We start from the raw sequence: 64,901 nt of genomic DNA on the forward strand, positions 1-64,901 counted from the left end.
GTATGTCCTCTGTCCTGGGAGAGGAGGTACAGAGTGAGTGGGAGAGGGATCAGCAGGCACATCATGAGTTGTGACAGGTAAGGGTACCAGGTCTGTCTCGGCCAAGTAAGAGTGATCAGAATGACGTGTGCTCCGTCTCTTTTTATTTTCAGCTGGACCTTCAATAGTAGGGGAAAAGGAGGAAAGGCGTAAAGAAGGTCCGCGCCCCAGGGGAGGAGGAGAGCATCGTCCAGGGAGTGTTGTCCTATCCCTGTCTGGAGCAGTAGCGTGGACATTTCTTGTTCAGGTAATTGGCAAACAAGTCTGTGGTTGGTGTCCCCCACCGCCTGAATAGATCATGAAGTACAGTACTGCTGGGTCTAGCTCCCACTTGTGGTCGTGTGGGAATTTGCAACAGACTGCTCACTATGGAGTTTTGTGTGCTGAGAGGTAGGCTGCTGACAGCATGATGTCATGGGAGATACACCAGTTCCATAGTCTCATCACCTCCACGCAGAGGGAGGGTGACCTGGCTCCCCCTTATCGATTTATATAGTACATGCAGGCTACGTTGTCTGTTAGGACTCTTGTGTGTGATCCTTTGAGCAGCGGGAGGAAGCAGGTGCAAGCATTCCTGACCGCCCTTAGCTCTAGGAGGTTGAAGTGAAAGAATATCTCCATGGGTGACCATTTGTCTTGTGTTGTAAGGCCGTTTAGATGTGCACCCCACCTTATTGTTACCCGCATACTCTAGGCCTAGGGCACCCCCTTTACCTCATTCTTCGGGCTCAGGGCGTAAACTACTGTGGGTTTGTGGGGTCTTTTACCAGTGAAAGACACTACACAGTAATATCCTTAGTCTGTATTTATTAACAATCACCAAAACAGAATGCATACGCTAAGCATACAATGCTCGCCACTCCCAATAAAGCAGATGAACTTTTCCTGGTGGCTAGTCAGGATTGGGTCATCCGGGGACTCCAGCTTCTGCACGATATAGTTGGCAGAGTGTTGAGGTCTGGCAGCTCTGATCTTGTCCTGGAGTTGGTTCCAAAGAACTTCCATTTGGACTCCAGTTTATATAGTGAAACTTGAGTCCTGCTTAGCTATACCTTAAACAAGCATTTTACTAAAATATTACAAAATAATTCTTTGACCAATCCTAACATATTGTGAAACAATTCTTTACCCAATAAGACCCCACCACCTTAGTTGATTTAAATCAGGGTTTCTCAAACTGGGAGTCGGGACCCCTCAGGGGGTCGCGAGGTTATTACATGGGGGGGGGGGGGTTGCGAGCTGTCAGCCTCCACCCCAAACCCTGCTTTGCCTCCACCATTATACTGGTGTTAAATATATTTAAAAGTGTTTTTAATTTATAAGGGGGGGGGGTCACACTTAGAAGCTTGCTATGTGAAAGGGGTCACCAGTACAAAAATTTGAGAACCACTGATTTAAATCCTGCAAAATTAGTTATGCAACAGACAGAAACCTTACACTATGAGCGATGCGTTGGTGGTGAGAAGCAACGCGGGGTTTTGCAAGAAGGGGATCTCTTTGCAAATGTTGGCTAGGTCTTTCCACCCATCTAAGGAGATTTTGATCTGGTGGGTAGTGACAGGGGTTTGTCTAGTCTGTCCCTCTTTGGTCTGTAAACCGAGCTGAACCACATCTGTAGACACTGCATAGGAAGCCTGGCATGTGGCATTATTGCTGTGCCCGCTGCCATATGCCCCAAGAGTAGGAGGCAGTGTCTGGCTGATATTTGTGGGCTGTTTTGAACTGTCTATGAGTGTGATCAAAGAGAGGGATCTGTGTTGAGGTAGGAGGGTTCTGGCCTGTAAAAAGTCACGGTCGGTGCATATGAATTCCAGGCACTGCACTGAAGAGAGGGTTGATTTCTGGGCGTTGATCTGTAAACCCAGTTCTGTAAACAAGTACATTGCAGCTTTGGTAACTCAGTGAGCCTCTTTCAGAAACAATCATGATTCCTTGGGAACATAAGTGGGCAGCTACTACTGAGAGAACCTTGGAAAATACGCTTGGGCCGATGATAGTCTGAAGGGGAGCACCCTGTATTGGTAGTGGTCTTGTCCTAGAGTGAATCTGAGAAATAGTCTGAGAGTCAAAAGGATTGAAATATGAAAATAGGTGTCCTGAAGGTCGAGGCCAAAAACCAGTCTCCCTGTTCCAACACTGGAATAAGCGTTGCTAGAGTGACCATCTTGAATTTTTGAGCCTTGACAAACTTGTTGAGAGCTCTGAGGTCTAGTATGGGTCTCCCTGCCTCTTGGGTACTAGGAAATAACGAGAGTAGAACCCTTTGCCTCATAGATGTTGAGGTAATGTTTTTATGCCTTCTAACTGGAGGAGATGATCTACCTCTTGTTGTAGTAAACTCTCGTGAGAAGGATCCCTGAAGAGGGACAGGGAAGGGTGTTGTGGACAGGGTAGGGAGGTAAAATGGATAGACTATCCATTGTTAACGAGCTCTAGGACCCATCGGTCTGATGTTATGCATTCCCAGGTACTGCGGAACAGCTGCCAACCAGTGGCCAAATGGGTAGGTAGCAGTGGTCAGTTGTAGCAATTGGGGGGAGTGGTCTATTGGCACTTCTACCAACAGATCAAAATTGGTGCTTGGATGTGGATGGCTGGGACGAGGAAGATTGTCCACAATCCTCTCCAGGGGCCAACATTGCTGATCCTCATAGGGCCCTTGGTTGGAACCCAGTGGAGTGGGTGGGCCTGAGCTCCCCTACTACTACCCCCCTTGCTGGGGAGGATGCTAACCCCTAAGCCACCTAGCCCCACTGAGAAACCTACTAAAGGGGGTTTGGTTATTTGACAAAAAATTGAAAGTTTCCATGGACAGCAGACACTTTTGCTAAATTTCCTTTAGTCAAAAATCCAATTTTCCAACATAAAACAGATTTGACAGAAAATATTTGATCATCCCTAGGAGGGTTAGTGATTCTTACTCTAAACTGAGCCTGTCCTGTAAGGGGATTGATTAGTTCCTGCTCTCTATAGAAAGACCCTTATTGACTCTAATGAGATTTGGATCACATCGTAAGTTCACTAAATTTGCAATGTTCCTCTTCAACACAGTACATTGTCTTGGGGCATTGGTATTCATTGGGGCATTCACCAACAGTTTTCTAGTCCATATCTAGCTTGGGTTTGGTATATGAAAAGTTATCATCTGTTGGCTGTTCAGTGGCCTGCATGAAATGACCTCTGTGAAAATGTTCATTGGCTGTTCTGAGGTTAAGTGAAATGGGGATCTCAGTCCAGTTCCTACTGGACTAGGGCCTCCATCACAAAAATCACCACCACAACTGACATTCCTATTGACAGTCTCAATGGACAGCATAAGGACTGGAAAAATACAGAAACTCAACTATGTCATCCTTAAAGGATTTGAATGAAGAGAGAGAGTAGCGTCTTGGAGAACAAGGACTGGGAAGGAGTTCCATGCTTTGGGGTGGCATGAGAGAAAGCAATAGGAGTCGTAGGAGAACAAAGGAGTCTAGCTCAGAGGAGTACTCATTTAATAGATGATCCTGGCCAAGGCTGGTGTTTTCTATCTGCATCTGGCCAGGAGGGCCTTTCTCTTGGATGACGCCTTTGCAATCATTATCTACGTGTTTGTCACTTAGAGATTAGCCTGTTGATATTTACTCTACATGAGACAACATCTTATATTAATTCCAAACCGATGCTCATGTAGAAAGTGGTGATTTGTGTGAGCACAGGATACCAGTTCCCAGAATCTGCACTGGCTACATGTTAGTTTCTGGGTGGAGCTTAAAGTGCTGGTTCTGATCTATAAAGGAGAGAGAGAGAGCGTGAGTGTGTGAGATGCTGTCATGGTTGGGACATGCAGAGGGGTTTGAGGTGGAATTCCCTTGGCTTAGATATAAGTTTTGTAGATTTTAAGGCAAGTAGGGACGATTATGATCACATAATTTGACCTGCATAACACTTGCCATAGGACTTCCAGGAATTAATTCCTGCTTCGGGTCCAACAGCTGTGGTTGAATTAGAGCATATCTTTTACAAAAACATCCCATCTTGATTTAAAGATTTCCAGTGATGGAAAATCCACCATGACCCTTGGTAAATTGATCCAATGGTCAATTATCCTCACTGTTAAACATCTGCACTTTATTTGAATTTGTCTAGCTTCAGCTCCCAGCCATTGGATTTGTTACACCCTTGTCTGCTAGTTTGAAGAGCCCTCTGTTATCAGATTTTTGTTCCCCATGTAGACAGATTCATAGATTTTAAGGTCAGACGGGACCATCATGATCATCTAATCTGACCTCCTGCACATCACAGAACCTCACCCACTCCTGAAATAGACCCCTAGCCTCTGGCTGAGTTACTGAACTTCTCAAATCATGGTTTAAAGACTTAAAGTTACAGAGAATTCACCATTTATTACACTAGTTGAAATCTGCAAGTGACCTGTGTCCCATGCTGCAGAGGAAGGTGAACCCCCCTCAGCAATTTTTACTTATAGACGGTTAAGACACCTCTTAACCTTATCTTTGATAAGCTAAATAGATCGAGTGCCTTGAATCTTTCACAATAAGTCGTATGTGCCAGTCCTTTAAGAGAATACAAGAGGGGGCTGGTTGCAAGACTTTCCCCATGATGGTCCCTTGACTTTGCAATTCACTTCCTAACTCAGTCTAAATGACCAAATTTGTTGACCTTTACAACCTGTTGCAAAGCCCATCTGTTTGGGGAGGGCTGAGATTTGAATGGGACAGGGGGAATAGAGTTTTGCGGAGGCTGAGGTTGGGAAATTCTACTTTTGTGGACCAATTCCTCTTGTGTGGAGAAAAACTGTTGTCGTTGTAGATTGGATTTTGAATGATCTGCCAAAGGTGCTGTCGCATTGGTCACTGGCCCCTTTAAGAGGTAATGGGTCCAGCTCCCCGGGTGGGGAAAGTTATTCCAGTCACATGATAGATCATATAGCTAAATCAGTCCAAGCCTAGGAATAAACAAGAACCATCCAGAGAGCCAAAGGAAGAAAACAGGCAGACAACTCAAAGAGAATGCCTACCTGGCCTTAGAAGGAGGGCTATGGACCCTGAACCAAGGGTGGGAAGAGGTGCTCTGTGAAGCAGGGCTGGAAACTGGCTGCTGGGGAAGATGGCTCGAATCACAACACAGGCCCTGAGCAGGAGAGCTGTGGGAGCACTGGGAGTCCTGAACCAACAGGATGAAGGATTGGAGATTGAGAGGCCAAAGAGTCTGAATTTTGAAAACATTTAATAAATAAGATCCCACAAATATTCTGGTATGGAGAAAATTATTGAAAGACCCCTGAGGGAACTGAGGGCTGGGTGCTGGTAGGGCCACACTGTGCCACACGGGATTTGCTCTGGCCCCTCTTACAGTTGCCTAGTGCCTGTGTTCCTCTTATATGCTGAAATAAAAATAAATAAGGTGAAGCTAAATTGCGCATTGTGCCTTTGAAAATCTCCCCCTCAATAAAGAGTGTTAGCGCAATGAGCTTTTACTGGAGTGTTGTTTATTAAATGTATGGCCATTTCCCAGCTGCCCCTCTAACTTTTTAATTAGTTAGCAACTTCTTGTGAGTATCATGGCCCAAAGAGGTCTTGAGGATAGAGTTGAATGAGGAGAGCTGGCCCACCTCAGGACTGGTATTCCAGGCACAGGGGCAGCACAAAAGAAATGAAGTAGAAAGGCTGGTATCATTAATAGGGTTGCCAGGCATCCCGGTAGAAAAGGGACCTGGGAGCTCCAGTCAGCACTGCTGACAGGGCCGGCTTTAGCAAGTGCGGGGCCCGATTCCTGGGGCTGCACTTTTGATTGCCGGCTGGGGGAGGGGGGGCCGCGGTCTGGCCGGCGGTCCAGCCGGGGTCGCGTGGCTGCGGGGCTGCCGCGGTTCGGCCGGAGGTCCGGCCGGGGTCACGGGGCTGCAGGGCTGCAGCGGTCCAGCTGGGGTCACAGGGCTGCGGGGCTGCCGCACTCCGGCCAGCGGTCTGACCGGGGTCGCGGGGCTGCCGCACTCCGGCCAGCGGTCTGGCCGGGGTCGCGGGGCTGCCGCGGTTCGGCCGGAGGTCCGGCCGGGGTCACGGGGCTGCAGGGCTGCAGCGGTCCAGCTGGGGTCACAGGGCTGCGGGGCTGCCGCACTCCGGCCAGCGGTCTGGCCGGGGTCGCGGGGCTGCCGCGGTCCGGCCGGGGTCGCGGGGCTGCGGGGCTTGCAGTGTTCCGGCTGGAGCTCCAGCTAGGAGAGCGGGGCCGCAGGGCTTGCCATGCTCCGACCGGGGTTGTGGGGCCTTGGGGCAGCCGCGCTCCGGCTGGGGCCGTGGGGCAGCTGCGCTCCGGCCGGCGCTCTGGCCAGGGGAGCGGGCCCCCCGAAGACAACCGCCGCTGGGGTGAGTGCGCGGGGCCCTCTTAGGCGCGGGGCCCGATTCCTGGGAATCGGGTGAATCGGCCTAAAGCCGGCCCTGACTGCTGACCAGGCCGTTATAAGTCCAGTTGGCGGTGCAGCGGAGCTGAGGCAAGCTCCCTGCCTGCCCTAGCTCTGTGCGGCTCCCAGAAGCAGCCGGTATGTCCTTGTGGCCCCTAGGCGCAGGGGTGTCGAGGGGCTCCATGCGCTGCCCCGAGCGCTGTCTCTGCAGCTCCCATTCGCTGGGAACTGCGGCCAATGGGAGCTATGGGGGCTGTTGCCTGCGGGCAAGGGCAGCGCACAGAGTCCCCTGGCCGTCCCTGCACCTAGGGGCTGCAGGGACATACCAGCCGCTTTCAGGAGCCTCCTGAGGTAAGCACTGCCCAGCCAGAGCTCGCATCTCAACCCCCTGCCTCAGCCCTGAACCCCCTCCCGGACCCCAATCCCCTACCCCAGGTCAAAATCCCCTCCTGCACCCCAAACCCCTCATCCCTGACCCCACCCCAGAACCCACACCCCCAGGCAGAGCCCTCACCTCCCTTGCACCCCAACACTGCCCCAGCCTAGAGCCCCATCCCGCACCCTGAACACCTCATTTCTGGCCCACCCCAGAGCCAGCATCCCCTGCCCCAGCCTGGAGCCCCTTCCCACACTCTGAACCCCTCTGCACCACCCCCAGCCTGGAGCCCCCTCCTGCACCCCAAGTCCCTCATCCCCAGAGCCTGCACTCCCAGCCAGAGTCCTCACCCTCCCTTCACCCCAACCCCCTGCCCCAGCCCAGAGCTCCCTCCCACACTCCGAACCCCTCTGCCCCACCTCCCATCCCAGAGCTCCCTCCTGGACCCCAAACCCCTCATCCCCAGAGCCCACACCCCCAGCCAGAGCCATCACCCCCTCACCCCAACCCCCTGCCCCAGACTGGTCAAAATGAGCGAGTGAGCAGGAAAGCAAGCAACAGTAGGAGGGGGGATGGAGTGAGCAGGGGCAGGGCCTCGGGGAAGGGGCACAGCAGGGGTGTTCCATTTTCTGCAATTAGGAATTTGGCAACCCTAGTCATTAACATAGTGGATTATGGGTGCATAATTATTTAGTAAAGGAGGGAGGGGTATGGTCTAGTTATCTGTGTTGCAGCAGCCTGAATGCTGGGATCTCCTGACTTCTAGTCCTAGTTCTGCTGCAATGTTATTTGGAGGGGCATAATTACTCTGTTTCCCCAGCCACAAGATGGGGCTAAATACACTATGTACCCTAGCTAACCCTTAGTTACTTAGTACTTCACACCAGGGTTGAGTGGGTTAGTCGTTGCAATGGGCCTTCCCCTCATTTTTCATGTCCTCGCTGAAACCGAACAGAGTTCTGTAACTGGTGGACTGAGGCCTCAGATGTCCTACAGATTCTGGATTTCAGCTGTTAATGCGAATGGGACTGTGAGTACCCCAAGTGAGGAGACTCTGATCTCCCCATGAAGGTAAACTCTTAGATATATTTGTATATTCTCTCCTTCTCCCCCCCACCCCCAACACATGTTGTAGCTGTTCCATTTTGTATGAATACTTAATCATTAGGTCAGAGAGAGAGAGAATGTGAGAATGACTCTGGGTTTGTCTACACAGCAACTAGATACCCGTGGCTGGCCCATAGCAGCTGACTTGGGCTGAGGCTGTGGGGCTGTTTCATTGCTGTGTTACTCCTAGGGGAATTCTGTGCCAAAAAAATAAAAATTCTACACACATTTTAAAATGTTGTGTATTTTATTTGTCAAAATAACATATAATCACACCAGTTTCAATTATTTTGGTAATTTATTTCAAAATACCTGCAAGCAAGTAAGTCTATAACAACAGACACAAAATAATTCCACCAGAAGTAGTGAAAGAAACCGCTATGACAACCCAGTTCCTATTTCTCTGCCCCCTCTTCCCCAGAGTCCAGCCATGGGGCACCCCCCAGCCCAGACACCCCTCCCCGCCAGAGCCCAGCTGCAGGGTGCCCTCTCCCCAGCCCAGACACCCCTCCCCCTGAGAGCCCAGGGATCCAGAGGGAGAAACAGCCTGATGCTGGGTCCAGTGCTTGTGTGGAGATTCCTGCATGCCACCTCCTTCCTTCAGGGCATGCTGAGAACTGCAGCTGCCAGGGTACCTCCAGCTCACACACCCCCAGCAGTGTCTTCTATTTGTGAGCTGGGCTCTGCTGGGTCCAACTGCCTCCAGTGGTGGCCAGCAGCTCTACAGCCCATTTCAAGGGGGTTGGGGGGCAAAGAAATTCTGTGCACACAACATTAATTTCTGTGCAAATTCTGTGTGCACAATGGGGCAGAATTCCCCCAGGGGAGTACTGTGTAGACTTGACCAGTGGGACCCTCTCACCTTGTAGAGTCCTAGAGCTGGGCTCCAGCACAAACCAGGAAGTCTACACAGCAATGAAACAGCCCTGCAGCCCGAGTCGGTGAGTGTCCAGGCTACAGCACCTATGTCTACACAGTACCTAGTGGCAGGGGTGCTGAGAGCCATTGAACCAGACTGTAAACCCTGTATAAGAATAATAGGAGTACTTGTGGCACCTTAGAGACTAACAAATTTATTAGAGCATAAGCTTTCGTGGGCTACAACCCACTTCTTCGGATGCATATAGAGTGAAACATATGCATCCGAAGAAGTGGGTTGTAGCCCACGAAAGCTTATGCTCTAATAAATTTGTTAGTCTCTAAGGTGCCACAAGTACTCCTGTTATTTTTGCGGATACAGACTAACACGGCTGCTACTCTGAAACCTGTATAAGAAGAAAACCATTTCAAGCCAGGAGGTGTGGGAGCACCCCCAGCCCCCTAGTTCCAGCCCCTACAACTGGTGGTTAAGAAACCCACCTGAGAGATGAGAGACCCAGGGTCCCCTCCCTCTGATCCAACGATTAATTATTTATCCCCAGGGGAAGAGCTTCAAGAGGGGAGCTAGAGCCTGACCCACAGCAAGAGACTGGGGGTGGGAAGGAGGTAAAAGGGGTCTCCAATGGGAGCAGCCATTTCAAGGAGAATCCTAGATTGAAACCAACCTAGCTAGTTTGGTCCCCTATGCAGACCCCCCACGGGAGGGCTGTGTGGGGCCCCAGGCTTCCACTGGTGGGAGTGTGTGTGTGTGGGGGGGGGGGGCTGGCCCCAGGCCTCCGCAGCGGGGCTGTGTGGGGCCTCGCCCCAGGCCTCCACAGGAGGGGGGGGGGGGGCTGGTCCCAGGCCTCCGTGGGGGACGGGGGAAGGGGGGCTGGTCACTTCCTGCGGGAAGTGGAGTGACACAGACCCAGCCTGCTCCTCTCCCCTGGCTCCCAGCCGCGCCGCCGGTGAGTACTGGGGGGTAGTCCCCCCCTCTCCCAAAGGCTGGGAGCCAGGGGAGCGGAGCAGGGTCACTCCACTTCCCGTAGGAATTGGCCAGCCCCGTCAGCCTGGGGCCCCAGCCTGCTCTGCTCCCCGGCTTGGGGGAAGGGGGGAACCGCCCCCCAGCACTCCCCGGCGGCACGGTTGGGACCTGGTTACTCCACTTACCGTGCGGTGAATACACGGTCGGGCTTGGCTGCAAACTTCAGGGGAGTGAGGGCGGGGCGGGGCGGGGCCGGGAAGAGGCGGGGCGGGGCCGGAGCAGGGGCTGGGCGGGGGCGGGAAGAGGCGGGGCGGGGCCGGAGCAGGGGCTGAGCGGGGCCGGAGCAGGGGCGGGGCGGGAAGAGGCGGAGCAGGGGCTGGGCGGGGGCGGGAAGAGGCGGAGCAGGGGCGGGAAGAGCCGGAGCTGCACGCCTAAGGAGGGCCCTGACCCCGGTCCTTCAGCTGTCCCAGGGCAGGCCGCGGGCGGGGATTTCTCCCCCGGGGGGTTGTGAGGGGCAGGGGAGGAGCTGGCTGGGGAAAGGCGGGATCACGCCGCAGTTTGGCAGCCCGCAGCCGCCCTCCCACGGGCCGTGAGCTCCACCCCGGGCTGGGGGCTCGGCGCCAGGGCAGGGCCCGCCCTCCGCGGGCGGGGCCCGGGAAAGTCCCGGGGAGGCGTTGGCGGCGTCACGGGAGTCAGCTGAGCGCGGCAGGGCGGGGAGCGAGGCCTTCACAACAAACCCGTCCCCGCAGCCAGGGGCGCCGCGCAGGACGGGCAGTGGGAGCCTGCGGCGGAGCAGGGAGGCGGCAGCCGGCCGGGCGTGGCGACCAGCGCGGCGAAGGACGGAGCCGTTGGGGGAGGCAGGACGCGGTCCTGAGCTCAGGTGAGCTTCGCCCTCCAGCGGCCCCGCGACGGAGATTGGGAGCAGCCGCCTCCTGCGGGGAGGGAAAGTGAAACTAAACCCTGCAGCGCAACGGAGGGGAAAGGGCTGGCGCAGGTGCCGCTGTCAAACACCGACCCCGCCGGTGGCACTGTGCCAATGCGGGACCCGGCCCTGATCCACAGGGAGATCCTCACCTGCTCCCTGGGAGAGCCGGGCTCTGCCCTCCTTGCCCCTGGGTCCCCCCTGGAGGGCAGAGTACTCGGAGCCCGGGAACGTTTAGAGACCTGGCGAGTTGGGGGCATTCTCAGCCTCCTCCTCGCTCATGGGTTCCCCCCGGGCCAGAAGGGACCGTTGTTATCATCTCCTGCGACCCCTTGTATACCACAGGCCAGAGAACTCCCCCTAAATAATTCCTATTTGAACTGGAAGATAGTGTGGTGCCTGTTTTTTGTTTTTGTTTTTGTTTTTTTTAAACCACAGTCACTGTACAGTTGCCAGCTTTCACACAGTAAATAAGCACCCCAACGTTCACAATATGCCAAAAATCAAGTTAATCCCATTTCAGAACAAGCCAATCCCTAAGAACCCCAACACTCTATGTGACTAGATCCCCCCCCGGCGTGCAGTCTGGGACTGTGGTGGGCCCGCTGTTACCCCTGACTCTTCCCTGCTTGCCCCCCATTACCCCTGGTTGCCAGGAGCCGATCAAAAAAACAAGCTACAAGCCAAAAACTAGCTACAAGCAACTCGCAAGCCAGTTAAGCCAAAAACAAGCCCAATTTCTGTGTTTATTTTTTTGTGGGTTTGACATGTCTGAATCACTGTTGTATGTCACCCGTCCCCATCATGCTTCAAAATAGCCATTACTTAAAAAAATGATAGTACTGCAGAGTCATGGCTCAGAGCCCTGCAGGCTTAGAGATAAAAAAGGTACTGGGTGTTGTGGCCTTTCGATGGAGGCACCAGGAGAATCAGGGGTGTGTTTTGTGGGTTGCTCTGTACCTCTGTAAAGAGAACCTGGTAGCAGGTGGCTAGAGCTGGGAGGGGAGACACGAAAAACTGCATAGTTTAAAAGTGAGGCTGAAAGGCTAAATCAAGAAACAAGATCTCTCCTTGCTGTCATAAAGCTGTGACACTCAGGAATGCTGCTAAGAGATTGTTCTCTCCTAGCCTTGACCCATGTCAGGTAACTGGAGCTGTGGAATAAAAGTTAAAGGTCCCATGACAAGTCAGTGTCCGGAGATGACTTACATCCACCTCCATGTATTTAAAGAATAAATGATTTTTTACCAAACTAAAGGGGCGTGAACTACTGCATTCCTAATGATTAAGGCTTACGTTTTAGTCACAAGTATTTTTAGTAAAAGTCATGGACAGGTCACTGGCAGTAAACAAAAATTCACAGCCCGTGATCTGTCCATGACTTATAATTATATACCCCTAACTAAAACTTGGACCAAGGGGGCTGGGGGGGAAGGGGCAGTGGTGTGCAGCCTGGGACCCCCGCTGGTGTTGGAGGGGGCAGACAGCGGTGCATGGCCCAGGACCCCTGCTGGTGCTGGGCAGGGGGGAGGGTTGGGGCTGGCAGGCGCCCTACCCAGCTCTGCGCATCTCCCCGGAAGAAGCTGGCACATCCCTGCTGCTCCTGGGTGGTGGGAAGGCCAGGGGGGCCCCTGCGCACTACCTCCGCCATGAGCTCTGGCTCCGCAGCTCCCATTGGCCGGGAACTGCAGCCAGTGAGAGCTGTGGGGGCAGTGTGCAGAGCCCCCTGGCCCCTCTGCCTAGGAGCTGAAGGGACGTGCCAGACGCTTCCGGGGAGCCCCCCCACACCGAGGTAAGCGCCCTCTGCTCGGGCAGCCTTGGAGCCAGCCACACCAGCCGCTGCAGAGGTCACCGTGACCTCTGTAACAGACTGGCAGCCTTACTAATGACATACCTCTTCATGATTAATCAAGCCCTCCCCTCCTCAAGGTTTTGGTTTCATGGCCACCCTTCCCCTGGATGAGAAGAAATAATTGAGATTCTCACCGGAACCTATTGGTAGAACTGTTCATGTTACCTGTTGAATCCAGCACTTACAGCTCCTTACAGATCAGGGACAAGAAACTGGAGGCCTGATTTTTCTCCCCCTTTTTGCTTTTGACACCCATGTCTCTCCATTGGAGTGACACCGTGTAGGGTTACCATACTTCAACAATCAAAAAAGAGGACACGGGGTGCCGCCCTAGCCCCGCCCCAGCCCCGCCGCCTCCCACTTCCCCCCCCTCAGAATTCCCCTACCTGTCCCCCCCCACCCTAACTGCCCCCAGGACCCCACCCCCTATCTAAGTCTCCCTGCTCCCTGTCCCCTGACTGCCCCAACCGCTCTCTACACCCCCTTCTCCCGACAGCCCCCCCAGAACCCCCGACCACTCTAACCCCCCCGTTCCCTGTCCCTTGCCTGCCCCAACCGCTCTCTACACCCCCTTCTCCTGACAGCCCCCCCGACCAATCTAACCCCCCCCCGTTCCCTGTCCCTTGCCTGCCCCAACCGCTCTCTACACCCCCTTCTCCTGACAGCCCCCCCCCAGAACCCCCGACCAATCTAACCCCCCCATTCCCTATCCCTTGCCTGCCCTCCCCCCTCCCCCCACCAGGCCGAGGGAGAGCTGCGGGCTCCACGTGCAGCCAAACAAATAAGGCGCTGCTCTGCGGGGGAGTGGGAGGGACTCTGGCTGCTAGAGGCCCCAGTGGCTGCGAGCGGCTTTCAATCAGGCACAGCCGTCCAATCAGCCACTCTGCATGAGGGGAAGGGGGAAATCCCGGACATTTCTACCTTATTATTAATCCCCCCCCGGACAGCCATTTAAAGCTAAAAAAGCCGGACATGTCCGGGGAAAGCCGGACGGATGGTAACCCTAGTGACACCAGTGTGGTGAATTGGAGATTCCGGCCATGTGACTCAAACCTGTACCATGACTGTGGAGAGCAGAAACAAATAGGCGTTTTTTGAGCAGCTTGCAGCTATTTCTGTTCTGGGTGTTTCCATGTGAACAATTTCTTATAAATGTGTTGCTATTTGCTTATCCCATTTATTTATTTATTTATTTTATTTATAATAATTAATAATACATGTTAAATATGGATAGTGCCAAAGCTTTGTATGGGGCTTTACAGAGTTGAAGGCCAGGTCCCTGCACTGAAGAACTTAAAATCTGTATTGGACAAAGCAAATAAAGGTAATCAACAAAGAAAAGAATTAGAAAAAGGAAGGATAAAAGAGCAGGTACTATTTACTGTAAACAAATCCTAAACTGTCACTTTTTAAAATTGAGAATGTTTTGGGGCATCATAAGTTTCATTAATTTTGTTATGATTATGGAGTTAGCTCTAAAATCCCTCCCTCCCTTACAATTAACTTGCGTAGTGAGAGTGAGTCGTGCACCGGGCTAGGACTTAGACTGAGTTTGGCAGCGCTGGATTCAATTCCCTACTCTGATGCTGGTTTGCTGAGTGACCCTGAGCAAGTCCCTTCCCTTCCCTGTGTCTACCCTCATCTAAAATGGGGATGATGATACTGGCCTCCTTTGTAAAGAGCTTTGAGTTCTACAGGTGAAAAGTGCTATATAAGAAAAGGGCAGTATCTGTCCCTGGCAATAGAATTACAGCTACAGGGCCACATTCCTGAGTATTTGGTTTTCTGATTTCAATGATTACATATTGCATGCCAGCACCACTTTGACAGGGCTGTCTGTCTCTTGAGCTTGACCTCTGTGGCAACCATCACATGCTTGGTGGTGCTCCTAATGGAATACAAATAAATACACTATAAATTATAACATACCAGCTTCTTAACATCCAAATGCACAGAAACTTATGAGAAGGCCTGATTTAAAAAGGGGTAGGAAGGGACAGGTAGATTAGATACTATAAGGCCATCTGTGGTTGTTCTATAAATACCTTTTTGGTGTAGGGAGGGAAAGAAAACTTTAAAGTGCTTTTTTAAAATGTACTATAAGGTGAAAGGGGACAAAATATGGAGTTCAGGCGAGTGGGGATAGGGATGTGTTCCATGCTATAGGGCCAACCATAGTTGTTAATGAACGAACTTTTAATGTGAAGTGCCTACACTATTCTATTCTAAATAGTTTTTTGTACCACACTTATCACCATAATGTCTGAGCACCTTCCAGCAATGCATTGAGCAATGTAACTAACAGCGGTCATGTTTGTGTTCTCTCATCCTCTCCTCAGAGGAAGAAGTGTGGACAGTGGAGTGTGGTGTTTTGTTTTGTTTTTTTTATATATATATATATATATATATATGTGTGTGTGTGTGTTTATGTTGGAGAAGTCAAGGAAATGCGCCTTGCTTTTGGAGTGGAAGTTGGTGAGGTTTATGATGGTCCTTAGTTCCTGAGGTAGTTCATTCCAAAGTCTTTGTCTGGCCTCCAAGAAAGCTGTTTCCTGCACAGATTAGCTTTATTCTTATTGTAGAAAGTTCCATTGCACTGGAGGAGCGAAGCTATCGACTATGGTCTTCATCCCAGAGCTTTAGCTGCTCTTTTAGATATTCTGGGCCTAGGCTATGGAGCACCTTCTGGGGAAGGACCAAGACCATGAACTTGATTCAGTATTATATGGGGATTTGGTGTAGGGAGCCGAGAACAGGTTTGATGTGTTCCAGGATGGACTTGATTTAAATCAGTGGTCAGGAAGACTCGATTTAATCATGGATTTCTACATAAAAGTGCATTCTTGTTGGTTGTTATAACCTTAATACATATTCTTCACAACTCAGAGATAGATGTAGGCTTCATTTTTAGAAGGTACACACTATACATTTTTAAAGTGGTTTATTTTGAAAACTTTTCAGATTAGTTTTACAGCTATATCAGAAAATGAACTATTGTTTGGTTATTTCATTTACCAAAGGTAATTGAAGTAGATAGTTCACCTCCCAATGACTTCATAAATATCTCCAATTCAACAGGTTAGTCATTAATATTTGGAGGATTTTCTTGCCATGCTGTATTAGGAGAACATCACCAGACAGACATTTAAATTGTTTTATTTAACTAAAACAACAACGTTATGTATTCTGGATTTTTTTTCTTCAACAGCAAACATATAATATTTTAACAAAAGAAGCATATGAATTTTTGAATTTAATTAAACATTCAAGTTTTTTAAAATCAGGTTTGTTTTTGTTAAAATTGTTTTTAACTAAAATAGTTAAATGAAATTTTTAAAAAACAAAACAAAAATTAAATAGACTATGTCAGGCAGGTCAACATGAGAAACTTAAAATATTGGCTTCTGCAGCTAACTCAGTCGTCTTCACCTTCATTTTCCTGTTTGTTCATAATCTGTAAAAGAAGAACAAGCTTTCCTGCTTTTTCAGGTCCCAAACAATTTCTCAATTTGGAATGAATTAGTCCAAAGGAAGAAAATATTCTTTCTATACCATCAGAAGAAGCTACTGCTGTTAAAAGTGAGATTATCACTTCAACAGTCTCTGAATCTAAGTGCTTAAGTGACTTCCACCAGTTCACTGGTGTGACTTTCTTTAAAACATCATCAAACATATATTTCTTGAATGGGTCTTATTCCCAAAATGGGTCTCTTTTACGGCCTGCTGCCATTATAGGTTTTCCCTCCTAGTGAGAGAATGGTATGGTAGATCTCAAATCAATGAAGGCAACACTCAGAAAGACCTCAAGTGTTCTGGAATATGCTGCTCAAACAGTTTCACTTTTGTTTCTACTGCCTGTCCCTCCCTTCTCACATTTATCTCCAGACTTCTTCTCCTTGTCCAGATCTATTCCGCACCCAACAATCTTCTATTCATTAGGATGGAAGAATCCCATTCACTGTTACAGACTAGGGACCGAATGGCTAGGAAGCAGTTCTGCAGAAAAGGACCTAGGGGTTACAGTGGACGAGAAGCTGGATATGAGTCAACAGTGTGCCCTTGTTGCCAAGAAGGCTAATGGCATTTTGGGCTGTATAAGTAGGGGCATTGCCAGCAGATCGAGGGACGTGATCATTCCCCTCTATTCGACATTGGTGAGGCCTCATCTGGAGTACTGTGGCCCGTTTTGGGCTCCACACTAGAAGAAGGATGTGGAAAAATTGGAAAGAGTCCAGCGGAGGGCAACAAAAATGATTAGGGGTCTGGAGCACATGACTTATGAGGAGAGGCTGAGGGAACTGGGATTGTTTAGTCTGCAGAAGAGAAGAATGAGGGGGGGATTTGATAGCTGCTTTCAACTACCTGAAAGGGGGTTCCAAAGAGCTTGGATCTGGACTGTTCTCAGTGGTACATGATGACAGAACAAGGAGTAATGGTCTCAAGTTGCAGTGGGGGAGGTTTAGGTTGGATATTAGGAAAAACTTTTTCACTAGGAGGGTGGTGAAGCACTGGAATGGGTTACCTAGGGAGGTGGTGGAATCTCCTTCCTTAGAGGTTTTTAAGGTCAGGCTTGACAAAGCCCTGGCTGGGATGATTTAGTTGGGAATTGGTCCTGCTTTGAGCAGGGGGTTGGACTAGATGACCTCCTGAGGTCCCTTCCAACCCTGATATTCTATGACTGAACTTTTTGAAACTTTTAACTTTTAGAGAGAGGTAAGGGATTGATTCTGTGTACACAAATTTGCAGAGGGACAGTAGGGTTGAGGTCTGTTATTTCTCACCTCTATAGATAGAAAGATTAACCTAAATAATCTATACAGAAGCCCCTGGAACCCCATAAGATTGGGTCCCTAATCCATGAACTATTGGAACTCATTTACAAAACTTTTCTTAAACGTTACATGACTATATTGTCTCATACTATAGAATTAGAATTTATAAACACTATTCCATGATGAGATATCTTTGAGATACATTATATCTTAATTAAAATGATCTTTAGATAGGTTTTTTCCTCAAAAAGCATTTTATCAAAAAATCAGTTTTTTTTGTTTTGTTTTAAAAAAACAGATTTTAATTTTTTTTAAAAAAATCATTGATTTTTATCCACCCTGATGTGTTCACAATAGATTGTGTATTGCTGAGGAGATGTGCTGCAGAGTTCTGTTTGAAAGCCCGGCGTTGTAGATTAATCTTTTGAACAAAATGTGGATGAAACAGTCAAGTGCTCCCTGGTTTCAAGTCAAAGCCATGTGCAACTTGTAGGGGTTTGCCCCAAAGTGATGATACAAGCCCACGTTTGCTGAATGGTTAATGAGTTTGGGCTGACTGTTATGTGTATAAACTAAATAGCGAAAGGCTCACACAGATCTTTTGGGGATTTATGGGGTATAGTCTGTTGTGGTAAGCTCAGTAGCAACACTCCTTTGTCATGGCAGGGCAGAACGATCCAGTGGTGTATCCATGGTATGTCTCGGTGGGTGGCTAGCTACTGGATTTTCTTGGTATGCAACTTTGCAGCAGGAAATTAAATTTCTCTTTGTTAATCTTATTATAGTCACTGCAGTGATGTCCAGCAAGCCGCTAAGGCGTCCTGCTGAAAATGGTGAATGTCACAAGAGTGAAACAGGAAATGGACCCCACAATCTGGCTTCTCCTACGCTTGGCACGTATACCCCAGAAGAGATGGTGCAGCAGATGAAAGAGCTGATTACAGAGAACAATGAATTAAAAGGTGAATGAGAACCTGCCTTGAAATGTAGAGGCTAGATTCTCCATGGTCTTGTACCTTGTGTTGTCATTTATACCTGTGCCAAGTGGGTTTAAAAACACTATCAAATACAAATTCCCCACCCAATCACAGTGGTGTGGTAACATTTTACCACACTTGCTTGCACTGTGCATAGGTGTAAATGACTACGCAAGGTGTAAGGCAATACAGAATCTGCCCCATGCTATATGGTAATATTTAAGGTGATCTTATGAAATTGAATCTGTATGGAAGAATAAGGGGAAACAACCAGATTGAAGTATAACTTGGTTTCTTGAGAATTATAGAAATAGTTAGTACAGGTTTGCAAAATTAGTATGAAAACTTATCAGACCGGGCACAAAATCTGTTTGGCTATGATGATTGATACAAAAACAAATGACATTTCCTCATCAAGGAAACAAATGTATTTGCCCCGGTCAAATAAAGTGTTTTTTCCCTTCTCAAGGCTGGGTTAGTGTGACCCATGGCCAGAGAGTTCCATGAGCCATTAGGCTTTTAAAGTTTATTTTTCAAAACAACATTCTGTATTTAAAATTTAGATTATTAATAATTCTTATAGCACTAATCATGCATTACTAATTACATGGGTTACATGAAGGGATACGTTTCAGAGCCTTAAATCAATACAATACACAGGAATTATGCTGAGATAAAATAAGAAAGCTCTCTTTGACAGCTCTTAGGGCAAGTGGCAAGCTAGAGCAACATATATAATTCATCAGAGGTTAAAAAATGAAGACCAGATATCTGTACACACATACCATTTGTCTAGCATCTTGTAAGATGCCGTCTCTGTAGACGCAGTATCACTAATACTGCTCATTAATTGTTAAAACGTATATTGATCTTTTCCCAATTTGAGTACCACCTTTTTAAGCTGTAAGAGCTCTTATTTTTACAGCTGTCAGAGATTTCCAGTGTCATTAAGTCCTCTAGAATGTAAAGCTAAGGGTATCTTTCATGGTCTGGGAAGCAATGTGTAAAATAACTTTATTAATATCTTTTCAATACCATGCTTGGCAGTCCAATACCATATGAAGTAAAGTTTTCAGGACCAAACTTTCAGCTCGTGTAAACTGGCGTAGCTCCATTGTCTTCAGTGGATTTATACCAGAAGAAGAAATAGTCCTCTGTGTATATTACAGCTCCGGCACACTTTACTATTGGAAGCTAAAGAAAAGTACATTGTATTTGAAATCCAGTAACCCTGAAAGAAATGAGTCTTTAAAGTGGCTCTGACATGAAATATTTTAATTGATCTGTCAGAGCCCTTCATAATTGTGTATCCTCACAAATTCATGATGTTTATAAAAGTCTTCTCACCAAGGGAAAAAATGATTATATACAGGGCAGCAATGAGGCTGTTTACTTTGTGTGTTTAACAGCACTTTGTGTCTAGTCAAACAGGGAAATAATATAGCTAACCACTTTCAGCCATAGTAAGCATGAGTATAACTTGTAACACTTTCAGACAGAGATGTGACTTTCAAATTGACAGCATGTCTTTTAAATTCAGTGTCTTTTTTTTGTGTGGATGTTAGAATGTATGATCCCTGACTAAGTCTGACATTTTGTGTAATGGCCCCAAAGCTCTTTAATTTCCTTTGGCTAGATCGCTCTTTATTTAAATAAGGATCAGCATTGGCCTCTACATGTTATTCTCACTGAAGTCAATGGAAATTGCATGGGTATCTGAGCGCATAATTGGATCCTAAAGTATCTTGGGTTTTGAATATTCAGACTGCATTTATGTAAACGTGTAGCCAGGATTTTCCAGTGAGGCTCAAGAGTATGGCCTGATTCTCCCCTGCCTTGTACCTTGTATAGTCATTTATACCTGCACAAGATGCAAGGCAGTGGAGAAGCAAGTCACGCCTCACTTGTAAATGGTGATCTAGTGGTAACCCAAGAGATTCAGAGACCACGGACAGGTAATTTAGTGTTATGGCCCCAAACAAGATCAGCACCCCATTGTACTAGATACAACAAACCTATAGTAAGAGAGTCCTTATCACAGATAGCTGACCATCTAAATAAAAATACCCTGCTCTTCTGTGCATAAGATTGTCACTTAGGCTTTGTCTTCACTACCCGCCGATCCGGCGGGTAGCAATCGGTTTTTCGGGGATCGACTTACCGCGTCTAGTGAAGACGCGGTAAAATCGATCCCTGATCGCTCTGCCGTCGACTCCGGAAATCCACCTCGGCAGGAGGCGGCAGCGGAGGCGGCGGCAGCGCGGCAGCGGTCGACTTTCCCGCGTCCTCACCGCTAGGTAAGCCGACCTAAAATACGCAACTTCAGCTACGGTATTCACGTAGCTGAAGTTGCGTATCTTAGGTCGGACCCCCGCTGCAGTGTAGACCTAGCCTGGGCTGGCTCACTTTCCTATTTCTCTGGCAAGGGATTAGTATCTGTTCATATGTTGTTTCTGAACACTCTCTAGAAGCCATGAAGATACATAACCAAGCTATGAAGGATCGGTATGAGGAGCTTTCTGTATGGCGAGAGAAACAGAAGGAGGAGCGAGAGTTTTACGAGTCCAAGTTCAAAGAAGCTAAACATTACTTGCAAGTCAAGTGCCTTGAAAATGAAGAGCTGCAGAAACAACTTCAAAGCTTAAAAGAGAAAGAGGTAGGGTCTAAAATGGTAAATAAAATGTGGCCAATCAACTTTTTATTTTTTAATGGGGGAAGCATTCATATCACTTTGTTACACTGTATTTTTTAATGTTTTTCCATTTTTTGTTTTGTTTTTACTTTAGAGGGATTGTATCATAATGGAAATCATTGGCCTGATTTTTTTCTGAAGGTAATTGACTTCTAGGAGATTTGAGAAATCAGGCTACAGCTGAGAGAATTAAAACTGAACTTCGGCCATCTCATTCACTTTTCATTCTCTGTTCTGTTTAGTCATGTTTCTCTTTTGGTTTTGGTTTTTTTCCTAGTTAGTTTTTTCCTTCTCATGCACTAGTTTAGTGCTCTTGCATTTGGGCTTCCAGTGTTACAGGGGGAAGTGTAAATGGAAAAAAAAAAAATACCACCAGAAACCCTTCCCACTATTTCCATCTAACTTTTTTTAAGTCCTAAAAATACTTTTGTTCATATTGAGCCAAATGCATCTCTGGTCTGCAGTACTTATATTTTGAGTCAATCTAAACTGCCTGTCTGCATCCCTCTAAGTAATGGCGAAAGTTGCTTTGTAACTGAGTGGTTTGAAACAGGGTAGGAGGTGCCTTAAGCAGGAATATTTCTGCCCCTTCCCCACATACAAGAAATACTAAAAAGCAAATGGGGGCCCTCTTGAGCTGCTCAGGGCCCTAAGCAATTGCTTGGTTTGCTTATGCCTAGCGCCAGCTCTGCCCCATGAGGTAGCCATCTAATAGCATGGCAACATTGATCTGCATGTATTGTCATGCAGGAGGCCTATATTGAAGAAACCTGTTTAAGGTTTGTACCTGGGTTATGTATGTGGAGATATATTTGCACCTTCAGGCGTAGAATGTTTATTTAAAATTCATACTTCAGGGTTTAAACCAACTATTAGGGATTAGGATGAGATCTTCATGGGGGCAGATCGCACATCTGCCTACTAAGGGACTTCTTGCACCTTCCTTTGAAGCATCTAGTTCTAGCCAATGTTGCAGGATACTGGTTGTTTATTATTATTAGTTTGTATTAGATGAACTACAAATCTTATCCAATCTGGCAGTTCTTATGTTCATTCAAATTCAAGGCTGTCATCTCACTGGCATTCAAAGTTTGATGTCCACAAATTCACTCTGTCACCTGTTTGCCCTCTGAAATATGCTTTTCTGCATTTGGCTGGTGGGCAGGACTCTATCTTCCAACCCCAAAGGAGTGGGGTATGTGGGGAACGGAGGGAAGAGAGAAATCACTATAGGCAGAATAGAGGAGAATGATCAAATCAGAAAAGAACAAACATCTTGTAAAAAGAATGAGAGCACCTTTTAGACAGAAAACATGGAGCAGGAGTTAGGACTCTGGTCTAACATGGGGTCTACCATGGAGTCTAAGATTCTGATCCTGCAATGAATTCTGCATAGGCAGAAGTTATTGGGGGCCCATGGCAGGCCCAGGAGTTTGTCGGTCTAGACCTTGATGAACTCTAAGAGAGAAAAAACTGTTCATTTTTAATTCATAGTATGTTAAACTAGTTTCTCAAAACCTCTCTTTAAAGTGATGCTGTCAGATCAAACTTTGCGCCAAATACATTTTTTTTTTGCAAAGCCTACCACGGAGAGAGATGCTTTTCTTTTTAATATTTTTGAATATTTTATTTTGTTTCCTGTGAAAGCTCTGTTCAAAAAAGCTAACCAACAACAGACTGCAAGATTTGCAAAGTAAGACCTGCAGCTTTTGCCAGGGCATGAAAACATCAAAGTGACTAGAGACAAGTTTCAAAGGGGTAGCCGTGTTAGTCTGGATCTGTAAAAAGCAACATAGGGTCCTGTGGCACCTTTAAGACTAACAGATGTATTGGAGCATAAGCTTTCGTGGGTGAATGCCCACTTCGTCAGACGCATGTAATGGAAATTTCCAGAGGCAGGTATAAATATGCAGGCAAGAATCAGTCTGGAGATAACGAGGTTAGTTCAATCAGGGAGGGTGAGGTCCTCTGCTAGCAGTTGAGGTGTGAACACCAAGGGAGGAGAAACTGCTTCTGTAGTTGGATAGCCATTCACAGTCTTTGTTTAATCCTGATCTGATGGTGTCAAATTTGCAAATGAACCGAAGCTCAGCAGTTTCTCTTTGGAGTCTGGTCCTGAAGTTTTTTTGCTGTAAGATGGCTACCTTTACATCTGCTATTGTGTGGCCAGGGAGGTTGAAGTGTTCTCCTACAGGTTTTTGTATATTGCCATTCCTGATATCTGACTTGTGTCCATTTATCCTCTTACGTAGTGACTGTCCAGTTTGGCCAATGTACATAGCAGAGGGGCATTGCTGGCACATGATGGCATATATAACATTGGTGGACGTGCAGGTGAATGAACCGGTGATGATGTAACTGATCTGGTTACTGATTCTTGCCTGCATATTTATACCTGCCTCTGGAAATTTCCATTACATGCGTCTGACGAAGTGGGCATTCACCCACGAAAGCTTATGCTCCAATACATCTGTTAGTCTTAAAGGTGCCACAGAACACTCTAGAGACAAGTTTGTTTTTATTGTCTGAACTAAAAGAAATTCAAGAAGTAAAACTTGATTTTTTTTTTCAGGGTTAAGAATCTCTTGTGGTGGTGACCTAGGCAAGGACACTTATTACTGTGTGTGATTTCTAGCCTGACAATGTCACTTAAGCCAAGACTATTTTCCCTTTTAAGGAATTGTCCTGATTGTAACCTAAATTCTCTTCAGAGAGAGAATGTGAAACAGTCCCTTATTTAAGATGAACTTTATTTAAGTGCCACTTTGAATCCTATCTTTTCACTTTAGCCTTTTCTTAATTAAAATACATCATAGCCACTTGCTGCTCGTTAGGTGACCTCATGTGCTCTCACAGTTTCAACTACTGATGAAGCACAGATCCATCCTTTGGCCTTCACAGACTATAAACACTAGCACTCAGAATGGTTTTGAGAGGAAAAACCCCTACACTTCTGCCTTCCTGCCAGCAAGGGCTGTGATAAGGCTACTTCCCCTCCTGGTCTAAACACAAAATCAGAGGCAACAGGAGGTGGAGGAGATGCTATTGAGGAGAGGCAGCACCAGAGCAGATGCCAGCATGACAAAACTTTAGGAGCTGGGGAACGTATAGTGGGAGGGGGTGGGGAAGGAACTAGGGCAGAGGATGCAGCATAGAAGGGAATGGAGGAGACTGAGGGGGGTTGCCCAGAACTCATAGTGGCAGTGCTGTAGGCTGTGAGCTGAGTGGTGAAGCCCTGCTAGGGCAGAGGGAGACAAACTCAAGGGGAAGGATTGGGAGTGGAGCAAGACGCCATAGGGAGGGGTGGAAACTGGAGCTTAATGGTTTAGTAGAGGCCAAAAAAGGGGTCCTCAAATCCTCCCCCCACCCCCGAGGAGGGGGAGGAGAGACTCTGGGCAAGATGTGGGGAGACTGTGGGGATTTGGAGAGACCTTCCAAGGAAGAGGTAGGAGGGAGAGATTGGGAAGAAGGGATGGGGGAAATCACAGATGTGAAGAGATGGGGAATAGGGGGAGAGATTGTACGGAAAGGAGCAGACGGGGGCATTTGGAGAGATTCCAGGCAGAGAGGAGGGAGGATCCCAGATGAATTGGAGAAAGAGAAGTGAGGAAGAAGGCTGTACACAGGAGAGGGAATCGTTATACGTCCAAGGAGAGACTGTTGGGGAATGGGGCCCAGAGTGTTGGAGTCAATGATGGGGAATGAGGAATGAAGAGATAAAGGATTTAGAGTCTACCTATTTACAGGGCCCCAACACTGTATTGTCCAAGTATTTAAAATAATCCTGTTGGCACTATGGAATTTACCGTATTGAAGGACCTGGTGAAAACACATTTGTCTCCCTGACATGGTTAACTTAAAACACAGTTTGTTCTTGCAGTGTAGATAGGGGAGAACTGGGCTTAATGAGCTTGAGTCTCCTCTTGCTTAAACCAGTGTAGCTCCGCTGACTTGAGTGGAGTTACTCCTGGTTTACAGCAGTGTTGACGAGGAGAATCAGGTGCATTTTTCTAAACTGGGCTCCAGCCTTTCAGGAGGTGGTTGCATCATTTGATAACTTAGTTTAATGCAGTTTGATCAAAGCAAATTTAAATAGTTTATTCACTGACTTTTTCTAGGCATACCTAACAGTGGTCAGAGTGTTTGGGATGCTGTTGTGTTGTCTTTGCCTCAGCACTTCTGCTTGAGTAGTTTTGGATTTCTGTTTGATTGGCTAATATGGTGTGTATTTTACATCTTTCCCAGGAGAACTGCACAGTTCCTAGGGAGGAAATGACCCAGGAAACTAAGCAGCTGAAGACACAGTTGCTGCGGCTCCAGGCTGAGAAGGCAGATCTGCTTGCCATCGTTTCAGAACTACAGCTCAAACTCAATGTCCCTTCGACAGAGGATTCTTTTGTTGAGATCAGAATGAGTGTAAGTTATTGGGAACAAATCATTAACAGCACCATATTTTTGCGTCAAGAATTATCAGTTGGCCTATTGCAGGAAGAGTACAGAAAGCACAATCTGAAAAGTCTTTGTGGTTAAGACAGGATATTTTCGAGGGCAAATTTCTGTGTGATCTGTGAGGGATTTAGCAGTGCAGTTTCCTGTAATAGTAATGGCAAATGCACAGCTCAGTCCCTGTGCAATGTGTTGAAAAGACAGTATGCCACTTTGAGAGGGGGACTAGCAACTCCAACCTTAATAGCAGCAACACAGGTTGCACAGAAGATATACCCTAGCGTGAGTGAATAACATACTGGTTTTTTGAGTAGTTTTGAGTAGTTAACTTTATGCTGGGGATTATTCTTTAAAGGGATTTTTGTCTACCTTCTCCTATAGTATTGAGGGCCCTTATGTGTGTGTGAGTGAGGGCTGGAGAACTAGATGGTGTTTCTGTTCTCCATTCTCTCCTGTTCAGTCTGTTTCCTGCACACTGCGCTGACTCCATTCCAGGGAGATGCCTGGAGCAGGCATTGCATGCCATAGGTTCACTTTTGTGCTGTATTTAGTTCAGGGGAAACTTGTATTTGTGGGGTTTGTTTTTTTCTCTCCTGGTGGCAAGGAAAGGGTTCCATTTTCTGTCGACAGAAATTAGAGATGCTGTCAAGCTCAGTTTAAATCGAATTTTAGATATTCAAAACTTCTGTGTCGTAACTGTGCTAAAGACAGAGAGAGCTACTTTTACTATCACCATTGAATCTGTGGAGGCTTCTTCATGGACAAAATCAATCATTTCTTGATCATTTTTATGGTAGTGGATCCATGCCTGGAAGGGCAATTGCTGCGTGAGGCTGAGGGGGTTTAATTCACCCTCACTCACCGAGGTTCTAGAGTTGCTGGGGAAGCTTCAAGCTGCAAGCTCAACTTATGCCCCATTATGGCTACAAAATTCAATCAGGAAGGCATTGGGCTCTATATTGGCAGAGAGAAATTATTCCCTATGGGAGGGCAGATTGTTGGCTTCCCACAAATGAGTGGTTGTTAGACCTATACTGGAAGTCATCTCTGATATTGATGAGCATGTCAATTGCCTGATCTGATTTTTTTGTTAAGGAAAAAATTAATAGCAAAAGATTGCAGGGGGAAGGTATGGCTTCTCTACTGTCCTTCTCACTTGATCTGTATAACGGGGTGGCCAGAGTACATGTTAATATTTAACTTTTAAAATTTCCAAATGTGAGATTTATTCCCCAGAATCTTGTGTAGTTGTATTGTCATGGTGTCATTCTTCCTCACCTTTCTGTTATTTAAAAAGTAAATGAAATAAAAGCAGATTCCAAGTTGTCGCTAGCTAGTGTAATACCAAAGCTAATATTCTTTTTATCCCCAATAGGAGGGAGAATCAAATGCAGCTTTAAAAGAAAATCAGGATGTTGTTAATAACCAAAGGACCAACAACGCAGCTGCCTACATGTATGTGGAGTCTGGGGCTGTTTCAAGCTTGATTTTTTTTTTTAAATCACAGAATGTATTGCTTAAGACTCCTCTCACAATTCTATCTTCACATGAACTCTTATACCTGAGGCTTTTTTCCTTGCTGAACTTATACTTCTTCATAGGCTTAGGCAGCTGACACTATTAAAGTTTCCATTTTGGATGCTGCCCAATTTAGTAGCAAGGACTGGCTTAGATAATCCCATGTGACATGCTTGCTACATTTCAGTAGCACGTAATATGATTCCTATACATCCTATCACAAAATTTAGGGAGTATGAATTTAGTGAATAGCCAGACACACACTCCCACGCCCCAAGGAGTGGAACGTTGTGTCATATCACAGGAAAGTTAATTTCCCTATTACTTGTAGTGAGGTCTTGGATTTGATGTCATGAACTACTGTGTCTTCCACTATCATAATCTGACATAAAAAAGCATTTTATGGGGGTGAAATACTACAGGGTTTATTGGCTCAAAAATAAGGCAATTTTAATGAAAATGTCATTTTACTGGGATTTTGGGGCGGGGGGGAATTGTTTTGTAGAGAGATGTGAAGTTTAATTGGAAAAGCCATTTTGTGAAGACATCCATCATGAAAAGCAACACTTTGGTTCCACAAAATGACCCATAATATATTTGTGAATATTTTAAATGTCAGGTTTCTGTTTTTGCATAGACCTACTCAGTTAAGTGGTTAAATACATCCTCCCTCTTGTTATGAGCTGTTTTTGAAGTGGTGCTCGAAGCAAGAACTGCACTCATGGTCATGGAGCCAGATCTTGAAGATCATGGGCTGCCACTATTTTAGTCTTTTGGCAAGACTCATTTTCTGGATGTCCAACTTGAGACATCCTAATAGGGCCTGACTTTCAGAGGGCTGGTTCTCAACAATTTCTGAAAATGTGATCCCTATAAGGCAGGGGTCGGCAACCTTTCAGAAGTGGTGTGCCGAGTCTTCATTTATTCACTCTAATTTAAGGTTTCGCGTGCCGGTAATACATTTTAATGTTTTTAGAAGGTCTCTTTCTATAAGTCTATATTATATAACTAAACTATTGTATGTAAAGTAAACAAGGTTTTCAAAATTTTTAAAAAGTGTCATTTAAAATTAAATTAAAATGCTGATCTTATGCCACCAGCCTGCTCAGCTTGCTGCCAGCCTGGGGTTCTGTTCACCTAGGCCGGCAGAAGGCTGATCAGGGCCTGTGGCCGGGACCCCAGACCTGGGGCGGGGGGTTCAGGGGTCAGGGCAGAGGGCTGGGGGAGGGGGTTCAGGGCAGAAGGCTGGGGTGTGTGTGTCGGAGGTTCAGAGATCAGGGCAGAAGGCTGAGTGTGTGTGGGGTGTTCAGGGCAGAGGGATGGGGCTGTGGGGGTGCAGGGCAGAAGGCTGGGTGTGTGTTGGGGTGGGGGGGTGCAGGGCAGAAGGCTGGGGCTGTGGGGGTGCAGGGCAGAAGGCTGGGTGTGTGTTGGGGTGGGGGGTGCAGGGCAGACGGCTGGGGGGTGTGGGGGTGCAGGGCAGACGGCTGAGTGTGTGGGGGGGGTTCAGGGCAGAGGGATAGGGCTGTGGGGGTGCAGGGCAGAAGGCTGGGTGTGTGTTGGGGTGGGGGGGTTCAGGGCAGAGGGATGGGACTGTGGGGGTGCAGGGCAGAGGGATGGGTGTGTGTTGGGGTGGGGGTGTGCAGGGCAGAAGGCTGGGGTGCTTGGCTCGTGGGGGTGCTCCCAGCCCCCTGCCCTGAGCGGCTCAGGGCAGGGGGCTGGAAGGGATATGCCCTGTTCCACCCCCTTCCCCCAGGCTCCGTCCCTACCTCTCTCTGCGTCCTCTACGGAGCAGGGAGCATGCTGCCGCTCTTCCCCCTCCCCCTCGCTAGGGCCATCAGCTGATTGGCCAGGGATGGAGAGGAGGAGGGGCAGGAAAGCACCGCTGGGGGAAGAAGCGGGGGAGGGGGGAAGCTTGGCTGCCGCAGAACCAAGCTTCTGCCTCCTGCCCCCGCAGGGGAGAGTGGTGGGCGGGGGGGGGGGGGGGACGACCGCGGCAGGGAGCTGCATGCCACTCAGAATCGGCTCACGTGCCATAGGTTGCCGACCCCTGCTATAAGGTGTCTTAAGTTGGGCATCCAGAATCACTAGTCACTTCTGAAAATCTTGGCATTCAGCTAGGCAAATGGTGGACTATAAAATTAATTTGTAATCACCTGTACTAATAGCATGTTTGATCATAGCAGGAGCAGATCTGTGGATGAACCAAAGAATTTGGAATCTGAAGAGCTTACTGTTAGCCAACTTCTTTGTTGCCTTAGAAATGAGACTCAGATGAGGGAGACCCTTGAAAAGGAACTTCAAGAACACAAGGAGAGGTATATAATAGATGGTAACAAATATTTTGAATTGCAACCATTATCCCTTAGAACCATTTCAGCCAAAGCTACCAAACCCGTGGGTAGACAGGGACAAGCTAAAATGTCAATATGATGTTGACAGTAGTATATGGGCTGTAGTACATGCCGCTGTGCATTGACCAACATTTATCTCATAATGACTCCTTTATTGTAGCCGTGGGAGGGGTAAATCACAGGTTCTCTTCTTCTATCTCCTGTTCTCTTAATTCTCTTAACACACAGCAGTTCAGGATCCTTTTCCCATTGCCCCTTCTGGGTTTGCAGTTTCCCAAAATTGAAGTGAAATGGTATGATGGATATTTGAGAACATTTTACCTCATGAATTGCTCACACACTGTTCTCTGCAGTTTTCCAATGAAATATTCTCATGGTGTGATGTACTTTCTATGGAACCTTGGGCAAGTCAAATTTTATATAGTGGAATAAAAATAGTTACTTCACAGGGCTTTAATTCTTTAATGTTTGAGACTCTCAGATACATCTTTTTTGAAAGCTCCCTAGAATGCCTAAAATAAATTTAATTCCAGATACCTAAAATGAATGTCCCAGATGAAACTGCATAAGCTCAGTCACATTGGTGTAAATTGGAAGTAACTGTTCAAGTTAATGGAATTTCACTGGTGTGAGCAGAAGCTGCTCCACAATTTCCATTTTGCAAGGACCGTGTGAGATCTGTTCAGAGTAGACACTATACCAGTGCAAATCAGTCACATAATGGTTCTAAACGGCTTTCCTAGAAGTGAAAACCAGCTTAGCCAAATTACTTTCTGGGTATTGTCAATGTCTACACTGCAATTAAACACCATGCAATTAAACACCTCCAGCCTGAGCCCAAATAGCTACACCACAATTAAACAGCTCCATGGCCAAAGCCCCTCAGGCTGACACGGGCGAGCTGAGGGTGTTTAATAGCAGCGTAGGCATATCCTCAAGGTATGTCTACACTGCAGTTTAAGTTGTTTTTTGTAGTGTTGGCAGGCGTACGCATGCTGGCTTTAATCTGGCTAGCACAGGTAACAATAGCAGTGAAGATGTAGTTATCACAGGTTTCTGCATAGGCTAACTGCCCCAGTAAAAGCCTGCCTGGGACACTATGTACTCAGGTTGTTAGCCCACACTAGAGTCCATGCTGCTATATTAAAGTTAGTATGGATGTACCTACCCACAATATAATTGCACCTTAATTTGTAGTGTAGATGTATCCTCAAAAAAGTGTGAAATTCTCCTTACCATTTGAAAACCTAAAGGAAAAAATGGATTCAGAATTGATATTTCTGATCGTATTCCCAACTTCCAAGAGACGCAAGGGACAGATGCATCCATACCCATAGAAAAAGATTTTTGGAAAGTAGCTTTCATTTGTACTGTGGCATGATCACTATGAACAATGATCACTACAGCTGAATCCCCCTTTATTCCTGTACCATGAAAATTAACTTGTATGTCTTTATATATAAAAATGAAGTAAGGGCAAGGTATGTGGGGGAATCCAAAAAAAAAAAAAAAATCAGCTTCTGGACATATCTTCATATTTCAATGTGTGCTTATTTTTTTTGACTCCTACGGGAAATGTTAATGTTAGAGTAATATATACAGCAATAGCATATGGTCTCTGAATGCTCCCACTTTTTAAAATGCTCATTATGTCATACTGAATGTGTGTTGAAACTGTCATCATTGGCTCCTTACGTTTCTCAGGCTATCAAAGCTGGAGAAGGAAGTGGCTGATTATCTGGAGAGTGGAACGCAAACGGAATGGGCAGAAGAAGAGGATGAAAGTGCAAAGACAGTATGTACCAGTCATCTGGGCGATTTTGAGCAACTACAAAGAACTGGGGCAGGCAAGATTGGTGTTAATGATACAAGTGTCCAGCCCTTTGGCTGAACCTGAGGAGCATTGGGCAAAGCTCAAGAGGAAGATACAAAGGTGAACTCCATGCTCTCCTGATCCTGGACTGGTTCTCCTGAAGGTTGTTCTAAATTACACAAACTACCAATGGCCCCCAGAGGCAGTTACAGCAGCCGGGAATCAGTGGGACATAGTGGAGTCCCACTCGTGCCCAACTATCTTGACCATGCCCTCTAAACAGGGCATGAAGGAGTGACATAGGAGCTTTTATGCCCACAGAGAATCCCTCTAATTTGGAGTAATCCTCCCATGTCTTGGGCCACAATCCACTGGTAATGTGGTGTAAAAGACAGACCCTAGCTGCAGAGTTCAGGCCTGAATCCATGTTTGGATGGGGGTTATTTCTCTCCTAGCATTAATGCATTTCCCCCCCTGGTTTTGGTGAGTTCATTGCCATGGAGGAGCACAACTGTCTTGGACATAGATGCAGTCACTGATATAGCTGGGTTTTAATCCTTTGAATTAAGGCCTTGAACTGACAGTGGGAGCCAATGAAGAACAAAGTAGTAAGCTCACAGTGGCTGGCATTTGTATTCTGCATAAGCTGGTTTCTCTGTTGCTCGAATATTTAGCCACAAGTACAGTGAATTATAGTAATCAAGTCTGAAGGTGATAAATGCATGGATTATTGGGGCTAGATCTTCAAGGAAGAAGGGGTAGAGGATTGTAGCAGCTGAAAGTGGAAGAAGGTGGTGGTGTTTGTGTGGGGTTTTTTTTGCCGCCACAAACCATTTGAAGGGTAGGGGAATCCCAGCCACTGATACCCACCATCCCCTAAATGACCAGGTAGTATCCCAGCCAAACTACCTCTCCATATCAGTCTGATGAACAGGGTGGGAGATGTCCTAGCAAATTTCTTCAAGTATTTTCCTCTTCTGATCACTTCAGTCTTGCCTGGGTTCAGGTTGAGTCAGATACCCTTAATCCAGATGTAGGCATTGTGACATATTTATGACTGTGCTGGCTGCATCTGTGAAAACATGAAGTGTATAGCTGGGTTTCCTCAATGTATTGTTGGCAGCAGAGCTCATGTTGTTTCACCAACTCTCCAAGCAGCTTTCACCAATGCAGATGTTGTAGGGGGCCAGGAGAGCAGGGTGGATCTTTTGGAGACCATGCAGGTGAGAGCCCTGGGGGACCAGGAGCAGTTGCCCATCACCACTGAGTCTGGTGTGAGAGAGAAGACCGCAGCTGTTGCAGTGCTGTACCATCTACTCCAGCTAAGTCACGTAAGCGGGTCAGCAGCAGCTTGGAGATGACCTTTGTCCACTGTTAGGAGGAGAGTTGTCTTAAAGTGCCACTAGGGTTGTGGCTGTGCTGTCCCCTGGTCTTGAAGTTTTCAGGAAGTTGAGAGGTCACATGATGCTGGAGTTTGCCTGTCATTACTTTCCTGTTTGGAGGCAGGTGATGGTTGGAGAGGTAGTCTGCGGCCATTTCCCCAGAATTTTAAAGACGTTTGGGGTGCCCAAAATTGCAGCTCTGCTTTCTTTAGGAATGCTCAGTAATTGCAAGATCTTTATATTAATCTCACAGTGGAGCAGAGTTTACTGGTGCTGAATGATTTGTGCTATTCTCTTTAGAAAGAGAATGGTGGTTGCCTGATATAGGTGTCTAGTTTGTTGGCAATTTTCAAATCTTGAATTGTCTGAGTATAATTTCCTTCTTTCTGACAGGTTGGTAGTGAAATAGAAATCCTGAACCTGCAGGTCTCATCCCTCTTCAAAGAACTTCAGGAGGCCCATGCTAAATTAAAAGAAGCTGAGTTGATCCAGAAGAGGCTTCAAGAAAAGTAAGGCTCAGAAAAGGAAATGTTCTGCTGATGATAATCTTAATGTTCAGAACCCCTTCCACCTGGGGAGTTTAACAAGCTTTACAAACACTAACTAGTGCTTTCAGTTCTACTTATGAAAAGCACTATATTAAAGCTAGGTATTATTATTGATTAAGCCTTATGATACTTCTGAGAAGTGGGTATGTATTAATCTCATTTTACAGGTCAGGAAACAGAGGCCCAGATATCCAAAGTATTTAGGCACCTGACTACTATTTATTTCTGTGGGAGTTAGGTGCCTAAAACACCTTTGAGGATCTAGTCCTCAGTGGCTTTCGCAAGATTTGAGATGCCACCCCGAGTCAAGCAGAGTTAGCAATAGACCATATGAATCCTGATTTACAGACTGAGGATTTAATCCTTTCTGATGTGAAGCGGCATTTTAAAATAAATGAAATCCCTTGAAGGAAGAGATTTGCAAACTTAAGAAAAGCAGTTAAGGGCCCAATTTGAACCATTATTCACACAAGTTCTCAGCACACTTGAAAATCAGGCCACTTAATTAGGTGCATTTAAAAAAAAGTAAGAGCCTCACTTTAGGCACCCATTTTTTAAAACTTTTAGCAACAATTCCCATCTTTTTGAGAGCATATAACCTAAGGAAAAGGGTATAGTTCAATCCCTTTATTTTCTTACAGTTGTGCATGGGTTTTTTTCTTCAGTCTCATGAAATAAGCTTTGGGGGTAAATATTAATCACAAATATAGGTTCTCTTTGTATGATACCCATCATGATGACTTCCATCAAGAAAGGGAGATAGGAAAGATAACCACTCTCCTTCCTTTTTGTCAGGTGTCAGATACTTGAAAGAAAAAACTCTGCTACTTCAGCAGATTTGGATGATAGGCAGCAGCACCTATATACCATTAAAAAGCTAGAGCTTCAGGTGGAGAGCATGCAGTCAGAGCTCAAACTGGAACAAGCCAAAACAAAGGAAGAAAAGTGAGTGTGACAAGATTTTGTACTTTACAAAGATATGTAGAGGTCAGGTGGGGGAGAATCTATGGTAATGTATCCAAGGAGTAATTGAATCTCAGATGTGACTGTGTGCACACTCCTCTTCCCCTCTCCCCCCCCCCCCCCCCCCCCCCGTTAAATTGAGCTTGTAGAGATTAATCTGAACTGGATCCAGATAGCCTCAGTTTATCAAAGTTGACAGTTCAAACCTCTCTCTACAGTAGGCCCAAAGTGGATCTTCACATCCAAAGAGCCCCAACCTTTGGGGAAATCCCAGCTCTAACCTCTGACTTGTATACAGCTAGAGAAGGGCACAAGTTGTACTTTGCCATCTCAGGGACATGTTGCTGATCTAAACAGATCCCTGCCTTCAAATATTGGGTACATTAACTTACTGTGTCCAGCCTGAGGCCAGAAACACAAACTGGCTTCCCATCTTGGCTTTTTCCTTACAAAAGGTGAAGAAATGGATACTTTGCCTAGCCTATTACTGTATTTTACTAAATTCTTCCTATGGAGCTGCACAAACATACCCACAATGCATTTTTGAAAGACTGCACTTGGCTAGTTACCCATATGCTGTCCCCAGCGTGTAGCACGGGGCTCATCTCCCAATCAGCAGGAATTTCTGCAGGTTGGTAGTTTTGTCCAGCAGCCAGTTAATAATTTCACTTGCCTGGACTAAGTTTAATTCCCCAGGTTGCTACATAATAGGCATTTTCTTCATTTGGCTTACAAAAGAAAGTGGAAATGCAACTGAATTATTTTTTAAGGATAAATCTGAGGAACCTTCCCTCTGAGGTTACATCCAAATGATAGCTACATGTGACCAGCCATAAAACTGAACTACTCCAGTCTGACAGACATAGACGCAAATTTTAGGATAGGCTGTGAGGGGCCTTGAAAATCAAGACAAGCAGTTTATGCTTGCAGATACTGAGCAAGGTCTACCAGGCATTTCAGTACCGAGGCAGATCAGTTGAATTATAACGGGCTCTTGTGAGCAGTTCCCTAATTTGTCACTTCCTTGGACCCAAGAGCTGCAATCAGTTATATGCAGGGCTTGAAGACAGTTACGTTAAGGAAAGGCTTGGGAACTGACCATTACTCTGGTGGGAACAAGACAGTACCCTGGATACTCTCAAATGTTTGTAGACATGTTCACATTGTTACTGGAAGCTCTCTGGTCATGAGCACGGTGCTCTAGAGCAGTGGTTTTCCAACTGTGGGTTAGAACCCCAAAGTGGATCACAACCCCATTTTAATGGGGTCGCCATGACTGGCATTAGACTTGCTGGGGTCCAGGGCTAAAGCCCAAGCCCCACCACCCCAGGGCCAAAGCTGACGACTAAGGGCTTCAGACCTAAGTGGCAGGGCTCTGGTTACAAGCCCCCTGCCTGGGCTGAAGCCCTGGGCTTTGCCCCCTCCCAGCTCGGGGCAGCAGGGCTCAGGCTTTGGCATTGCCCCCGCTCCAGGGTAGCAGGGGCTTGGGCAGGCTCAGGCTTTGGTCCCTTCCTGGGGTCACGTAGTAATTTTTGTTGTCCAAAGGGGGTCGTGGTGCAATAAAGTTTGAGAACCCCTGCTATAGAGGAAGTAACCCAAATGGCCCAGATGGCACCAGGAGAATGGATGAAGTCTCATACACTCTAAGGTCAGAAGGGACCATCATGATCATCTAGTCTGACCTCCTGCACACTGCAGGCCACAGAACCTCACCCACCCACTCCTGTAGTAGACCCCTAAACTCTGGCTGAGTTACTGAAGTCCTCAAATCATGGCTTAAAGACTTCGATATAGAGAATCCACCATTTACACTAGCTTAAACCTACAAGTGACCCATGCCTCATGCTGCAGAGGAAGGCAAAAAACCAAGCTGCTCAGAAAGAGTGAGAGAAGAGGGCATGGGAAACACCAATGCCTCCAAACTCTGCTGGGGTCAGTGTTTTGGTAAGAAGCGCCACAAATAATAGTCATAAAAGAATTAAAAGCTGTTAAGAAACACTACTTCAAAAGCTTAGCTCAGTCCATTTTATTTAATGAAGAGATGTTAAAGAGGTGACTGTTCCATGGTCTATAAGCACCTACCTGGATAGTATATGGCAATTTAATCTATCAGAAAAAAGCATAATGAGATCGAATGGCTGGAAGCTGAAGATAGACAAAGTCTGACTGGAAATAAGGGACAAATTTTTAACAATGAGGGTAAGTCACAACTGGGGCAGTTTACCTAGGGACATGGCAAATTCTCCTTCACTTGAAATCTTCAAGTCCAGACTGGCTATCTTTTTCAAAAGATATGCTGTATCTCTCACAGAAGCTATGGGCTTGGTGCTGAAATTACTGGGTGAGATTCTTTGGCCTGTACTGCAGGAGGCCTGATTTAAGTGATCGGAATGGTCCCTTCTGGACTTGAAATCTATGAAAAGACCAGCACCAGAGACTTTGAGAGAGGGTATGGTGAGGGGTAGAAGGCTACTTTTTATCGTCAGACTGAAATACCATTTGTAAGTTGTTAGAGGTTTTTGTGGTTTTTTGTTTTGTTTTTATTTTCCTGTAAAAAAGTAAAAAGTCAGACTGGAGAAAATTCTGATAGTTGATAGTTAGTTCTTCAGCTTTCTGGATCGGTGTCTTAAACTCTGGGGATTTGCAAGTTTGACGGGGAGGAGTGATGAAAGAAATCCTAAAGTGGGAGCCAGTGGAACAATTTAACAAAATGGAAGATGATAGAAGGAGCATTTCAGATGTAATTTTTTTTCTCTTAAACAGGGCAAAGTTTTCTGACTTGCAGCATACGTACAGCAAGCTTCTCCCTGAACTCAGTGATGCAATGAAAACCATTGAAGAACTAAAAAACAATGAGGTAAACTGGTTATGAAGAGAAATTGCAATGAGTTTTAGGGGAGAGAAATTAATGTGGATTGTAACAATATTGTGGCCAACAACTTCATGATTTTTCAGCTTTACCATACACCATAGCCACATAGATTTCATGGTCATTAGTAAGGACAGACCTTGACATCTCCTGCTCCAAAAACACAAACGCCACCTCCCACCACTTCAACTAAAGATGAACCACATCTCTGCTGGGTTAGTGCTGATATCCTCTGTAGGTTGCAAGCTACGGCAATGCGACACAATTGCATACATTTCAGCAATTCTTAGTCTATCCCAACTCAGGAGTCAGAAGTTAAGCATCTAAATGTTAGTGTAATCTTAAGAAAGTAAGGTCTTTGGAGCAGGGATCATCTTTTTAGGTTTGTTTTTTTTTTTTTTTACAGTGCCTCGCACAGTCAGGTCCTGGAATACGTATAATAAAGTACTATGCAATATGTGTTGCAATAGCGGGAAGAATAGGGTTAATTAAGCCTTAGCTTTGAACTTGGTTGCTTTTCCCAGTACTTTTAACAGAGACCTTACTCTTCAGTTTAAAAAAAAAGGGAAGATCTCCTTCATAGACTGCATAAAGAGATTCCTTTTGGGCTTGACACAGTGGGGACTGGTGGGAGCTGTATATCTGGGAGCCGGAAGTAACCTTGAGCTGATGGATCTTTTTTGGGGGAGGGGTGGGGGGAAATCAGGCCATTTAAATGAATTCTTCCTTGCAGTTGGCAAGAGTGGATAAGGCGGTAGTAGAGGACCTGAATAAAAAGCTAGCGCTGGCGGAGAGAGCTTTGGCTACAAAACAGCTACAGATGGATGAAATGAAGCAGACCATTGCTAAGCAGGAGGAAGACCTTGAAACCATGGCTGTCCTCCGAGCTCAGGTACGGGGTGCCCTTCAGAAAAGTCAGGGAGGCTTGGATAGTTCTCCTTCCCAGTGTTCAGAAATTGGAAGAAAAACCCTAATGGCTCAAGCAATTGCTCTGAATAATTTAAAACAGACTTACAAGAGTCCAGATATATAATTCCCTGTTTGAGTTTCCCCTATAGATCCTTGTAGAATCTGTACTTCTGTGAATTCCCAGCTACCATTGACCTTAATGGATGGGATTTCTGGGAACTAAATGAGTCTGGAACGTGACACAATTTCGCACCACCAATAAAAAGTTTGGTAGTTGATATAGAACAAAAATATTCTATTTTCAATTGGCTCCCTTAATGTTAGAGTGGTGGTTTTAGTCAAATTAAATGAGGTCATGGGTGTAAAGTGTGAATATGAAGAAGGCTGGTCTTGAACTGGAACTCTGGAGTTCTGGGACCAATTTCTGGCTCTGCCAGAGATTTTCTGTATGACCTTGGACAAGTCACCTGCTCACTGTCGTTGCATCAGTCCTGCCTGTAAAATGGAGATGATGATGCCTGATTTCTCCCAGCCTTTCTTTGCTATTAGCTCTTTGGGTCTTGGACTACGTCTTCCCATGTGTATGTGCAGCTTCTAGTACAACGCAGGCACTGATTTTGGTTGAGGCTTATAGGGGCTATTGCAATACTGGTTGGCTGTGTTGGCAAATGGGATTAATTTATACCCTGATAGAGTTAGATCTGATCTAAATAGTAAATGCTGAACATGATTTTATTTTTTCTGACCAGATGGAGGTTTATTGTTCTGACTTCCATGCTGAGAGAGAAGCAAGAGAGAAGATACATGAGGAAAAAGAACAGTTGGCTGTACAGCTGACATACCTGCTACAAGAGAAACATACTCTTGAAAATCTTGGCAGGTGAGAAACTGATCAATTCCAAACATGTTTCTGACCGAGTTGTCTGGATCGTCTTGTTGTCTCTTGTGTTGGGGAGCTGGCTAGGGACTCGTTAAAATCAACATTGGCTTTAATGAGTGTTTGAAGCCACAACACACCTGTGCTCCTCAATAAAGTTAAAAAAACAAACAACAACAAAAAGCTCTAGAAGCCAGAGACTTGGCTCTATAGTGAACTAGCTGATTTAAGCAAGAAATTAGCCAGATGACAGAACAGTGAGCATGTGTGCGAGATTGATCCAAAGAACTCAAAGCACCAAAATAAATTAAGCCATATGACACCCCCCTGTGAATTATGAAAGTATTATACTTACTTGAGATATACAGTTAAACTCAGTGGGTGAAACCCTGGCCCCACTGATTTCAAGTGGGTCCAGAATTTCACCTAAGGACTCTCTCTGTAAATTGGCTTCATCTGAAACCCCATTTATTCAAATTTTTCAGGTTTCTTCTAAAAACTAAGTCAATAGATATAAACTGTATCTTAAAAGAAAACAAACCAACCATTCTGTTCACCACCCAGATATTTAGTATCTGGAGAGATTTGGCAGTCTCTCACCCCAGTGGATCAGGGTCTTCTCCCTCAGTCCTTCCTACCTCTAGAGCTATTTACTTTCTGCCCTGGTTGCTCAAGATCTTCCCTCCCAGGCTTGTCTACCTGGAGAGCTTTTATAATCTCTGCCCCTTTTGGTCAGGGTTCCCTCCCAGGCCTCTCTGCCTGGAGTTAGGCTAACTGGGGCAAGGAATTGTTAAAAGCTCTCCAGGTAGAGAGGCCTAGGAGAGAAACCCTGACGCACCAGGGCAGAGACTACCATGACTAGCTCTCCAGGTAGAAAGGCCTGGGAGAGAAGTACCCTGAAGAAGCAGGGCATAATTGATAGGTGTGTCACAGAGCTACTTAAGGAAGGAGCCTGATCTGGAAAAGGGTCTTTCTCCTTAGCCAAGTTGCACTTTGATCCTGGCTGGACCTTGAGCAGGTTCTGGAGGCTAGTCAGCTCCTTTTGCAGCAGAAAGCACTGCTGTTCCCCCGTCTCCTTCTCCACTCTGAGGTGGGTCAGCTCTTGCTCCCATTTTACTGATTGAAACCACCTCTGTTCTATTTCCTGAATCTGGGTCTCATAAGCCTTCCACCTGTTATTTAGTTCATGCCAGAGAGCATTCATCTGGTTTGGAAGGTTGTAGGGGCGCCTGGTGCCCAACCAAGAGTTCTGGCTATCAGTTGTTCTCTGAGCTCCTAGGCCCTCTGAAACAGGTTTCCCTCTGTCTGACACCTCTCGTCAGGGAACCCCGCTGTCCTCTCACTGGGCTCTTCTCCATCAGAGTAATTTCAGGGCCCTGGTCCTGCCTCAGTTCCTGTGACACATTAGGTACATTCCCCATGTTCTCTTCCCTCACGACAGAGACTGGGTCTTGCCTTCAGCAAAAGGGCTGTTCAAACCCCACGACTGCTTTCTCATTTCTGTCCTGTGGGCCTCAATCCTGCTGCTTTGTCTAGCCCAGCTTTGCCAATTATGGGGAGGCCTGGGTCTATGATTGTACTAGTACTGCCTTCCTGAGTTAGAGTTTTTCTCGGGGCAGTACCTTCTTATGTGACCCATTTCCCCGTAATGGAAACCAGTTGTCCCTGGGGTAGCCTTCCAAGCCCTAAACTGAGTCCTGATGATCCTCTGTTCCGCCTTCACTACAGCCTGAGCCTCAGCCATTTGTGGCCGGGTGTCTTGGTCAGCCTGGCCTTCACTGGTCTCGATGGCTCTTACGGCAACTGGTCTGGTCTTACAAGCCATGGTTGTATCAGGGTAAACCCATCTGACCTTCCCCACTTGTCCATAGTACCTGCAGCTCCATGGTGGGGTCTTCCGACTCTTTCCTTTGCGGCATCTGCAGTGGCTGGGCCTGGCTGTCATGGCTGCCAAGCTCCCTGCCACACCTGAGACTGGTGATCCTGGAGTTGCTGCTGTTAAAGTCCCTCCAGGGTTTTGCCATGCTGCTGCTGGGCAGCTTGCTGGGACTTTGCAGTTCCTGCAGTCTGCCGCTGCTGGCCGAGAGCTCTTATCTGCTCTTCCATGATCCCGTTGTGTGCAGGGGCTGGTCTGAATAAATCAGTGTAACAGGATTGCACTCACCTCTCATGAGCACCCCCTGACCAAGTATGTGTGCCTGCACTCTCTCTCTACCTGTTTTTGGTGGGCCTTTGCTGACTCAGCCCTCCATCCAAGTCATATACAGTCCGTCTGTGAGATAAAAGCAAAGCAAATCCCTTTTGGGGTACAAGTCCAACAGGGGTCTCCCTGCCCTCTGTAAAGTCTCTGTTTGTCCCCACTCCAGAATAGAGCGGTGCCCCAGGGCTCCTTCCCAGGAGGCAATGTCTTCACCCCCCTAGGGCCTTTCCAGCCACAACTCTCCAGCTGGGCCACTGTAGTTCAGTTCCCCCTTTTGGGGGTGCCTCAATGTCCAGGCCACTCCCACCTTGGGGCTTATGGGGACTTGGGGGGGACCCAGGCCCGCCCACTACTCTGGGTCCCAGCCCAGGGACCCTGTAGACAGCAGCTGTCTGCTGTGTCCCTTTATCTAAGTTGCACTGCTGCTCTGATTGCCTGGGCCACTTCCCCACAGCCCTGCGCCATCTTCACCCTTACTTCAGTCTTGTCTTGCTGGAGTTCCCGCAACCAGCTCAGGATCCTTCTCACTCTCCCTGACTTCTGGCAGCACTACCTCATCCGAGGTTCTGCAGCTCCCTCAGCCAGCCACACACCATCCATGCTTCTCCAATTCTAGCAAGGAACTGAACTCACTCTTCCCCTGCAGCTCTTATACTGACCTGCTGGGCCCTGATTGGCTGCTCCCCACACAGCCACTCTAGGCTGCTTGGAGGACCTCTCTTCTGCCCTTTGCTCAGGCAATTGGTATTCTTTTGCTTAACAGTGCGATTAAAACTGCGATTAAGCATGATTTTTTAAAATCATGATTAATTTTTTTGAGTATATATTGTATTCCGTGTTGTAATTGAAATCAGTGTATATTATTTTTATTACAAATATTTGCACTGTAAAAATGATAAAAGAAATAGTATTTTTAATTCACCTCATACAAGTACTGTAGTGCAATCTTTGTCATCAAATTGCAACTTACAAATGTAGGTTGGTTGTTTTTTTTTGTTTTGTTACATAACTGCACTCAAAAACAAAACAGTGTAAAACTTCGGAGCCTACAAGTCCACTCAGTCCTACTTCTTGTTCAGCCAATCGCTAAAACAAACAAGTTTGTTTACATTTACAGGGGATATGCAGCCCTCTTCTTATTTACAATGTCGCCAGAAAGTGAGGACAGGCATTTGCATGGCACTTTTGTAGCTGGAATTGCAAGGTATTTACGTGCCAGATATGCTAAACATTGGTATGCCTCTTCATGCTTCGGCCACCATTCCAGAGCACATGCTTCCATGTTGATGTCGCTCGTTAAAAAAATGTGTTAATTAAATTTGTGACTGAACTCCTTGGGGAAGAATTGTATGTCCCCTGCTCTGTTTTACCCACCTTCTGCCATATATTTCATGTTATAACATTCTCGGATGATGACCCAGCACATGTTGTTCATTTTAAGAACACTTCCAATGCAGATTTCACAAAACACAAAGATGGTACCAATGTGAGATTTCTAAAGATACCTACAGCACTCGACCCAAGGTTTAAGAATCTGAAGTGCCTTCCAAAATCTGAGCAGGATGAGGTATGGAGCATGCTTTCAGAAGCCTTAAAAGAGCAACACTCCGCGGCAGAAACTACAGAACCCGAACCACCAAAAAGGAAAATCAGCCTACTGCTGGTGGCATCTGACTCAGATAATGAAAATGAACATGCGTCGGGCCACACTGCTTTGGATGGTTATCGAGCAGAACCCGTCACCAGCATGGATGTATGTCCCCTGGAATGGTGGTTGAAGCATGAAGGGACATATGAATCTTTAGTGCATCTGGCACGTAAATATCTTGCGAAGCCGGCTACAACAGTGCCATGAGAATGCCTGTTCTCACTTTCAGGTGATCTTGTAAACAAGAAGCAGGCAGCATTATCTCCTGCAAATGTAAACAAACTTGTTTGTCTGAGTGATGGGCTGAACAAGAAGTAGGACTGTGTGGACTTGCAGGCGCTACAATTTTACACTGTTTTATTTTTGAATGCAGTTGTTTTTTTACATAATTCTACATTTGTAAGCTCAACTTTCATGATAAAGAGATTGCACTACAGTACTTGTATTAGGTGAGTTGAAAAATACTATTTCTTTTGGTTTTTACAGTGCAAATACTTGTAATAAAAAATAAATATAAAGTGAGCACTGTACACTTTGTATTCTGTGTTGTAATTGAAATCAGTATATTTGAAAATGTAGAAAATATCCAAAAATATTTAAATAAATGGTATTATATTATTATTTAACAGTGCAATTAATCGCGACCAATTTTTTAATCGCTTTTTTAATCAACTTATCGCCCTGTTGATAAGTTATTCATGCATTTGACAGTATCTATGTGTTGGCAATACAATCGAAGAGAGTTGAAAATTTGAAACCAAATTCTCTCTGCAAACATTTCATGTAATTGCACTCTGCTGTGTTCAGAACACTGAAGACAAATAGACAAAAGAATGTTTAGTCATTAAGGCCAGAAGGAACCATCATCATCTAGTCTGACCTCCTGTACATCACAGGACACAGAACCTCACCCCCACTCCCTACTTCAGTAATTCAGCCAGAGATTACAGGCCTATTACAGAAGTCCTCAAATCTTGATTTAAAGACTTCAAGTTACAGAGAATCCACCATTTACTCTAGTTCAAACCAGCAAGTGACCTGTGACCAACGCTGCAGAGGAAGGCAAAAAACCCCAGAGTTTCTGCCAATCTGACCTTGGGGGAATTCCTTCCTGACCCCAAATATGGCAATCCTTTAGATACTGAGCATATGGGCAAGCTCCACCATCCAGACAACTAGGAAAGAATTCTCTGTAGTAACTCAGAGTGTAGTGTCCCATCTCTGGCTGTTGGAGATATTTGCCAATAGCAGTCGCGGATTGGTCATATGGCATTGTAAGCAATCTCATCATACCATCCCCTCCATAAACTTATCAAGCTAAGTCTTGAAGCCAGTTAGGTTTTTTGCCCCCATTGTTCCCCTTGGAAGGCTGTTCCAGAACTTCACTCCTCTGAGAGATAGAAACCTTTGTCTAATTTCAAGCCTAAACTTATTGCTGGCCAATTTATATCCATTTGTTCTTGTGCCAAGATTGGACCTTAACTTAACTCCTCTCCCTCCCTGGTGTTTATCCCTCATATGTATTTAGAGAGCAATCATATCTCGTCTCATCCTTTGGTTAGGCTAAACAAGCCAAGGTCCAAAAGTCTTCTCTCATAAGATTCCCCTGATCATGCTAGTAGGCCTTCTTCTGCACCTGTTCCAGTTTGAATTCTCATAGACTTTAAGGTCAGAAGGGACCAATATGGTCATCTAGTCTGACCTCCCGCATGATGCAGGCCACAAACGCTGACCCACCCACAACAGAATATTCCAGCCTGCGACCCCTGCCCTATGCTGCGGAGGAAGGCGAAAAACCTCCAGGGCCTCTGCCAATCTACCCTGGAGGAAAATTCCTTCATCTTTCTTCAACATGAGAGACCAGAATTTTACATAGTATTTCAGATGAGGTATCACCAGTGCCAGGTCCAATGTTACTAATGCTTCCCTATCACTACTGGAAATACCTCAGCTGAGGCATTTTAGGATTGCATGAGCCTTTTTCAGGGCCACATCACATTGGTGGCTCATAGTCATCCTGTGATAGACCTTGGTGCATTGGTTGTTTTCCTCCTCTGTTGTTTACAACTTAAGTGCCCAACTTATAGCAGAAATGCTTGTTAGTCCCTAAGTGAATGACCTTGCACTTTTCACTGTTACATTTCACCCTATTTCTATTACTCCCGTTTTCAAAGTCATCCAAATCTCCTTATATGATGATCTGGTCCTCTCCCTATTGACATTACCTCCCAGCTTTGTTCCCCTGCAGACTTTATTAGTACACTTCCACTTTTTGTGCCAGGTCATTAATTAAAATATAAAATAAGACTTGTCCCAAGACAGATCCTTCACTAGTAACCTCCCTCCAGCCTGGCAGTTCACCGATTGTAGTCTCCCCATTTCCTTACCCACCTTTCAATTCTCGTATTAAATCCCATCTTCTCCAAGACATGTAGCCCAAAATATTTTCCTGTATAACTTTGTCTTTTAACACTTACAATTGTGCATTAAATGATTTGAGTCCTTAGAATGTTCCAAAGGACAGAGTTCTCAGCACTTGTCCCAGGGCAGAAGCTTCTGTGTTGATGCCATACTACTTTAAAATTGTTCCCTTCAGCAGTTCGTATCAAACAGTCCTTCTGCTTTCCCTATTGTTTGAGGTTAGACTAGATTTCTCTTCCTACCAGGCTTTGTGTGTGTGCTTGAAAATGAACACCCTCTTAACTTCTTTAATCTCTGCAGAAACTCTTTGGTGGAAATGCAGAATCGTCACGGAGCCAGAGAATCAGTGGATCAAGATCATTCACCTCATCTTGTACAAAGAGGTAAATTAATAGAAGATAATTGTTATGGGATCAAATCCTGGCCCTGGCCCTGCTGTCCCCAGTATAAGCCAGCTTAGCATTGCTGCCAGGCCAGTCAAGTGGCACAATACTGAGCACTCTCAGGACTGCTCTGTCTTAGCCCAGCAGCCTGCAGGGCGTTTTTGTAATTGAAGATGGGCCAGCAACTGCAACTCCCTAGCTACCGTCCACAGGCCTAGCAATCTGGCATCTTTTGCTAGCACTAAATTCACATTTTCACAAAAGAGTGGAAATCTAGCTTAACATAAAAATAACAGGAGTACTTGTGGCACCTTAGAGACTAACAAATTTATTAGAGCATAAGCTTTCGTGGGCTACAACCCACTTCTTCGGATGCATATATGTTTCACTCTATATGCATCCGAAGAAGTGGGTTGTAGCCCACGAAAGCTTATGCTCTAATAAATTTGTTAGTCTCTAAGGTGCCACAAGTACTCCTGTTATTTTTGAGGATACAGACTAACACAGCTGCTACTCTGAAACCTAGCTTAACATAGTTTTAATTCTCTTTCTCTGCAGGAACTGATCCTCAGGACTGGCGGCAGCAGCAGAGGAATATTCCAGTACATTCCTGTCCCAAGTGTGGAGAAATTCTACCTGACATGGACACGCTTCAGATCCATGTTATGGACTGTATCATCTGAATGCTGATCTCCAACTCTTCATAAATGGAAATTTTTACCTGCCAAGCAAATGCATTCTTTCCCTCTAGAATAGGACCTGATCCTACTCCCCATGAAGTTTTACAGGGTATTTTCCACTGATTTCATTGACAACAGGGCAACACCACTTTTTTTTAGCATTTCCGTTTGCTTTAGGGAAGAGAGAATTTTCATTTTGTAAAATAAGTTGCTAATTTACGGAACTCCACATATATCTGCTGCGGTGGAATCTTTAATCATCCTCTAACAACAAGCTCCACTTCTCATAGTTTATGATCACTCAGAGCGGAGAATGACTCACAGTATCTGGCTGAATTAATGCAGTCAAAGGAGAAACAAGATAGATACAGCTGATCAGTTTATATATGAGAGATGAAGTAGTTACAGGCTTAATCAGAAAGCTAATTCATGTTTGAGAAGCTTTTAATAAAATGGGAATAGTTTTGTATTCATTACACACTTGAAATGAATCCTGCTCTTGCGCTGAATAGCAGTTTTATTGAATTCCCTGTAACCAGGCTAATCTGATGTTAGATTATTGATACTGTAGTTTGTGTACTCTCTGCTTTAACCAGATGTGGGCAAAGTATAAGATTAAACTGGTTGGGTCTGAAATATGTAGCTGCTGCTCTAAAACCGAATGACTTTAATATAGAACAATTCACAATTTAAAGAAGCTGTCTTTACTCCTCTCATTGTAATAAATTCACCTGAACTTGTACAGTAGATCTCAAAATATTTTGCTGGAAACAGGTATGGTGGATGTAACTTAATCATTTAGGAGAGTTAATTGAGTTTCATGTTTACGAGACAAAAATAAATCTGTTGCAAAACACAAGAACCAACTTTGCAACTTATGCATATTTTAGATCTTCATTATATTCTGGATTGGCTTTTCGTCCATATGTATTTCCAATAGGAAACTGTGTTGGGCTAGGTCTTTTGATGCTCTCTTTGCTAATATAATACCAAATCTAAAAACTATCACCATCTTCCTTGGGATTGTGGTGGGATTCCAGCTCAGCCCCTCAATCGGCTGCTCTTGTTGAATTACCATTGAAATCTAGAATGCAAAATCTACTGTGACAGCAAAGAAAGAAAGAAAGCAGCAGGATCATACATCAAATAATGTGAAGGACTACTGGAATGAGGATTGTAATAGGAAAAAAATGGAAATTATATTGAGCTTGATCCTGTACTCATTATTCAGATGAAAGTCCCACTGACTTCAAATGGGATTTCTCCCCAAGTAAGAACTGCAGGATTAGAGCGCTGTCTGGACAGCTGACCGAATTGTTAAATCTATTGCTATAAACTACCAGCCCCCGAACTTGGACCATACTTGGTAAATGAGCACCAGTGATAAACATGCATGCGTTGCAAAAGGAATGTAATTTGTTTGCAAACAATTGATATCCCATAGTTTTGAATTTTGGGTATGAGAAATTGGCAGAGATGGGAGGCCAAAAGATTGTTGTGAAATCGATGCAGGTACATGGAAAAACTTTGAACACCCACAATGAGGTCCCCACACCCCATCCTCTTGCTGTTTATGTAAAGGAGGTGTTAATTTATTGCTTGCATTCAGCCGCTATGAATGGCAGATCCTTAGCCCCTATTGGAATGGCTCTGGCTTGGTCATTACATTGTGTTTAGAGCTCTGCTCTGCGCAGATACAAAATTTGTATCCACATCCAATCCGCAAACATGGTCCACAGATATAAAGTAGAGATCCGCAGATTTGCAGGGCTCTATTTGTGTGAGTGTTCCAGATATGTGTTGCTTGAAATTGGTGGGTTGCACAAAATCATACTTCCAGCTCCAGACATTAGTAAGACAGGACACTAATGACCTCTCACAGAGATAGCTAAATTAAATCCATGCTACAAAATGCAGGTATCATTGATGGTTAATGGGGGCACTGTGCTATTTTTCCAAAGTTATGGGGAAGGGTAATTGTACACATCAGATGTAGATGGTCAGTGTTTTTCATATGTCACTTTATTAATTATTTCTTGGTTTGCACTTATATTTTTGAGGTTGACCATTATGTAATAACCATAAATATTCCAGGCCATTACTACTCACGTTAGTATTGTGCAGTAGTATTAAAGCTTATGTCCTTGTTAGCTGCTGTCATTAGAAAGACTGACTTCACAAGTGCTGAACTTCTATTGCAGTCAGTGGAAGCTGTGAGTACTTGGACTTATGAAAAATCAAGCACACAGGAACATGTACTGCAGTAGGATGACATGCCATCCAGTAGAGAAGGCAGTACTCCTACACAAATGTGAGGAACAATGTGCAAGCAAAGCATTTTTTTTTTATAGCTGATACTTTGCATTTGGTGTACGTTTTCATCAAAGGATCCTCAGGATATGTTACCAACACTGAGGCCAAGTCTACACTACAAAGTTTTTCTGACGCAAGTTACATTGGCATACAGGTGCCACAGTTAGTATATTGCTTGTCATATGCATACTTGGCTCCTTCTGTCGGTGCAGCACTTATTCACCAGAAGTGCATGTGTCGATGCACAATGTGGTGCACCATGGATTGGTATCCCATTGTGCAACCCACCATCGTTCAGCATGCTGTCTTTTGGGTAGTTTTGGCAATACATGGCGGGGCAGAAATGACTTGTGCAGTGGTGACTGGAAGCAAGGGGTCTCATAATGTTCTCCATCTCATAATATTATCTCTATCCCATAATTTTCATGCCTGTTTTCAATTTCCCACAAACCCATGTGGGACTTGTCACTGTCTACAGTCTCAGATAGGAGTATGGAGACTGTATAGCTCAGCATTATTGTCATAAGTGTTGCAAGCATAGGACGCATTGTCCTCCAGTATTCGCAGAGCCTCAACAGAAATCATGGGGAACATAACGATTTCCTAGTGGTCAGTTTGCTGTGGGACATAGAACCAATTCAAGGTTGTAGGTGACATGCTCAGAGCAGCTACAAATGCCACTTCTGGGCCCAAGAAATGAGCGCTGACTGATGGGATCACATTGTAATGCAGATTTGGGATGATGAGCAGTGGCCGCAGAACTTTCATATGCACAAAGCCATATTCCCAGATCTATGTGCCGAGATCGCCTAAGCCTTTCAATACAGGGACACCAAATTGAGAGCTGCACTGACAGTGGAAAAGCGAGTGGCGATCACACTGTGGAAATTTGCAATGCCAGATTGCTACTGGTCAGTGGGAAGTCATTTTGGAGTGGAAAAATCTACTGTGTGGGCAGTTGTCATGCAAGTGTGCAATCATCTCCTGCTACTCAGGACTGTGAGTCTAGGCAATGTGCAGGACATAGTGGATGGCTTTGCAGCTGTGAGGTTCCCAAACTGCAGTGGAGCAATAGAGAGCACGCACATCTGCATTTGGCCCCAGACCAATGAAAAGGGCTACTTTTCCATGGCTATGCAAGCGCTGATGGATCACTGGTGTGTTGGCTGGTTGAGGACGGTGTATAACACTCACATCTTTAAGAACACAGGGCTCTTTAGAAAACTGCAAGCAGGGACCTTCTTTTGCAACTGGCAGATTATCATTGGCAATGCTGAAATGCCAGTAACGATCCTGGGAGATCCAGCCTACCCCTTACTCGCCTGGTTCATGAAGCCATACACCAGCCACCTCAAAAGCACCAATGAGAGATGCGACTACAGACTCAGCAGGTGCAGAATGAGAGTTGAATGTGCTTGTGGTAGATTGAAAGGACGCTGGCGTTGTTTACTCACCTGAATCTCAGTGAGAAAAATATCCCAGTGAATATAGTTGCCTGTTGTGTCCGGTATAATGTTTGTGAAGCAAAGGGGGGAAATTTCCTGCAGGGGTGCAGGTGGAGTGGCTGGCTGTGGCGTTTGAACAGCCAGGGACAAGAGCTAGCAGATGTGCTCAATGAGGAGCTATATGGTTTAGGGAGGCTTTGAAAGTGCACTTTTAACAGTGAACCACAGTAATGTGGTGCACTGTGCTCAAACTGGGGCAGCAGTTTGGGTGCTTGTTAGGAATTATGGTGGTGCTTTTTGCACACACTGTCACTAATATATACACAAGTACCTATTAATGTTGGGGGGGGGGGTTGCTATGCATTTATGACAACTGCCATGTTTAGCACTAATCCGATGGGCTCTGGGTGTACAAGACTATTACTTTCACTGCCAGCAGGCATTATATACCATGTGTTGTAAACTAAGAAAGATGAATAACTAGCAAAACAAGAGTTTTACTCTGTAACAAAAACAGCATCTAACAAAAAAATCGGAAGGACACAATAGTAAAATTTGGGAACCTTAATAAATAAGGGAAAGGAACACTGATGTCTGTTGTAGCTACACATACATCAACCGTAGCGCTCTCAGGTCAGTGTAGGTGACACTGTGGTTGTCCATACTTTCCCCCTGTGTGGAGTGGTAGAGGTAGGTGTGCTAGCCCTGAGGCCATGAGGAATGCTGAGGGGGTGAGTTAGGGAGGCACTATGTTGCAGTTCTCCACAGACTGAATGGGAGTTGAGCCCAGGATGGTTGACCCTGGAGGTCCACAAAAGTCTGCAGTATCTGAGTTTGCTGATGGAGAAGCCCCATTACGTCCTGGTGCATCTCTCTCCTTTTGCTGTGCCTTTCTACTGTCTGCTCTTTCCTTCTCCATAGTCTTCAGTATTCACACTCCAGGCCCTCTGTTCAAGGTCTGATGCAGCACTGGCTTGAAGGATGTCACAGAACATGGCCTCCTGCATTCTCTTTTGTTTCCTTCCTGCTTATCTGCTGGTGTGGAGAGTGCCCCTTCAGCCACAATGGCTGCAGCTACAGATAAAACACACAAAGGTACCGGTGTCAGGATAGTACGAACGGAAACAAAAACTGAAGCTTCAGAACTCTTCCCCCACACCTTCCTTTGCTCCCCTAAAGTGTTAAACAAGACAAGCTTATTGACGCTTCTGCTTTGGAGTTCCTGATCCTCATTGCCATTCTCAGCTCAGGCCATGGTGAATATGACCCATCAGGGAAACAGGGAATTGCTCAGTTTCACATATAGGGACTGAATATTGGCACCATTGTCCACAGATGGTGGAGTTAGCTGATACCTCGCTCACTCCTGAGAGTAACAAAGGCAGAGCGAGCACAGCTGCTGCTGCCATCCCAAAGCTGCCCAGGCCTATATGCCACTAGCCTGGTTACCTCAATTGTGTCTACCAAGTTATCGCAGACACAGGCATGGCAGGGGTGTAATCAGGAAGGCCAAAGCACAATTGGAGTTTCAGCTAGCAAGGGATGTGAAGGATAACAAGAAGGGTTTCTACAGATATGTTAGCACCAAGAAGAAGGTTAGGGAAAGTGTGGGACCCTTACTGAATGGGGGAGGCAACCTAGTGACAGCTGATATGGAAAAAGCTGAAGTACTCAATTCTTTTTTTGCCTTGGTCTTCACAGACAAGGTCAGCTCCCAGACTGCTACACTGGGCAGCATAGTATGGGGAGGAGGTGAGCAGCCCTCAGTGGTGAAAGAACAGGTTAAGGACTATTTAGAAAAGCTGGACATGCACAAGTCCATGGGGCCGGATCTAATGCATCCGAGGGTACTGAGAGAGATGGCTGATGTGATTGCAGAGCCATTGGCCGTTATCTTTAAAGACTAGTGACGATGAGGGGAGGTCCAGGACGATTGGAAAAAGGCAAATATAGTGCCCATTTTTTAAAAAGGGAAGAAGGTGAATCCGGGGAACTACAGACTCACCTCAGTCCCTAAAAAATCATGGAGCAGGTCCTCAAGGAATCCATTTTGAAGCACTTGGAGGAGAGGAAGGTGATCAGGAAAAGTCAACATAGATTCACCAAGGGCAAGTCATGCCTGACCAACCTGATTGCCTTCTATGATGAGATAACTGGCTCTGTGGTTATGGGGAAAGCAGTGGATGTGACATATCTTGACTTTAGCAAAGCTCTTGATATGGTCTCCCACAGTATTCTTGCCAGCAGGTTAAAAAAGTCTGGATTGGATGAATGGACTATATGGTGGATAGAAAGCTGGCTAGATCGTCGGGCTCAACGGGTAGTGATCAACTGCTCGATGTCTAGTTGGTAGCCAGTATCAAGCGGAGTGCCCCAGGGGTCAGTCCTGGGGCTGATTTTATTCAACATCTTCATTAATGATCTGGATGATGGGATGGATTGCACCCTCAGCAAGTTCGTGGATGACACTAAGCTGGGGGGAGAGGTAGATATGCTGGAGGGTAGGGATAGGGTCCAGAGTCACCTAGAAAAATTGGAGGATTGAGCCAAAAGAAATCTGATGAGGTTCAACAAGGACAAGTGCAGAGTCCTGCATTTAGGACGGAAGAATCCCATGCACTGCTACAGGTTGGGGACCGACTGGATAAGCAGCAGTTCTGCAGAAAAGGACCTAGGGATTGCAGTGGACAAGAAACTGGATATGAGTCAGCAGTGTGCCCTTGTTGCCAAGAAGGCTAACGTCATATTGGGCTACATTAGTAGGAGCATTGCCAGCAGATTGAGGGAATCAGAGTAGCAGCCGTGTTAGTCTGTATCCGCAAAAAGAACAGGAGTACTTGTGGCACCTTAGAGACTAACAAATTTATTAGAGCATAAGCTTTCGTGGGCTACAGCCCACTTCTTCGGATGCATATAGAATGGAACATATATTGAGGAGATATATATACACACATACAGAGAGCATGAACAGGTGGGAGTTGTCTTACCAACTCTGAGAGGCCAATTAAGTAAGAGGAAAAAAAACTTTTGAAGTGATAATCAAGATAGCCCAGTACAGACAGTTTGATAAGAAGTGTGAGAATACTTACAAGGGGAGATAGATTCAATGTTTGTAATGGCTCAGCCATTCCCAGTCCTTATTCAATCCTAAGTTGATTGTAACTAGTTTGCATATCAATTCCAGCTCAGCAGTCTCTCGTTGGAGTCTGTTTTTGAAGTTTTTCTGTTGTAAGATAGCCACCCGCAGGTCTGTCATTGAATGACCAGACAGGTTAAAGTGTTCTCCCACTGGTTTTTGAGTATTATGATTCCTGATGTCAGATTTGTGTCCATTAATTCTTTTGCGTAGAGACTGTCCGGTTTGGCCAATGTACATGGCAGAGGGGCATTGCTGGCACATGATGGCATATATCACATTGGTAGATGTGCAGGTGAACGAGCCCCTGATGGTATGGCTGATGTGATTAGGTCCTATGATGATGTCACTTGAATAGATATGTGGACAGAGTTGGCATCGGGCTTTGTTACAAGGATAGGTTCCTGGGTCAGTGTTTTTGTTCAGTGATGTGTGGTTGCTGGTGAGTATTTGTTTTAGGTTGGGGGGTTGTCTGTAAGCGAGGACAGGTCTGTCTCCCAAGATCTGTGAGAGTGAGGGATCATCTTTCAGGATAGGTTGTAGATCTTTGATGATGCGCTGGAGAGGTTTTAGTTGGGGGCTGAAGGTGACAGCTAGTGGTGTTCTGTTATTTTCTTTGTTGGGCCTGTCTTGTAGGAGGTGACTTCTGGGTACTCGTCTGGCTCTGTCAATCTGTTTTTTCACTTTGAGGGAAGTGATTATTCCCCTCTATTCAGCACTGGTGAGGCCACACCTGGAGTATTGTGTCCAGTTTTGGGGCCCCCACTACAAAAAGGAGAGACAAATTGGAGAGAGCCCAGCGGAGAGCAACGAAAATTATTAGGGGGCTGAGGCACAAGACTTATGAGGAGAGGCTGAGGGAGCTGGGGTTATTTAGTCTGCGGAAGAGAAGAGTGAGGGGGGATTTGATAGCAGCCTTCAACTATCTGAGGGGGGGTTCCAAAGAGGATGGAGCTAGGCTGTTCTCAATGGTCGCAGATGACAGAATAAGGAGCAATGGTCTCAAGTTGCAATGGGAGAGGTCTAGGTTGGATATTAGGAAAAACTATTTCACTAGGAGGGTGGTGAAGCACTGGAATGGGTTACCTAGGGAGGTAGTGGAATCTCCATCCTTAGAGGTTTTTAAGGCCCGGCTTGACAAAGCCCTGGCTGGGATGATTTAGTTGGGGTTGGTCCTGCTTTGAGCAGGGGGTTGGACTAGATGACCTCCTGAGGTCTCTTCCAACCCTAATCTTCTATGATTCTGTGATCGCTGCCTGTCACAGGAGAATGTCTTACCAGAGGAGGAGAAATAAGGCTGCCATCACTAGAAACTTTCGGGAGCGGATTGCAGTGTACCTCTATGGAAGTTCCATTGAGATCTCTCAGGAGGATTCAAGGGACGTCCCTGTGTACATAAATAAACTGCTTTGCGTGCCCTCCCTCCACCTAACTCTAGATAGAGGGAAATGAAAAGAAAATAACAACTCTACCTCTCTCTGTTGTACCACTACCTCCACTACAAGTAAAATAATGAAAAGTCAAAAAATATGTCCTGCTAATTTGCGGTGCCATCCCTGTAATGGAAAATTTATTTACACATTTACATGAGGTTCCTTCCTCTGCATCAAGCTCACCTGTGTTGACTGGCAGGACTGCCTGCATCGCGGTGGAGTTAAAAACATGTCCTGGCTTGTGGAACAGCTGGATCCCCAGGTCCCTGTCTCCCATACCCCTGCTCCTCGCTGTTTGTGACTTGGGTACCTCAGAAGTATCCATGGTGATGTATGGAGCGGTGGTGGGATCTCCACCAGGTATGGCATGCAATTCATTGTAAAAGTGACATGTCTGCAGCTTGGCGCCAGATTGACAGTTGGTGTCCCTGGCCTTCTGGTATGCCTGCCACAGTTCCGTGGCTTTCACGCAGCACTGCTGCTGGTCCTTGTTGTATTCCTTCACCTGCATCCCTTGAGCAAACTGCTCGTAGATGTTGATGTTTCTACAGCTGGTTTGGAGCTGTGCCTGCATAGCCTCTGCTCCATGCATGCCCAAGAAATGTAATAATTCCTGTCTACACCAGGCAGAAGTGTAGCTGGCATGATCAGCTGGGCAGTTACGCATAACAACGGAGAGCCGATAGAAGTGTGCTCACCAATCTGGACAACCAGAAAAAGGCATTTCAAAAATGTGCAGAGGTTTTAAAGGGAGGGTGGTATCTGGTCTACGTGACCCCTGGGCGGTGAAACTCTCAATTGTGACCAGAGCGGTCAGTGTCAAGCATTGCGGAACAGCCGTTGGAGGGCTGTTGGGGTCAACATGAGTAATGCCGTCTGTGTTTGCGGAGCATCGACCTCTGTACATTGACTGTTGCTCAATGCTGCTTGAGGAGGTGATGTTACTATGTTATCGTAATGGGGCACTTACATTTGTCTCCCATAGATGTAAGTGTAGACACATGCACAGCTAGGTCAATGCAAAGCAGCTTATGTTGACCTAGCTTTGTAGTGTAGACCAGGCCTAATCGTCACAAACTTTTTAATGATGAATTTCTTTGTGTCTGTTTTGCAAATGAGGAAACCCAGGCACTAAGCAATTTAAGTAACGCTTCCAGCTGCATTCAAAAGTCATTACTAGAACACAGGACACCAGGCTCCCAATCCCTTGATTTGGTAGCCAAAGACTATGTTACTCCACTCATATTTCCTCCATAAATTCAGGTTATTCTATTGTTGACCAAAATCTCTCTGAAGGATCATCATAAGCTTGGCCATAACCTTCTCCAAGAATTGCTAGTGCCTTTGGCAGATGCAGATTCTGATGACTTTTGAATTAGTTCTCTCTGACAGTGGGACTTATGTTCTTCCTTCCTTGTACCCAATTTTATTGTGGTAGCTCTGCAGTTGTTAGAGATTCTGCATTGATAGCAATTTGATAGAAGTACTGTCATTCAGCCTTCTTCTGATAGAATCTTAATGGAGCTGATTTAATAAAAGGACCATTAATCCTACTTGGAACATAGAAAATCAGTGCAAAAGGCCATAGTGAGAATTACCTATTCAACAATCAAGCCAATGATAATCATTTTTAAGTGGTTTGAGTTAAGTGGGGAGCTTGGTGTGGAGTGCTTCTGCAACGGCCATGTCTACACAGCAGCAGCATAACTACAGGGCTGTAGCTGTGCTGCTGTCGCACTTTAGTGTAGATGCTTCCTACATTGACGGAAAGGGTTTTTCCATCAAGGTAGTTGATCTACTTTTCCAAGAGGTGGTAGCTAGGCTGGTAGGTACCTAGCTATGTGTTCATTGGCAATTAGGTCAGCTTAACTATGTTGCAAACAAACCGTCCAACAACCAACTCAGAGATGGACAAATTGCACCACTCACCAAGTCCTGTTACCTTCAAGTAGAGTCTGCAGCTACGCCCTCTGTTAACTGTCTGTTTGCTGCTCTTCTCTGAAACAGTTACCCCAAGTTTCTATATTTGAATTACTCCCTGCTTGAGCTAGTTTAGCTAGAGTGACAGGCTAAACTTGAATTACACAGAGTGACAGGCTAAACTTGAATTACACAGAGTGATTGGATTAGCAGCTGATGAGTTGTGCTAACTCAAACTCATGATAGAGGGAGATGTTGGGGTGCGTTCTCGAGACTCCTGTCTCTAGAACATAAGAGCAGCCATACTGGGTCAGACCAAAGGTCCATCTAGCCCAGTATCCTGTCTTCTGACAGTGGCCAATGCCAGGTGCCCCAGAGGGAATGAACAGAATAGGTAATCATCAAGTGATCCATCCCCTATTGCTCATTCCCAGATTTTGGCAAACACCAGTTTTCTCCAGGCTGATTGTGAGGCCAAACAATTTTGATGCTTCAGCGAAGTGATCGACGATGCACTGGAGATCTCCCTCTGTGTGTGCTAGGAGGGCACAATCATCCGCAAATAGTGCTTCTCTTATTAGTAGTTCTGTTACGGTTTTTTTTGCTTTAAGCCTTGTAAGATTGAAGACTGAGCCGTCATGTCTGTATCTGATGTATATGCCTCTGTTGAGCCCCATCTGTAGCATGGTTGAGAACTTGGGTGAAGAAGCGGTTGAACAGTACAGGGGCAAGGACACAGCCTTGTTTGACTCCATTTGAAATGGGAAAGGAGTCAGTGACCTTGCATCCCTTCATGAAATAAACAAATGATCTTTACCAGTTTTGGTGGGCAACCAAGTTTGCTGAGGATCATCCATAATCCTTCTCTATCTAATGCTTTTGTCAGATTGATGAAAACATTGAACAGATTAATGTTTTGTTCAATACATTTTTCTTGTATTTGCCTGATACTGAAAATCATATCTATGGTGCTACGACCAGGTCTGAATCTGCACTGAGTCTCAGGTAGATTGGCTTCTGAGATAGATTAAATCAGTCAGTTCAGGAGGACATGAGCAAAGATTTTTCCAGCGACAGATAGGAGAGATATCCCACAGTAGTTATCGCAGACCATTTTGCTGCCTTTTTTTTTTAAATAAAGGAATAATTGTGGCATCTTTAAAGTCTTGTGGCATTTCTTCACTGTCCCAGATGTTAGAAAGGATCTTCTGAAGTGTTGTCAGAGGGATAAATACCAGGGAGGGAGAGGAATTATTTCAGCTCAGTACTAATGTGGACACGAGAACAAATGGATATAAACTGGCCGTGGGGAAGTTTAGGCTTGAAATTAGACGAAGGTTTCTAACCGTCAGAGGGGTGAAATTTTGGAACAGCCTTCCGAGGGAAACGGTGGGGGCAAAAGACCTCCCTGGCTTCAAGATTAGGCTAGATAAGTTCATGGAGGGAATGGTTTGATGGGATAACGTGATTTTAGTCAATTAGGCAATAACGTGCCATCGCTGGTAAAATGAGGGTCCGGCTGTATAATCTTGCCTGTATGCTCGGGGTTCTACTGATCGCCATATTTGGGGTCGGGAAGGAATTTTCCTCCAGGGTAGATTGGCAGAGGCCCTGGAGGTTTTTCGCCTTCCTCCGCAGCACAGTAGTCTTTGTGCCTTGCTTTGCAGGTGTTTAAATCTGTCTCTCTTTGAGGTAGACTGGGAGAGTCGTTGCACTGGGACAATCCCATTCTCTCGGCTGCTGAAGCTTGGCCCAGTGGCACAAAGGCTGTTACAACTGGAGGCTTCTTTAGCTTCAGTGGCTAGCCATGACTTCTGTAATGCCTCATCATGCCTTTCACCTTCCACAATGCGTTGCTGCACTGCTTTTCAAGCTGTTGGACCAAGATATGGTCTCTTCCGCCTTGGCTACCAGAACAGTCTTCGTATGCTTGGCAGGGCAATCACTAAATCACAGTCAGTTTCCACTCTTCCGATTACCCTCACCTGGTTTAGCCCGCCTGCCAAGGCAGTTTACCAGGGTGTGACTGCTGTCGCATACTTACAGCTACTTGGAACCACAGGAGACAGCTGCATGTACAGTGAGGACCAGAGAGGAAAAGAACCACTCAAGGAGTGCAGCAGTTCGAATCACTCAAGAGTACTACCTCTCCCATACACCCCATTCTGTTCCTTACTGTAGTTTCAACCTGTTTGTCCGGTACTGAAATCAGTATTACTGGCCTGTAATTGCTGGGATCCCCCCTGGAGCCCTTTTTAAAAATTGGCATCACATTAGCTATCCTCCAGTCATTTGGTACAGAAGCTGTACCAGAAGTTCCTTCAGAACTCTTGGGTGAATACCATTTGGTCCTGGTGACTTATTACTGTTTATTGTATCAATTTGTTCCCAAACCTCCTTTAATGACACCTCAATCTGAACTGTAGTGGTTCTTCTTCTGACGGACTGAAAGGTGGAAGTTTGGTGACATAAGCTGAACTACCATTTTTGCCACAATGTATTGCTTTTGAGGAAAATGTTGAAACAAATACACTCACAAGTGAGAAAGTGAAATATGTGGCCACACTCATTTGTGCGTTTTGTGTGTGGATGAGTCCTTGGGGTTATCTACACTGGATTATTAGGAGCATTGTCCATTCGTAAGAAGCATGATCCTGTCTAATATAGATAGGGTTGCCAGGCGTCCGGTTTTTGACCAGAATGCCCGGTCGAAAAGGGACCCTGGCGGCTCTGGTCAGCACTGCTGACCCGGCTGTTAAAAGTCCGGTTGGTGGCGCAGCATGGCTAAGGCAGGCTCCCTGGCTCCTTGCGGCTCCTGGAAGCGGCCGCCATGTCCGTCTCTCATGCACAGGGATGGCCAGGGAAGCTCCACGCACTACCCCTACCCCGAGCGCTGGCTTCGCAGCTCCCATTGGCGGTGAAACGCAGCCAATGGCTGCTGCGGGGGTGGCACCTGTAGGCACAGGCAGCGCGTACCCCACACAGCTGCCTGGTCACCCCTGTGCCTAAGAGCCAGATATGGCAGCCGCTTCCAGGAGCCGTACAGAGCCAGGGCAAGCAGGGAGCCTGCCTTAGCCCTGCTGTGCTGCCAACTGGGAACCGCCTCAGGTAAGCGCTGCCCAGCTGCAGCCTGCACCCCCAACCCCCTACCCCAGGTCGGAACCTCCTCCTGCAGCATAACTCCCTCCCAGAGCTCACACCCCAACCTCCCGCCCCAGCCCTGAGCCCCCTCCTGGATCCCGCACCCACTCCCACACCCCAAACCCCTGCCATGGCCCTGAGTCCCCTCCCGTGCACAAACTCCCTCCTGAAGCCCTCACCACCTCCCACACCCCAATCCCGTCCCTGAGTCCCCTCCTGCACCCAAACTCCTTCCTGGAGCCTGCACCCCACACCCCCTCCTGCACCCCAACCCCCTCCCCAGCCCTGAGCCCACTCCTGCACTCCGAACCCCTCAACCCCGGCCCCACCTAGAGCCTGCACCCCCAGTTGGAGCTGTCACCCCCCTCAACCCCCAGCCTGGTACCCCGAGCCCACCTGCACCCATAACCCCTCATTTCTGGTCCTACCCTGGAGCCCACACCCCCAGCCAGAACCCTCACCCCCTCCCACGCTCCTGCCCCAGCCCAGTGAAAGTGAGTGAGGGTGGGGGACAGCGAGCGACGGAGGGAGGGGGGATGGAGTGAGTGGGTGGTGGGGTCTTGGAGAAGGGGTGGAACAAGGGTAGGGCCTCGGGGAAGGAGCAGGGTAGGGTGTGGGGCAAGGGTGTTTTGTGCAAGGGAGAAATTGACTAAGGCCCCAAACCTACACACATTCAGTGGCTCTATTCATATGTGCGTTTGCAGGATCATGCCTGAGTATACATGGGAAATGTTGAAACAGACTGCACAAAAAAATTCTGGCAAATTCACAATGCAAGCAAATTAGAAAATGAGATTTTTTTTTCATTCATTTCTATTACAATAATCCCTCAGTGCTACTTTAAATAGGCAGAATGTAATGATCTCCCTTGGAATTACAGTCTGAAGCAGAGCAAACTGCTGATGGCTGGCTTGCAGCTGAGCTGATCTGGGTTCCAAAAATTGTACGGAGTTGGGGAAGGGTGATGTACGTGGATGTAGGGCAGTGGTTTAGGCCAGCTGCCATACAGCTCCCCAATGGCAGGGGGTATCATACTGGGGTGTCCAGCAGTTTTCTGTTGGGGCACAGAAGTTGGTATACTAGAGGGCCATGCAGCTGCCTCTTGGGGCATTGGAGACGTATTGGGCTGCTGCAGCCCGCCACTGGGAATGGGTTTGACATACAGGCGGGTTGTCCCATTGCAGTAGGGTAAGAGTGTGGCAATCAATATGGCAGCCCTTTTGTGTAGCACCACTGCAACACTTTGTGACGTGGGGCAGTTTGTAGGGTGACCTACTGGTGTGATGTCATCACCCTGCTTTCTGTGACATGGGCAGGCAGTTTCCCATGACATCATCATTAAGGTGCTTGGTCAGCGGCCAGTGTTTTTTGCCCTGGCAGGTTGCGCCAAGCCTTTCAGGCGAAAGAACGGGGAGTTCAAGACAGGCATTTAAGAAAAATTAGTACCAAAGCGCCAGCCCGGAGCAGCATGCATGCCTACCCCTAAGCAAGATGGCACCACTGGCTTCACAACGCTACTCTACCATACGCAGAACTGAGCCGCCCCTAATAAAGATGGCGCAGATCCCACGGCTTGCCATTCGGCGGGCCAGAGACGCTTTACGCATGCGCAGCACTCCAGCTTCGGTCCCAGGGCCGGGGACGCGGCAGCCGAGGCAGTTGCGCCTGCGTGTGACCCGAGAGGCGAGGGGGCGGGGCCTAGTTAGAATTTTGGCGGGTGACCCGGCTGAGGGGAGCGGAGCTGGGCGCGGTAAGTGCGGGGGCTGCCCGGAGCAGGGGGGTCTGGGGCCGTTGGGGGAGGAGAGATCGCGGGGGTCGGGGATCTGTGGGAGTCCCAGGGGCGGACGGGGGTCGCCGGAGCGGGGTCCCAGCTGGGGGAGGGGGTCGGAGTTGTGGGTTCTTGGGCGGGGATCTCTGAGGGGCGAGAGGGGGAGTCCACTGGGACACGGGGTCTGTGCTGGGGGGGTGGGGATTCGGGGGGAGGGGTCCCAGGTGGGGCAGGATCGGGGCTCTCGTAGGGGGAGGGATCCCCTTGTCATCTCAGGAGGGTAAGGGGGGGTGGCTGAGGAGGAGTCCCGGGTGGGGAAGGATCGGGGGAGTGAGGGGTAGGAGCGGGCTCCAGGAGGAGAGGAGATCAGGGTTGTGGATTCCCTGGGTGGGAGAAGGGGGTTGGGGATCCCTGGGAGCGGGAGGGGGAGTCCAGTGGGGGGCAGGTTCTGTGCTGGGGGATGTGGGGTCGGGGTGCGAGGGTGGCTCTGGCAGTGCCCAGGGAAGGGAAGATGCTGGGGGAAGAGTCCTGGATAGTTCTGGGAGGTGTCTCTGTCTGAATGCTCATGAGGTCGGTCACTGCTGTGAAGCATCTCACAGGTGAGTCAAAGAGATGTGGAGTCAGTCAGGAATGAAACCAGCTCCTCCCTGACACACACGCACACTTATTAAGAAGTGGTGACATCCCCCACCCCAGCTACATGGGATGATGATTAAAATGTTATGGCTCCAGCTCCCTTTGCCTTGCTGCGTGTGGCTATGTGCCAGGATGGACCTTAGCATTGTTATTCTGTAGAAACCTAGGAATTGCCATGCTGGCTAGACCCCAGGTCCATCAAGTCCAGTATCCTGTCTCGGAGGGTGGTCAGCACCAAGTGCTTCAGAGGAATGTGCAAGAATTTTGCAGTAGCCAGATGTATGGTAATCTGCCTTCCTGAAAGTCTCATCCTATGCCCTAACATAGAGGTTCTCAAACTGTGGTCCGCGGACTACCAGTGGTCCACGAACTCCATTCAGGTGGTCCACGGATAGTTCCCTCTAAGGTGCATACCTGGGCAGCTACATACAAGAGAATGAAGGGCCACCTACCTAATTAGTGGAGCCAAGCTGGCATGGCTCCACTAATGAGCTGCCTGGACCCTGGAGAAGCTGCACAGGTAAGGTGAAGTGGTGGCCTTGGGGGAAATAGGAGGTAGGTGGGAGGGGGCAGTTGGGTGAGAAGAGGGGGTGGGGGGAATTTGGGACGTGCAGGGCCAGAGAAAGAGGCGACTTTTCCCAGCTCCAGGACTGTGGCTGCCAGGTAGAGAAGGCCCTCCTTCCCAGCCCCAGTTTGGGGACTACCGCAGCGGGGAAGAGAGGGAGAGACCCCCCTCCTTTCCAGCCCCAGCTTGGGGGCTGCTGCAGCAGGGGGGGGGGAGGGCACATCCATCGCATTAGAAAGGTAACACTACTGATATTAAAATATGTATTGTGTGCTTTTATTTGTAGAACAAAAAAAAAAATTACTTTTTTTATATAGTGCTTTTATTCAAAGCGCTTTACAGTAGTTAGCTAACGGTACAAACAACATTTGGAAAGATCATTAAGTGGTCCACCGAGACCCTCAACAATTTTCAAGCGGTCCGTGAAAAAAAAAGTTTGAGAACCACTGCATATTTAGCAGCCTATTAAGACCTGAAGCTTGAGGGGGTAGCCCTTCCAAAACTCTTGTTTGCATTAAGTGTTAGAGCTCTGGGTATTTTGTATCCATATAAATGTTTAATTTCTTTTAAATCATACTAAATTCATCTGAAGAGAGCTTTGAAAGTTCTAATTTCAAGTGTTTATAATTCCCTTTCCTGTGCTACATCAAAAACATTCACTTATCTGGGTGATAGTAATAGTGTGTTGGCCACCATAGTCTCTAAGCATTATTAAGGCTACGTTTTAGTCACGGGTATTTTTAGCAAAAGTCACGGACAGGTCACGGGCAATAAACAAAAATTCATGGCCTATGATCTGTCCATGACTTTTATTAAAAGTACTAGCGGTGAAAATTCCACCCCCCTGAGAGATGTACATATACCTACCTAACCCCAGGTGTAGACAACACTAGGTTGATGGAAAAAAATTTCCGTCGACCCTTCTCAGGGAGGTGGATGGAGTACCTACACTGGCGGACATAGGGAGTGTCTACACTGAAGTGCTACATAATCACACATCTGTGTGTGTGTATAAGAAACTATGCTACTTGATTTTAGTAGTTCTTGTTCTTCCTTCTCCCACTCTGTTTTTGCTGTCCCTTGTATCTTATCTTCTGACTTCAGGAGTTAAACTCTTTGGGGCATGGGTCCATATCTGTTTTTCTCAGTAATGCTCCTAGCACACTTTTGGGTGTTCCACCCCATTTTGTTTATCCACTTGACTCTTTAGTGCGGACCAAATGATGTTTTCCCCATTAAATAAACTTTCCAGATTTTTGTTTGATGATCTCTAAAACAATGTTCAATGTCTTTGAAGAAATCTGCTTGTCCAGTAACCTATAATAAGCGATAGGAGAAACTGAGTTCTTCCCACGCACCACCACTTATTTTCTGTCTAATTAATAATAATATCGAAGTTTGGTACTCCAGATTTCTAGGGAAGTATCCATCTGTTCGAATCATCATCTACTGAAATAAAAACAGGTCCATCTATTTTAATGACTGTGTGTTGAAAGAAGCATAAGAAACCTAGAAATAAGAGACAGATTTTTAAGAGTGAGAGTGATTAACCATTAGAACAAACTATCAAAGGAAGTGGTGGATTCTCCATCTCTTGAAGTTTTCAAATAAACATTGGATGCCTTTCTGGAAGATACTCTGTAATCAAACACAAATTATTCGGTTCAACAGAAGTAACTGAATGAAACTCTATGGGTTGTATTATACAGGAGGTCCAAATAGGAGAGCCATTGGTCCCTTCAGGCCTTAAAAGCTATGACTCTATTAATGTGGTTGGGTGGTTTATTTTTTAAATAAGGAACCTAATGTTCTGATACAGGGGTCTCCAAACTTTATGAGACGAGGGCCATATTAGATTTTTTGAAGGGGCTTTGCGGGCCGAAGCGACTGTGAAAGAAATTAAATATATGCAAAATCATTAAAAAAACAACACTATACTGTGTCAGTGTTGCATTAAATTCTAAATCAGGTATAAAAGTTAATCGATGCAGGTACTGTGAAATCACACAAAATATTTGTCAATACATTAAAAATCATTTCACAATTTTTTTTATTTTATTTCTAAAAACTCACATTTGTATCGTACAAATACTGTTTGGTTCTATTAGTGATGTAGTTAAAATTTAACCATTATGAAATTGTTAATTTCCATCTTCTTTACTCCATTTATTGGAGATGTAATTAAGCATCTGGTTTGTATTTTTACTCTAAGGCAGGGATCCGTGCCTGCTCGGCTGCAGCAATGACTCTGCCCTAAGTTGGCTCCCCTTTTGGGGGGACACTGGCTCCCAGAGGCACTCACCCCTCTGCACAGCTCAGCTGAGCTACCCCCCCCCCCCATCTGCTGCCTGCAGCCCCTCCCCCGTATGCTCCACGTGCCTACTCAGCTGCGTGCAGCCTGCCTGTTTGCTGCAGCCTGGCAGGTACAGGGAGAAGCAATGGCTCTCCCCTAAGTTGGCTCCCCTTTTGGGGGGACACTGGCTCCCAGAGGCACTCACCCCTCTGCACAGCTCAGCTGAGCTACTCCCCCCCCCCCCCATCTGCTGCCGGCAGCCCCTC

The 64,901-nt window shown here is 46.3% G+C and overlaps 1 protein-coding gene across 1 annotated transcript; it reads left to right on the forward strand.

Moving 5' to 3' along the window:
• Nucleotides 1-10,532: 10,532 nt before the first annotated feature.
• Nucleotides 10,533-46,847, forward strand: OPTN (optineurin). Its single transcript, XM_065406364.1, has 14 exons — nt 10,533-10,642; nt 18,094-18,270; nt 20,754-20,941; nt 25,223-25,393; nt 26,799-26,878; nt 29,125-29,256; nt 30,997-31,087; nt 32,881-32,996; nt 33,831-33,980; nt 36,762-36,855; nt 37,601-37,759; nt 38,526-38,656; nt 45,223-45,305; nt 45,864-46,847. The coding sequence occupies exons 2-14, from the start codon at nt 18,105-18,107 to the stop codon at nt 45,986-45,988; spliced, it is 1,686 nt and encodes a 561-aa protein (XP_065262436.1). The 5' UTR covers nt 10,533-10,642; nt 18,094-18,104; the 3' UTR covers nt 45,989-46,847.
• Nucleotides 46,848-64,901: the final 18,054 nt, after the last annotated feature.

This window comes from Emys orbicularis, chromosome 1, assembly GCF_028017835.1.
Source record: "Emys orbicularis isolate rEmyOrb1 chromosome 1, rEmyOrb1.hap1, whole genome shotgun sequence".
Classification (NCBI taxonomy): domain Eukaryota; kingdom Metazoa; phylum Chordata; order Testudines; family Emydidae; genus Emys; species Emys orbicularis.

What these genes read in the sequence shown, in the direction of transcription:
- OPTN (XM_065406364.1), top strand. Translation starts at nt 18,105, where the DNA reads ATGTCCAGCAAGCCGCTAAGGCGTCCTGCTGAAAATGGTGAATGTCAC. An exon ending in AGAGAACAATGAATTAAAAG is followed by an intron (nt 18,271 to 20,753) that starts GTGAATGAGAAC and finishes AACACTCTCTAG; the next exon opens with AAGCCATGAAGATACATAAC. An exon ending in AGGATGAAAGTGCAAAGACA is followed by an intron (nt 31,088 to 32,880) that starts GTATGTACCAGT and finishes TCTTTCTGACAG; the next exon opens with GTTGGTAGTGAAATAGAAAT.